This window comes from Cydia amplana, chromosome 16, assembly GCF_948474715.1.
Source record: "Cydia amplana chromosome 16, ilCydAmpl1.1, whole genome shotgun sequence".
Classification (NCBI taxonomy): Eukaryota; Metazoa; Arthropoda; class Insecta; order Lepidoptera; family Tortricidae; genus Cydia; species Cydia amplana.
This window is the reverse complement of record NC_086084.1, coordinates 474,085-546,173: the sequence shown is the minus strand read 5'-3', so window position 1 is coordinate 546,173 and position 72,089 is coordinate 474,085. Positions and strand designations below refer to the sequence as shown.

Below are 72,089 nucleotides of genomic sequence, written 5' to 3'. Positions count from 1 at the left end.
CGGATATTAAATCCCTATTTTTATCATACATCAAGATCTTTTACTTGCACCATAATCGCCTGCAAGTTTTTGGCGACCGTGACAGGACTAGTCACCTCAAGACATCTGCGCGTACGCGACATAGCAACAGGGAAGGCAGAACGTTCGAGAAGCGCGAACAAAGAAACTGCAGCGCGCAACCTTTGGACTGCATGCCACGCGGGTCTCGACGGCGATCTACTTCCAGGGGAGTGCTCAATCCTTATCCTTTACCCTTTTACCTATCCTAGTTTTGATTTTTGTGCTTAGCGTACTTTATTCCAAAAAATAATTACGACTTTTAGTAAATTTCTTAGATTCCGCTAATCATCTTTCTTATCTTGAGTGCATTCTTCGTCTATGCTGCTACGCGCCTATACTTGCCTATACATAATTCAGCATTAAAATCATTATAAAAATTAAAAACATTTTAAGCCTAAAAGCACTTAATCCATTGGCCTGCTGGAGCTAATCAACCTTAATCTATAAGTCATAAAGTGCTAATTGCATTGCATCTTGAATTGCACTGCTTAATATTATAATTAATCTTTAAGTTGTTTACGTAAAATAATAAGTGCTTGTGCACCGAACACGCCCTTGTTCACGCTTTCTTTATACAAAGCATTCCTTAAACATTATTTCGCTAAGATATTTCATAAAAGCAATTAATTTAAGTAACTTTAAATAAGTAAAATTACGTTTTTACCAGTAAATAATTACTATCTCACATTATTAAACATAGTGTTTATTCCTCAAAGGTCCAAACCATTAGATACCTTATATACTTGCATCATAGCTCATTTCGTTTCGGGCCGACATTTCCAGGATAAATCCTTCGGACTGACTGCGCTCGCGTCGGCGGTGCCTGCCTACTCGCTGCAGTGCCGACCTACTTCGCGTCAGCTGTTCGAGCGAGACTTGACCTACTTTCGCGCGGTGTCTCCGCGCACCTGGAACTCCTGCCTGGTTTGATGCACAGTTTTCTTATCTTGTTTATTGATTGCCCTTTACTAGATCTTGTTTATTACCGTTTTTGTGTTGGGTCATTATTTATCCATTTCAACTTTAGTGTCTCGCATATAAATATTAATATAACATAATGACTACACCCACCTCTCCTAACGGCGGCGTAGACATAGGTGCGCTTGAAAATGAATTAAAGCTTAAAGATTTAATTAAACAACGCGGTTCAATTAGAGGTAGACTGACACATTTTGAACAGTTTATTGAAGAGTTGAAAAGGATAAAACCTGACCAAATTTCTGAAGCGCAATTTAATGAATTGAATTTGCGAATTGCAAAAATGGAAGCTTTATTCTGTGATTTTGAGAGATGTCAAAGTCAAATAGAATTATCTTATCCTAACCCGGATGAACAAATTCGCGAAAGAGAGAAAACTGAAAAACGGTTTTACAGTGATATTGCCAGTGCTCAAACATTATTAAAATTGCGACCCATAAATAATGAGGATAAACAAAGTTCGTACAGTAGTTGCTCACGTCAGGATAACGTTAACGTAAAATTACCTGTTATCAAATTACCAGTGTTTGACGGTAATTACTTTTTGTGGTTGGAATTCCGCGATACATTCGAGTCATTAATAAACAATAATGAAACTATCCCTGAAATTAACAAATTCCACTATTTACGATCGTCCTTAGAAGGGAGCGCGGCACTTGTAATCAAGTCAATTGAATTTTCTTCACAAAATTACAAGGTCGCATGGGATTTGTTATGCCAGAGGTATAATAACAAGAAAATTCTTATTAATAATCACCTGAAGGCTCTCTTTAAAATAGATCCTTTAACCAGAGAATCACATAAATCTTTAAGATACTTAATTGACCTTGTGACCAAAAACCTGAGGGCACTGACTACGCTTGGACAGCCGGTTGACCAATGGGACACGCTGATTATATTTATGGTGTCCAGTAAACTGGACTCGACCACCAGTGGTAAGTGGGAGGAGTATAGAAACAATCTCTCCGACTTGCCACTCTTGGACGAATTTATCGAGTTTCTTCGCAATCGAGCGGACATTTTAGAAACTACATTAGCTAACAGACATGAAAAAAGCGTCTCTCATATTCCTAAAGATAGTCATCCAAAAAGTGAACATAAGGGCTCATTCACAAAAAATGAATATAAAGGCCCATTCACACAAAATGAACATAAAGGCTCATTCACACATAGTAAATTTGCAAAAAGTTTCCTCACGTCCAGTACTCCTAAACCGGTAGGTTCATCGTGTCCAATGTGTAGTCAGGGTCACAGAATCATAGACTGCGAATCATTCAAATCTTTACCGCTCGAAAGCAAGTGGAGCGAAGCCTTAAAGTTAAATCTTTGCACCAACTGTTTACGACGCGGACATGAAACACGTAATTGTAAATTAGGAGAATGTAGATTATGTCATAAGAAGCATAACACATTACTGCATAAAGATAATAACGTAACTAAACCCTTGTCTGCGACGACACCCACGGTTGGAACATCAAATGACCTTGAAGTAGTCAACCAACCGCATAGGGCTTTATCAGTCCGATCAGATAAGCAGATTATGCTTGGTACCGCGTTAGTTAAGGTATCCAATCCCAACACAAATGTATCATATGTAGCTCGCGCTGTCCTTGATGCCGGCAGCCAACCTTGCTTCATTACTGAAAACATAAAAAATAAACTTGGATTAGGGAATCCTGAACCCGATTCTTTAGATATATCGGGCATTAAAAACATTAAACTCTCAGCATCCGATCGATGCGATGTAGTTGTCAGCTCCATGTCAAATCAGTTCCAAGTGACGCTAAACTGCTTAGTCCTTAATGAGATTACAGATCAGTTGCCCAACTTACCTGTAGACCTTACTCAACTAAACATACCTAAACATATTCAGCTCGCTGATCCTGAATTCCATAAAGTTTCTGATGTCGATATATTGATAGGTGCCGAAGTATTTTACGAACTGTTAGGTTTTGAAAAAATACGTCTAGGCCAAGATTTACCCCTTCTTGTAAGTACAGAATTCGGCTGGATCGTAGCAGGTCGTTTAATTCCAACTCATGTTCCTAATTCTAAAACGTCGCAAAAGCTTCATAGTTTTTTCACAAAGGAAATTAGTGAAAAGTTGACCAAGTTCTGGAACCTTGAAGAACTTCCAGAAGCCAAAGCTCCCTTGTCAGCTGACGAGGAGTTTTGTGAAGAGCACTTTAAAGCTCATACTTACCGTTTACCAGATGGCAGGTTCACAGTTCAGATGCCACTGAAAGAAACCCCTGAAAAGTCATTAGGCGATTCTTACCGAGGTGCTGCTAAGCGATTTTATACCTTAGAGAAAAAATTAAATAAAGATCCTAATTTGAAAAAACAATATAGTGATTTTATACATGAATACGAGTCTTTAGGTCATCTCACACGAATCGATAAGCCGACATTCGGTTATTATCTAGCACATTTCTGCGTTATAAGAGAAAATAGTGAAAGTACCAAATTGAGAGTAGTCTTTGACGGAAGCATGAAAAGTGCCTCCTTAAAAAGCCTTAACGACATACAATGTGTAGGCCCTGTCGTACAAGACGACCTCTTTAATATTTTAATCAGGTTCCGTCAACATAAATATGTTTTTACGGGAGACATAGAAAAATGTTATCGCCAAATCCTAATTCATGATTCGCAACGAAACTTACAGTTAATATTATGGCGCGAAGATGACACAAAGCCTTTAGAAGTGCTTCAATTGAATACTGTCTCCTACGGCACGGCCTCAGCACCATTCTTAAGCACACGGTGCCTTTTACAGCTCGCATTAGAATGCCCGGACCCTTTAGTATCTGAAGTCATAAAAAGTGATTGCTATATGGATGATATCTTAACAGGTGCAGACAGTAAAGAAACTTTGTCTCACGTACTCAACGGAGTAGTAGGCACACTTAATTCGGCATGCTTTCCAGTGCATAAATTCCGTAGCAACTGTCCTGAAATATTTAAGGATTCGGTAGTATCTGACAATCTAAACCTAAGTAAACAGTCCAGTGTTCTAGGTGTACAGTGGACACCAAACACTGACAATCTTGCATTTGCGATTGAACCAATTCCTAAAGATGAAATCGTTACAAAGAGAACAATCTTATCTAACACTTGTAAGATATTTGACCCTCTTGGGCTCCTAAGTGCTTGCACTATTACACTTAAAATCTTACTTCAAAAACTGTGGTCTATCAAGTTGACTTGGGATGAGGAGGTACCCGCGGACATTAAGAAAACGTGGCTTAAACTACATAACGACTTGAATGCTTTACTTTCAGTTTCTGTACCTAGACATGTACAATGTTCATCTCCTGTCGCTTGTGCGATCCATTGTTTTGTAGACGCGTCTAAAGACGCTTACGCGGCTTGCGTATACGTACGCACCACGGATAGTTCAGGCTTCATAACTGTCAGATTGCTTTGCGCAAAAACCCGAGTCTGTCCCCTTAAAGTTCAGACTATACCTAAACTTGAATTGTCAGCAGCCCTATTGGGCGCTCGACTCGTTTCCAAGGTCAGCGGAGCCCTTCGTTGCTCCATACAGGAAAAGGTTTTCTGGTCAGACTCCACTATAGCACTTGGCTGGATAAAAACAAGCCCTAAAATACTTAAAACATTCGTGTGTAACAGAGTGAATGAGATTCGTGAGCTTACCTCGAGAGACTCGTGGCGACATGTACCCACTGATAAAAATCCAGCTGACCTGGCCTCGAGAGGCGTAGCTCCAAGCCTCCTTGTTGAGTCATCCTTGTGGTGGGAAGGTCCAGGTTTCCTGAAACATGACAAATCTGAATGGCCGCAAAACCCCGCCACCGAGACCGCTTTACCTGAAATGAAAGTCTTACACTCAAATATAAATCAAAACAATGAAACTAAAAACTTAATTTACATACAAAGATATTCAAGTTCATTACGCTTAAAAAGAATAATTGCATATGTACACAGATTTATAAACAATTGTAAAATTAAAGAAAAACATAATCGGTCAGTTGGACCCCTTAAAGAAAATGAACTTAGTTCAGCCTTAACTTACCTTATAAAACTAGCCCAGTCAGAGTCATTTAAAGATGAACTTAAACTAATAAAAAATAATAAAAAACTTACCTCGTCCCATATGTTACAGCTGTCTCCGTTCCTTGATGACGTCGGCGTGCTGAGAGTAGGTGGTCGGCTTAATAATAGCGAATATAGTTATGACAAAAAGCATCCAGTGTTACTACACGCTAAACATTACTTAACAAAATTGTTGATGCGAGCCGAGCATCTACGCTTACTGCATGCTGGCCCTCAGCTACTCCTGGCAAGCTTCAAAGACCAGTTTTGGCCCCTGGGAGGTAGAACGTTGGCACGAAGCATATACCATCGCTGCGTAATATGCACTCGTCTTAGAGCCAAAGCCATGGAGCCGCTGATGGGCCACCTGCCAGCTAGTCGAATCACTCCTAACTTCCCCTTTGCTATAACGGGAACAGATTTTTGTGGTCCATTTCCAATTTCGAGCAAAATAGGACGCGGAAATCGAATTAGCAAATGCTATATTTGTATATTTATTTGTTTTTGGACTAAGGCAGTCCATTTAGAAACCGTTAGTGACCTTAGTGCTAAAGCATTCATTGCCTGCCTTCGCAGATTCATTTCGCGTAGAGGAAGACCTAGTAAAATTTATTGCGATAACGGTACTAATTTTGTTGGTGCAAACAATGAACTGGGACGAGCATTACAGGCAGGCATGAGGTCCATATATAATTACACAGCCGAAGAGCGCATTCAGTTCATATTTAATCCCCCTTATTCCCCCACATTCGGCGGACTGTGGGAGGCCAATGTTAAATGCTTAAAATACCATTTAAAAAGAACAATAGGTAACTCTTGCTTAACGTTTTCGGAGTTGAGTACCCTTTGCACGGAAGTTGAAGCGGTCCTTAACTCCCGACCCCTTACTCCTCTTACATGTAATCCCAGCGACCTTTCTCCCCTCTCCCCAGGGCACTTCCTCATCGGGCGCCCTCTGACTTCGCTGGCGTCCCCTCCTGCTGCATCCGGAAAGGGCATAAAGACGCGCTATCAGCTGCTCGAGTCGCTACGTGACAGTTTCGCGAAGAGGTGGAAAAACGAGTACCTCTCCGAGCTACAAAAACGAACAAAATGGAGACATCCCTATAGAGATCTCAAGGAAGGCGCTATGGTAGTGTTCAACGAGGATAACCTACCTCCCATGAGATGGAAACTTGCACGTGTCCATCGACTATACTACGGCAAGGACGGAATCGCCAGGGTAGGCGATTTTAGAACCATCAGAGGGATCGAACGACGGGCACTGAACAAGGTGTGCCCCCTCCCTGATGACAATGACGAGATGTTGGAAGAAGCTTCAGCGCCAGCCAGTCCTACCGACCCCTCAGCTTCCTCCAACGGCCCCCCAGCATGTCTACGACAACAAGTCACCGCGCGGGGCGCGGGCGCGCGGGGTACAGATACGGACCCCACCACACTCCATTAGCTCCAGCGGCACCCACAACGCCGCACGCGTCTTACATACTATTTTTATCTCATAATACGCTTGTATCAGTATCGGATATTAAATCCCTATTTTTATCATACATCAAGATCTTTTACTTGCACCATAATCGCCTGCACTTACAAGCATTTGACTTTTGCTTATTGTTTTTATATTGATTGTTTATCTAACAGAAACCCGACCCCGGCGCCATCTTCCCGTCTCCCAAAATGGCCGCCAAGCACCCGGACAGACGCCCGTCTTCTAGTCATAGACAAGCACTTCCACTACCGCCCTCTGTGGGAGGAAAAGGCGATGACGTTCTGGAACCAAACGTACCACAAGTTCAGAAGAAAATAACTGTACCCTGTATTCTTGTTGGTTTTGTACTAAATACATGACTTTTGGTTTCGTTAATTATTTTGAACTCAAACATTACCTTTGTACGACGTTTCGTGTAGCTGAAATTAAAGGAGTTTTACCTGTACTTATTCGTTTCTTGGAAATATAATTGCGAAAGGAACTTAGAGCTCAGTAAATACCTACTTATAAGAATAGAGTTTGAAACAAAAGTTTAAGTTCCTAGTTTCCTTGCGTAATATGCGAGTAAGCAAAGTATGCGAGGTGTTGTTAAAATTAAAACAAAGTATACTTTAGGACTCATTTAAGCGGTCGGTCTATTAATAGTCATCATTGTGGTAGCCAGGTCAAATATTTTACTTTGACGAGTCAAATATTCCAGTATAGTAAATAGTTGCGTTTGTACACGACATCAAAAGATCAAATACGGCTTTCTCTGAACCAAAGGTACTACTAATCACTTTATTGTAACAACACAGGTTTACATATAATTTTTAAGAAAAAAAAACCGACTTCTATGCGGCCCGGTGAAAGATTATTGTAGATGGTGCGCTATGTAGAAAAGGAGGTAAAACCACCCACTTTTCTAGTAGCATTTCGTTTCTGTAAGGCTCGCAGTTCTAACCTGACCTAACCCACTTTTGTTCGGTTCTGTGAGGATAGCAGTTCAAACCTAACCTAACCCACTTAACGGCGCATGCGGTGCGGTGTACGGGGGTTTGAGCGGGAGGGGTTTGGCCTCATCATACTTTATACCTACATTTTATGGTAGGTAATCATAGTAGTTTATTTAGTTAAGGTATCATAGTGGTTTTCCGGGTCAAGGTCCGGGTCTGAGTCCGAGTCCGGGTCCGAGTCCGGGTCCGAGTCCGGGTCTGAGTCCAGGTCCGAGTCCGAGTCCAGGTCCGGGTCCGGGTCCGAACCGGATCCGGGTACGAGTCCGGATCTGGATCCGAGTCCGGGTCCCAAGTCAAAGTCGAAATTCGAAATCACCAAACGTGTACTATGCGTTGTTGAAGAGTTCTGTTCTGATCATCATCAGCAGTTCCAGTTCATCAAATGCGACAGTTTTTAATGTTAATGCTTTATTTTATGATGAAAATACAGAAAATTCTTTACGTGTGCCTTTAAGATTTGAGAAGTTCCCTCGATTTCTCATGGATCCCATGTTCAGAACTTGAGCTTGACATAAATATGGCTTAAAAATCTAACTTGCTTAACAAACATAACGAAGAGGAAAAATCGCCAAATGCGAGCTATGCGTCGTTAAAGAGTTTCGTTCTGGTCATCATCAGCAGTTACACTTCCTCAAATGTTACTTTTTTGAATGTATATGCTTGATTTGTTGATAAAAACACAACAATCACTATATGTGTGCCTTTAAGATTTGAGGAGTTCCCTCGATTCCTTATGGATCCCATCATCAGAACTCGAGCTTGACAGAAATGTGGCTTAAAAACTAAACTTGCTTAACAAACATAACGAAGAGGACTAATCGCCAAACGTGAACTATGGGTCGTTGAAGAGTTCTGTTCTGATCATCATCAGCAGTTCCACTTCATCAAATGCGACAGTTTTTAATAAAAATGCTTGATTTTCTGATGAAAATACAAAAATCTCTATACGCACGCCTTTAAGATTTGAGGAGTTCCCTCGATTCCTCATGGATCCCATCATCAGAACTCGAGCTTGACAAAAATGTGGCTTAAAAACTTAACTTGCTTAACAAACATAACGAAGAGGACAAATCGCCAAACGCGAACTATGCGTCGTTGAAGAGTTCCATTCTGATCATCATCAGCAGTTCCACTTCATCAAATGTCACGTTTTTGAATGTATGTGCTTGATTTGTTGATAAAAACATAAAAATCACTATATGTATGCCTTTAAGATTTGAGGAGTTCCCTCGATTCCTCATAGATCCCATCATCAGAATTGGGTCTTGACAAAAACGGGACCAATCTGTAAGCATATACATACAATCAAAAAAAGAATTTTCAAAATCGGTCCAGTAATGACGGACATATGGAGTAACAAACATAAAAGAAAAAGGGCGGGAAACTTCGACCTGTGCGCGCGTATTTTTTTCTCCTTTATACAATTTTAAATATTTTTAGTAGTAATAGTGGTCACCGCAGTGTAAATAGTTTGTAAATATCATTGGTAGTTAGTTTATTATATTTTGTATATATTTATTCATTATCTAGGTAAGTGTTTAATACATTTTTCACCGCCATGGGCGGTGATGACGACGAGCCTCACGACCCAGGAGGTGGTCCTCCGGTTTCCCACACTGTTACAATCGATAATAATGAAAATTCTGATAATGAAATTGATATGAAAGAGTATCACAGCGTGGATACAGATAGTTCTGTATCTTCTGAGGTGAGAAAACGAAAGACCGCATCCAGGAGGATATGTCGTCACTGTAATAAAAAAAAGCGACATAACAAGGACAAAAATAGGGATAAAGAATCCATTACAGATGATTGCAATTGTCAAACTTGCTCAAACAACTCCGATACAAAGTCACAATTTCAAGCACCACTCTCAGCCTCAGCTTTTACTCCGGCTCTAGCTCCTGCTCCGGCTCCAGCTGCGGCCCCAGCTGCAGCCCCAGCTGCGGCCCCAGCTGCAGCCCCAGCTGGCTCAGTGAATACCACCTCTCAGCTCACAGACATGTCCAGGAAGCAATATATACAAACTGATTCTTCGCCGTATGTAGTACATGTCCAGAAACAACAAGAATCTCCCAATGATGGCACTTCTATTCATTCAATTGCTTTTGGCAACTTTTTGAAACGGCACAATTTTAGGAACATTGTTAATGGTAGTGTCAAACGTATAGGCCGCAATAGAGTCGCTCTATCATTCTCAAAGTATGAGGATGCCAACCATTTTCTAAAAGACACTCGACTGACTGACAACAAATATAAGGCGTTTATTCCAAGTTTTAACGTTATCAGAATGGGTGTTGTTAAAGGCATACCAACTGAAATGTCTTTAGAGGAGGTCAAAGAAAACATCAGTGTCCCAGTAGGTTGTGGTGAAGTTTTAAAAGTAAGGAGAATTAATTATAAAGTGATTGTGGATGGTTCTCCGGTCTGGAAGCCATCACAAACAGTTGTTATAACGTTTGATGGCCAAGTTCTTCCAAAACGCATATTTATGTTTTATAACGCTCTACCAGTAGACTTATACATCTATCCAACGATCCAATGTTACTCTTGTTCTCGCTTTGGTCACACGCAGGGACAATGTAGATCTAAACCGAGGTGTTACAAGTGTGGAGAGGGTCATACTGGCTCCACATGCACTATTGAAGAAGATTGTGCATCTTGTTGCTTATGTTCCGGTGTTCATTTTGCCACTAATAAGTCTCGCTGTCCAGAGTATGAGCGCCAGAAAAATATTAAGCTATCTATGGCACAAAGTGCTATATCTTATACAGAGGCCTCTAAACTGCACCCTCCTGTAACAAAACCATATGCAGATGTGGTCATGTCCACTCCAACATCTCTCCCGTCTCAGCATAATAGAAATAATAATAACTTAGGTACAACTACTCACTCATATAAAAAAACAGTCTTTCTGAAACCTCGCAGCTTGCCAAAATCCCAGAAAGGTTTTGACACTGCCTCACATTACAATTTATCTAAAGACTATAACATGCCATCTCCCTCTGGGAATGGTTGTGCCATTGTGCAACAATTTAACAATAAAACTACCAATGACCTCATATTAGAACTTATTCAACTGTTAAGTATTAATTTACACAAAAACCATTCAGAACCGTCCAACGCTGCACATATTACTAGTCCTCATGTTTCCTCCAATAATGGCCAACAATTCCAAAATTCTTCAATGGAATTGTCGCAGCATTAACAATAAAAAAAGCGATTTAATCCATTTAATTAAGAAGTATGACCCTTTTGTTATTACCCTATCTGAAACATGGCTCAGGTCTGAGTCATGTTTCAAAATTCCTGGCTATGCATGCCTCCGCGAAGACAGGTCGGATGGGCATGGTGGTGTAGCCATCCTGGTAAAAAAATCATATCATTTCTCTCATGTTCCATTAGCACCTCATAATAATGAATTTTCCATAATCTCAGCTCTTGTAGATAGCATTTGTATAGTTTCAGTGTACATACCTCATCCCTCGCTTACCATACTTAGTGAAGTAAGAAACATTATATCATCTCTTCCTACTCCATGTTTAATATTAGGAGATTTTAATTGCCATCACCCAGCTTGGGGGTGTTTCAATTCAAGTACTTTAGGCGAGGAAATAATAGACATAGTTGATTATTATAATTTATGTATATTGAATTCTGGTGTTCCTACGCGTCGGTCTGCTCCCAATGAGAATCCTAGTGCATTAGATTTATCAATTTGTAGCTCTTCCATATCACACTCCTTACTGTGGGAGGTACTTCCACTTTCCTATGGCAGTGATCATTTTCCAATTCTCATTTCTTTTCCTATTAAAAACAGACCATTACATAAAAGATCTCCACTTTTAGCATATAAACTTCAAAATGCAGATTGGGATAAGTTTCGCAAACATATGGATGAGAGGTTGGGAGAATTACCCGATGTATCTCGTGAAAATTTGTTTAAAACTTCTGATGCTTTTGCTAAGTTTATAATTAATATAGCTGATGAAGTATTTCCTCGTAAGAAGTCCTCTAAATTCAATATTCCCAGCCCTCCATGGTGGGATTCTGAATGTTCAGAAGCTGTTAAAAAGAGAAAACAGTGTGAGTTAATGTATAATAATAATATGAGCGAAGAGAACTTTAATTCCTTATTAGTTACTTTAAAAGAAACAAAACAGTTTTTGAAGAAAAAGAAAGTTGACAGTTGGAGATCCTTTTGTGCATCTTTAAGTCCTAGCACTCACCCGTCAGAAGTTTGGAGGAAGGTTAGAATGTTTAGAGGAGCTTTTGTAGAAAATAACGCCATCAATCTTGATCCTCCAGTAGCCGAGAAATTTTTAGATAAATTAGCTCCTTCATTTGTCCCATTCCCTGTGTGTCCTGAACTGGCTTCCTCGCCCAATATTGATAATGATAACGTGCAGCCTTTTAACAGTCCATTTTCGTTTTTAGAGCTAAAGAATGTCTTATCATATGTTATTGATTCTGCACCAGGATGCGATGGTATTCCATATTCATTTTTGAAACATTCTAGTGACAACGTTATAGGTTACTTTCTTAATATTATCAACGGGATTTTTATGACAGGTGACATTCCACCAAATTGGAAAATACAGTTGGTGTTACCCTTTCTCAAACCGAATAAACCCCGTAATGATCCAAATTCGTATCGTCCAATTGCGTTATCTTCTGTTTTAATTAAGATTTTAGAACATTTAGTTAAAAATAGGTTAGAGTGGTTTATTGAGAGTAAAAAATTATTACCCGATATTCAATATGGTTTTCGCAAAAGCAGAAGCACTTTAGACTGTGTGGGTTTGTTAGTTTCTGATATCCTTTTAGCCTTCTCGAAACGGGAATATGTCGTAGCTTGTTTTATAGACATCAATTCGGCCTATGATAATGTAAATATATCAATTCTTGTAAATAAGTTGTTCCTCTTGGGAGTTCCTGAACGCTTGTGTAATATTATTGCTGCTATGTTTTATGAACGGACGATTAGGTTAGATTTAGATGATAAAGTATTTCACAGGACAGTTTGGAAAGGACTACCACAGGGTTCTGTTCTTAGCCCTTTACTGTTTAATGTATATACATACGACCTTAGTTCCAATTTGCCAGATTATATATCAATTTTACAATATGCCGATGACATAGTGTTCTACTCAAGAAATAAATCCGTACAAAAGGCCTGTGAACTCATAAATGCTAGTTTGAATGAACTAAATGTATATTTAAATAATAATGGGTTAGACCTTTCAGTCCCGAAAACCTCAGCAATTATATTTTCTCCCAGGAAAAAAACTGTTAATGAAAGTTTATCCTATGGTGGAACTACAATCTCCTTTCGTCAAGAAGTCAAGTATTTAGGAATGGTTTTGGACTACAATTTGTCAGCCAAGGGTCATTGTAATTATGTTAAAGGTAGATGTGAACGCTCATTAAACATATTGAGATGCTTGGCTGGTGTATGGTGGGGCAGCCATCCTTTCTATTTGAAGCTTATTTATAATGCAGTAATAAGAAGCGTTGTTGATTACGGTTCTTTTCTTTTAACTCCGGGTACAGAAGATGCCATTAAAGTATTCAATGTCATACAGAATAAGTCACTAAGGACAATCCTTGGTGCTATGCGAACCAGTCCGGCTAATGCCATGCAAGTGGAGTGTGTTGACCCACCTGCGCATTTGAGACGTCAATTTTTATCCGACAGATTCATTTTTAGGACTATGCAATTTTCGGTTCATCCTCTTATCACAAAATTATCGACTCTTTATGATCATATGCAGTCATCTCCATATTGGCGTAATAGAACTCCTCCTTGTATAATTAATAGTTACCTTAAATTTTTGGCTCTATCTTCTCCTACTGTCAGACATATTAACCTTCCTATATACGAGAAAGACTTTGACTCTTTGATTATTTCTCCACAAGTTTTTCTAGACTCCAATATTTCTAAGGATATAATAACTGCTCAACCTGTATTTAACAACTTAGTGGGCGAATATTGGTCTGGTTGGCATTACATATACACAGATGCATCAAAACTTGCTACAAATAGTTGTGTTGGGGTTGGTGTATTTCATCACCAGTATAATGTTGTACAAAAAATTAAACTCCCTCCAGAATCTTCGGTATTTACCGGAGAACTATTTGGTATTTATAAAGCTGTTGAATATGTTTGCATGTTCAATTTAAATAAATGTGTAATTTTTTCCGATTCTAAAAGTTGCCTTCAAATTCTATTAAAATCTCCTTTCAAAATGACTAACAGTTACCCTTTGTTATATGATATCCGAGACGTCTTGTTAAAATGCGAAAAGAAAGGGCTTACTGTAAACTTTGTATGGGTGCCAAGTCATTGTGGAATTCCCGGAAATGAGAAGGCTGATCGTCTGGCGGTAGATGCTGTTGCTTCTGGTGATATATTTCCATATAAAAACTATTGTCATGACCTTCTGTTGCTCCCCAAAAGATATCTCAGGTTAGCCTGGGAGTTCTTTTGGTTTTGGAGCAGCCTGGAATCCGGAAGTTATTACCTTAAGATTCAAAGTGACATCCCTGTAAAGCCGTGGTTTTACAATAAAAACTTTAAAAGACGTGAAATATCATGTTTAACACGCATGAGATTGGGCCATACATCTGCTCCTTCTGACCTTGCTCGATTTAAATTTATTAACGATCCCAATTGTGACTGTGGTGCCGAGGAGGCGGATATTAATCATATATTCTTTTCATGTCCTTTTTATGATCGTACTGCTTTGATGGATTCTTTACTATCCAAAAATGTTCCATTTCCAATAGACATCCCTTCCTTGCTCATCAATCCAGACTTTTATAACATCCTAGCTTCATTCATCGTTTACAATGATATAAAGGTATAATATTTTATAAAACTAAGTATATTTATCATTTTGTATTTCATCTATATACCTACCTGTCCTGACCACTACACTTTCCAAATTCCGAATTACCTTTAATCCTTGTTCCGCGTTTAATTTCCTTCCCTTTAATTTACTTGACGTTGGCTACGGGCAACACCGCCCTCAAGTCCATTAAAAAAAAAAAAAAAAAAAAAAAAACAAACATAAAAAAAAAACATACAACCAAATTGATAACCTCCTTCTTTGAGATTTGGAAGTCGGTTAAAAATGCACAGAAATGGAGGTACAAAGGCGAACTTATCCCTGTAAGGGATCTCTTCCAGCCTTAACCTTCGAGTAGGGGAGAATTCAAATAAGATAGACAAACTTACGAAATGAACAGTATTAATAAAGGTTTCCTTTGGCAGAATTAGTCCTTGTGTTCCTAAGATATTTAGGAAGTGATAGGTATTCATTCATTCTTGTACATTACAAGCACAAGTGCACGTGGCCTCGAGCCATGCGCAAGCGCAGACGATTATGCGCCGACGCCTATGGACCTGGTTTTATAACCGATTCCCGTAAATTTTACTGTAAGGGCTACTCTTCTGAGGCCAAATCAAATCTTGAGGCTCTTTCATATCCCCAAAAGTCGCGAAACTCATGGTTGCTGCTGCAGTTGGCTCTTTTTCCAAAAAAATTGCGAATAGTTTAGTTTGCCCTAGTTTTGTGGACCAGTCGGGATCACTGAAACAGTATTCTTACGAATTTGTTAGGTCCGTTGCAACACTTTTCCACAAGCTGTGTAAAAATTCTAGTATTACAACTTGTAAATTACAAGTTATGAGTTTCGCGACTTTTGGGGATATGAAAGAGCCTCAAGATTTGATTTGGCCTCAGAAGAGTAGCCCTTACAGTAAAATTTACGGGAATCGGTTATAAAACCAGGTCCATGGGCGTCGGCGCATAATCGTCTGCGCTTGCGCATGGCTCGAGGCCACGTGCACTTGTGAAAGGCTGCACATTCCCAACCACAGCCACCAGCATAACTATACCTCTCGCGAATGATGGTCCCTATAAGTACTTACTTGCTTACTCCGTTGGCTCAGTGATCCAAAATGAGACTTGTCCTCAATTGAGTTAAAATGTTCTTTTTCCACTTCATCATATCTATCAAATTAAACATTTTAAAAACCCTCTACGCTATAATAATATGCAAAAAAAAAACAATTTCATGCCCAAAATGCCTTACATCATTTTGGAATAGAGCTGAAACTGCTGAATAGATTTCATTCACTAAGCGGGCACTATTCTAGTGCTAAGAACCACCGCAAGGAAACTCGGTATCACGTAAGAAAACCGCATCGAAATCTGGCCATCCGTTAGATACGATGCCACAGACAGACATTGACGTCAAACATATAAGGAGAGGATATAGAGGGAGTCAGTTTTGAGGTAGGTAATTTAATTTTTAACCCCCGACGCAAAAGAGGGGTGCCTCTTTTGCGTCGGGGGTTAAAAATTAAGAGCCAACAGGAGCTAAGATTTAAAAATTTTAGGTAAATATACCCGTCTCGCTAACAGAAGCGGCTCCTAAAACTAGTGCGATAAGGACAAGGCGAAAAATCCTGCGTAAAAATCTCAAAAATCGAGGTTTCGTACTCGACTGTTTCCTCCTCCAAAACTTAACCAATCGTAACCAAATTTGGAAATCTAAATGATTATGATATTATCTTTGTCGGACCGTTTTGCTTTTTTGACTAATTGATATCTGTTTTGAATAGTACGCCTCTCATTGCGGCATAGTCAATTAGGTCATTTTGGCCATTTTTGAAGGGCTCTAGCGCCTTAAAAAACAAAAATATCAAAAAAAGCAAAACGGTCCGACACAGATATTGACAATATTAGTCTGTGTTGAAAAAATCATTGCTCTAGCTTCAAAACTCACGGAGGAAACAGTCGAGTACGTTTGTATGGAGAAATGACCACTCCTGTTGGCTCTTAAATTACCTACCTCAAAACTGACTCCCAAACTGCATTAAGGGTTATGTACGTAATACTGGTTTGCTTAACACTCGCTTGCGCTGGGTTAAGTACCAATTGGAAAGACGCCCCTGCGCAGTATCGAAGCTGCCTCGCACGCGCCGCACTGGTTTTCATGTGTTTCTCGCGAAGCACCCTAAATACCCAATATAATTGTCAAAAATAAAACATCGCTACATGTCTCCGCACCGCAGATAGATGGCGTTGTGCTAAAATTTTAAAAAGTAACGACATTTTTTGTTTTAGTTTAACGCGTAGTTTTACAACTAGATGGCGTTGTAAAGATTATTGTACCTATACCTACAGTTTTGGTGAATTAGCAATGTTATTAACTAAAGTGTCTTGTGATGTGTTGTGAGATTAGGCAGTTTGAAGTACGAGCTGCATTCGCAATGGCGCCGAGATGGTTAATAGGACAAGTGTAAGTACATAACTGGTCGCAGCTAGGTCAACCAGTTATTTATGTAAAACTTTTGCAAAGTCTACAAATACTAATTCATAAAATCGGCATAATACTTAGTTTCGAGGCTTCAGTAATAGGTATAAGTATGTAATAAGAATATAAAGTAATTTACTTAGATAGCCATACCTACATAATAATAATATAACTATATGTCACTTACCTACGCCATTTGTGAGAACTACTCTTCGACCTCGCCCCACACTCCTTTTTATAATTCCCAGCACCAACACAGTAACTTTAATCACTAGCCCTCTGTATGTAGCACTGAACCACATAAATAATATTCTTCTCTTCGACCCCCAGACAGACATATTCTCACAGAAGGAACCGAGACTCCTAGCCACTGCAACTCGGTATTTGGAGTCAATCTCCACACCCACGACTATACCCTCATAATTTTGTACTAGTCATGTATATTATAGTATAGTACTAAGTAATTAAATAATTTGTTATGTTTAATAACTTACATGTCTGGTTTAACTGTAAATGTAAGTTAATCAATAAATAAATAAACAATAAACAATAAACTTTAGCTTCTAAAATCATTTCCCTTTATTCCAAATATTCAAATGTTAATGCTGTAGAACCCGCTTAATATGACCACTTTTAATAAAATTTCCCACTTAAATGCATATCGGACCCTGTAACTCTGTAAACCAATGTGTACAACCGATAACTATGATTTAACATTTATTAATTGATATTTTTATTAAAACTAACTAAAGCATATTAGTAAAATTAGGGCCCAATAAAGTTCAGATAGGTTTAAATTACATGGAAATACAGACACGCTTGTTAACCACTACCCGGTCGGTTAAAGTAACGGAACTAACCTTCCGACTATAAAGGGGATATTGCCAAACTTGCGCACGAGTTGAAACGCGTTTCTCGCGGCTGATGCCAAGGTTGTTATCGGATGTTCAGGTTTCAGAAATAGGGTTTTGATATGATTATCCGATATTAATAGGTGTAATTAAGTTGCTTTTGCTTCAAACTTTTTATTAATCAAAACAGAAACAGAAACGAAACAGAGGAACAAGTAGGAAAGAAAAAAAAAACTGAAACAGATGTCATAATATTAAATAAAAAGTGTATGTATTTTCTTAATTTGACGGATATTAAGTAGTAGTCGGACTTATAAACGGAATTAACCTTCCCTTAGAGGAAACATATCCGCGAGACCGACCAGCAAATAGTCGATGTTGCCAAACCTGCGCAAGAGTGACCAACGGGTTGCAACACGTGGCATTGGCCGCGGCTGCTGTCAAGGAAAGTGCTATTATCATTATGTCTGTCTCTGATTCAGAGATATTGCGATCTACAGTTTAGGTTTTAAGTTTTTTAAATCTGCTGTTTTTATTGAGTATTGTACGATGGCACTTATTAATGCATATCTTTTTAGAGCTCCGCAGAAAACTGTTCGCGGAGCTCTTATGAGATCACTTCGGTCTTGTTTTAGATATAGAGACCTTTAACAAATTGTCATCACAAGGGGCTCATTGTTTGTGTCGAAAAAATGTAGATTTGATATTTACATACTTAATAATAAAACCGATTATTGCTACAAACTGTGTGGAATAAACTGTCGCCGGAGGCATTTCCAGACCGATTACACTTTTAAACCTTCAAGAAAAGAGCGTACTCCTATCTTAAAGGCTGGCAACGCACTTGCAGCCCTTCTGGTGTTTCCATGCCATGTAATCGCTTACCATTAGGCCGTGCTCGTTTGCCTCCCATATCATAAAACATACAAAAATACTTACATGGCACAATGGCGCATCGGTTTGTACTAGGTTAGGTATTAAAGCCGAATAAATTTATATTAATTGTTATTGTAACATAAATTACTTATAAATAAACGCCCTTGGAAACGCGACCGCAACGCACCAGAGTGATAAGAAGTCATTGACCCTTGATTGGGACAATATTAATTTTGTGCGCTTATCGATATGAAGTCCATTAATTACTTACGTGACAAAAATACCGAGCCGATATCAAAATGTCAACTCAGACGACTTATCAAAGGAGCTGATTCCGATTTGAGAACTTGCTGATGAAGTGAATTCATGCGGGAGCGGGAGATGCGCGCCGATCATCGAGACGTTCGTCAAGATCGTATCAAAACCAGTTCGTAACCGTAACAAGTTGTTAAATCAGAATCGGGCTCCGTTAACATATCAGATCAGATGAAAAAATGGGAAAAACTGGGTACTTAATTATCTTTATTTTATAACTGTCAAAATAAACTACCAAAATAAAATAAAAAACAATAAGCATTAACAATTACAAGATTTACAAGTAGAACTCATTCTGGAAACTTTCCACTGCTGTACATTGCTTTTAACATAAACTTACACCCAAAACACAGTATTTAGAGGAATTTTTGCTGAAACCGACATTTTTGACTAACCTGCCTACGTTAAAAATTCCCACTATATACAAATCGATTGGCATAAATAATCACAAGCCCTGCGCATTAGCAAGTAAAAAAAAAGTTAACGACACTCTGACCTCCGCATAATTGTGGGCAACTGCGTCAGCCGTCCGCCTTCAACGCGAGATCCATGTGACTGGACTCACGCGTGTTACTAGCCAAAGGAATTTCAACCTTTTATACAGTTATTACATTATATATTCCAATGGCAGCAGCTGATTGCGCCGCGCACGCTCGGTTCGTTTTGTCATTGAAATATAGAGTCTAACTACGGTACAGAAAGTTCAAATTTCTTTGTGTATAGTAAGACGCACCCCGACTCAAGTCTTTGAATGTGATACAAGGAGTATAAGCTCGGCAGGCTGCCGGCGCACGCGCTTACGAGAAAAAGTGGAAAAACGTCGTGGAAAACAGTGGAAAAGTGTAGTGATTGATGGGATTATTGAATTATTTATAAATTGGTAGGTGTTGGTTTGTTATCACTGTTATCAGTGTCGTGACGTAAAATATTTATTGACGTAAATTGTTTTGTGATAATTATTCGGCATTACATCTCTATACATAGCGCTTTGGAGTAATTTGTAGTGTCCGACAGAAACAGGATTTATTGCCAAAACCATTATTAGGTTCGGGTTTGCATTAGTTTCGAGTAAAACCATCTTCGGCCAAAACATGATTTTTATGCCGCAACCGTAACTTTGCTCGGAATACCGAAAACGTAGTTCTTTTCGGCACGACCGAAAGGTTCGGCAATTTTTTCGGCCGAAGCGAAACATTATTTTTATGCTGAAACATACCAAAACCCAAAACTTGGCTCTAGCTCTATTAATTTGGCCTGAGTTTATCAAGACCAAATATGATCAATTGTCAAAATCGAGTTGAGCGGTTTTTATCTTAATTTTTCATTATTTATAATAATAATAACTTAAAAAGTACTTATCGTTAATTAGTTGTACAATTAGATAATACCTATACGATATCGTTAGTGACCTCTGTCGCTAAGTGTGACTGTGTTTTGCTTCGATACTGTTCAATATACTTATGTACCTACTTGACATAGAAAGAACAGATATATGAACGGATAACAGATATGTTGTAGTTTTTAAATAAATAAACAAACAAGCCATGAACCTAATAACTGATAACAATAATAACGACTTTGCTTACCGGTTAGTTTTTATTAGTTATATATAAATACATATGTAGGTACTTTATATTTTATATCCGCGCTCATTTTTGCCAAATCCTTTTTTAACCTGTGTTGTGTATACTTAATCTTGGTCTTTGCTAATTATTTAATAGCCTTAACTTCCGTAAAACTACCCAAACCTATTATTTGAATTACTCAGTTCTGCTGAGGCAACATAGTTTTATAAATGGCGGAAAACACCCAGAAAATAATAAAGCTAACGTTGGTATTGTTACTTAACTAAGCGCTGAACTTTGTTGACCAATTGAAGTATGTATTGAACTATAGGTAGTTAGGTGTTTTTTCCGGTTATTACCTACTTTATCAATAACCGCATATATAATTAAACTTACATATATTATTTAGTTTGTAATAATTAGGACGTCCAAGATAAAATACATTAGCAAGTACGATTAACTCGGTACGTATCTACACATGGAAATTGTTTCTATAATAGGTATAGTTTGTCAAAGGACTCTCATTTCAAACATAGACAGAGAGAATCATACTATCTTTGTCTTACACTAGTACTAGCACCCAGAAGAAAAGGATGAGTACCTATAGTTTTCCTGGTTCTTACTGATTGACAAATTGGTTTGACCAACTATATCTACGTCTATTTGATTCGCTTAAATTATTATTTCGTTTTAGACAGGCAGCTGATGCTGGTGCGTCTAAATCATAGTTCACTTAGCACGATTTCACTGTTTTGATAGTTTGTCGAGTCTATTTTTAAATTGATTCACACTTGTAGAGTTCACAACTTCAGAGGGTAATTTGTTCCAAGCATTTACTATACGATTTGCAATAAAGTTTTTCCCGATATTTGTTTTATGCTTTGTTGTTACTAGTTTAAGGTAGTGTCCTCTTGTGCGCGTGTTTGGGTTTCGAGTGAACAGGTCGCTTAGCTCTGGACAGTCGTAATATCCATGCATAATTTTGAACGTCTCGATCAAGTCGCCACGTTCCCGCCTTTTTTGCAGTGTTGTCAGGCCCAGCTTGACTAATCTTTCCTCGTACGAAAGTGACTTTAGCTGTGCGGGAATTTTAGTAAATCTACGCTGTACTCGCTCGATCATGTCAATATCTTTTTTGAAGTATGGATTCCATATCTGAAAGCCATATTCCAGAATTGGTCTTATGTAGGTCTTGTATATCTTTAGCATTGTTTCGGTGGTGAGAATACGAAAAGCTTTTCTGATTATGTAGATTATGGAATTAGCCTTTTTTACCATTTGTGAAATATGGGGTTCCCACTTGAGATCGTCAGACATAATGACTCCTAGGTCTTGTTGGGTCGTGGTTCCTGCTAATTGTACGTTGTTTAAAGTGTAGGGCAACTTGGGGTTTTTCTTGTGCATATGGAGGACTGTGCATTTTGATTTGTTGAGGTTTATAAGCCAGTTTAGGCACCAGTCCCTAATTCGGTTCAGATCTGACTGTAGTTTACTATGGTCTATCATAGGGTTTACAAACAGCTTGGAGTCATGCTGATCAAATCAAGAATACTTAACACATACCTCTAGTTGACGAATTTTTATTTGCACAGATCTCTCTAACACGTATGGCGAATTGATGCAACATATTCCATTCAAATATGACGTTTATAATGACACTCCCCCACTTTGTTCTGTTCAAGTCAGTGCAAAGCTAGTCGGACTATACTTTGTTCCTAATAAATTCATTGAGTATTGGCACACGTGACATTTGCATAGTGCCACTGCCAGGGTCGAACCGGCGACCTCGCGTTCGCTAACCACCGGGTTATGGTTATATACATTACGTACCTACATATTCGTAATATCCACAAACATTAATGAATTAAGGGTTGTGCACAAATCACGCGAGCTGTTTTTGGCTCCTTTTTGACTTGGAAAAGAGCATACTCCCATCTTAAATGTCGGTAACCCACTTGCAACCTCTCTGGTGTTGCAATGCAGGTGTCCATGAACGACGGTAATTGCTTAGCATCAGGCGATTCGTCCGCTCGTTTGCCTCCTATATAAAAAAATGTAGAAAATCTTTATTAACTTTCCAGGTGGCGGGCCGCGACATGAAGTGGCTAGCACTGTTCTCGCTGGTAGCAGCCACAGTTCTGCAGCAGCCGGCGCCGCTGGTGCGCACGCGCAGCGGCTATGTGCGCGGGCGCGTGTCGCGCGACGGCAGGCTTGTAGAGTACTTGGGCATTCCTTATGGGACAGTCAACGATGAGAATCGGTTCAAGGTGAGATTCTTAAACGGGACTTTCTGGGGGCCTAGCCAAGGTAACTAATATCTATCGTATTTACTTCTATAAACGTCAAACGAAAGGGATAAAATTTATTTTTCGGGATAACAGATGCAAGATAAGTCACGTGACTACTTCCATACATTTCGAAAATACAGAGTATGGTCAAGCAAAACAAAATCAACCTGTATAATATGATAACATCTGGGAGACCGAGCTTTGCTCGGAAAACAAAAACTCAAAAATGCGCGTTTTCCCAGTGATAGAGCTAGATCGGTTGTTCGCCCCCGAAAACCCCCATATAGCAAATTTCATCGAAATCGTTGCCTAGAGCCGTTTTCAAGATCCCCAAAATATATAAATAAAAATATACATATATATATGATATATTTATTTATATATATTTATCGACAAGGTCGTTGAGCGGATAGCACAACATGTCGAAACGAAGGTGCCCTTACCACGAAACTACGAGTTGGAGAAACGACAGTAAACAAGTCATCGCGTTTTCAAGGCACCACTGGCAAGGACAAGGTTCTTCGGTCGCTGCATCTTGTCATTGTCGCGTTGCAAATAATTATAATTTGCAATGCAAATTATTATTATAGTGTACTAGCCTCGGCCCGCGACTTCGTCTGCACGGGATGATCATGATGATTGAGAAAAACAATCCTATCCTGCCTCAAACTCATCATCTTCCTCGCGTTGTCCCGGCATCTTGCCACGGCTCATGTGAGCCTGGGGTTCGCTTGGCAACTAATCCCAGTAATTGGCGTGGGCACTAGTTTTTACGAAAGCGACTGCCATCTGACCTTCCAACCCAGAGGGTAAACTAGGCCCGTATTGGGATTAGTCCGGTTTCCTCACGATGTTTTCCTTCACCGAAAAGCGACTGGTGAAAGTGGTGAATATTAAATGATATTTCGTACAATAAGTTCCGAAAAACTCATTGGTACGAGCCGGGGTTCGAACCCGCGACCTCCGGATTGCAAGTCGCACGCTCTTACTGCTAGGCCACCAGCGCTTTTTCCTGCCTCAAACTATCTCAAATATAAACATCTCAATCGGTTCAGCGTCATCGATTTATACGTGAGCTAGCGACCCGCCCCGGCTTCGCACGGGTTAACAAATTATACATAAAATCCTCTTGAATCACTCTATCTAATAAAAACAACCGCATCAAGTTGCGTACCTAGTTTTAAAGATCTAAGCATGTTACAAAGGGACAGACAGACAGCGGGAAGCGACTTTGTTTTATACTATGTAGTGATATTGCAAGGTGGGGATTTTTTACAACTCCGACACGATCATTTTGTCATTTCTATAATTTTTAATAGAATTCACTTGGATTTTTTTCTCGAAAACAGCAAGTCGATTTGGAATATGCTATTTTTATTTGGAGGTGCTTAAACAGTCAATGCCTTTGATGAGGATTAGTTTTTGTCAAAATCATCATTCTACGCAAACTAATACGCAAGAAAAAGCTAGTTTTTTTTTCATTAAACTCGCTCAAGTTTTATTACTCGTGCTCTACTTAGTTATACACAGTTGCTATTAACTTAGTTTCTAGGTAGGTATATAGGAATTATCGGTTATTAAATGCGACCTATAAATTAAGGGCAATTATCTAGGTACTGCAGAATTACAGGGCATTATTTACCATCACGTTGCCTTGCCCGTGCCGGTTAAAGGTAACATTCGGATAATGACGGTAGCAGCATTAATGCAACACTTGCATACTGCTGCGGCGATGACGTGGGCAATGTTGGGCAAAAGCGATCTTGTATTGTCGATGAATTATGATGATGATGAAGTCAGTGAAGTCACTGTCAATCCCCTTGAAAAAATGAGCGACGCACTGGACTTGCGGTTGTACCTACTTGAAAATCGCGAACTCGTCTCCAGAATATTTTTTTGTTTTTTTGCTTATTATTTCATTTAATTTTTTTATTTATTTAAGTTTCACCAACAATTGTTGACATCGATACATTAAAAACGTACCAGCTAATACATATAAGGAGTGGTGTCACAATCACTTACAGTTACTTATTAATGTTCTTTTAACTGATTGATAGCTTATTATGCAGTGAAAAACGTGGAAGTATGCAGTTAATGAATAATTAACCTTGAAACGCGTTTAACCATTATTTAGTGAACACCCGGCAATCCATCTTGGCTATTTGTAAATTCCCAGCTATCACTTTACTATAAAAGCAACTACCGAACCACCTTATGCTCTACGAGTATACTTTTGACATTGGCGAAATCATCATAAAGATGGAAGCCATTTTTAAAAGGATAATCAGACTGAATGTTCTTATAGCTACAGCAATGCGCCAATGACAGCAAAGCAATGTATAAAGGGAATTGAGAATGACTGCGCCAGCGGTGACGCTGTTGCAGTAACGTTGCTGCAGTAATGCTGCTGCAGTCGACATTCGGTCGTCACCATAAAATAAAGTACCTAGACTTTATAAAAGAACAATTTGTATCCTTTTCCTTATAGTACTTAAAAATAATTTGCACTTTTCCTCAAGGCAATTTGTGTCGAAATCTATTATTATTTTTATAAGGAAAAGTGCATCAATTGATTTGTTTGTATTTTTTTCCTATTATTGTTTAAGGTCTTTATTAAAATGTCATTGTTTTAGTTAAGGTAAATCAAACAAAGCAGTCCTACAACAAGGTAAAATGGTACTTTATGTCACGAAGAAATTGAAACGGTTTTAACTCTTTATATGGCACAAACATAGGAAAAAATCATGACCCTATTTTTTCCTTCAGCAGTTTTTAGGGTTCCGTACCCAAAGGGTAAAAACGGGACCCTATTACTAAGACTCCGCTGTCCGTCCGTCCGTCCGTCCGTCCGTCCGTCCGTTCGTCTGTCACCAGGCTGTATCTCACGAACCGTGATAGCTAGACAGTTGACATTTTCACAGATGATGTATTTCTGTTGCCGCTATAACAACAAATACTAAAAACAGAATAAAATAAAGATTTAAGTGGGGCTCCCATACAACAAACGTGATTTTTGACCGAAGTTAAGCAACGTCGGGCGGGGTCAGTACTTGGATGGGTGACCGTTTTTTTGCTTGTTTTATTTGTTGATGGTGCGGAACCCTCCGTGCGCGAGTCTGACTCGCACTTGGCCGGTTTTTTTAATACTATAAGTGGAAATGAGGCTTGTATTAAATGGTTAATATTTTGTTTCTCGGAGATAATATCTCCGAGAAATAAAATATTTACTACAACTCAATGGGATATAGGTAATATACGATTTTACTTTATGTGCCTCTATGAAAAAATATTGCAAACTTTACTGTTCTTCGACAACAAGCCGAATAAAAACAGTTCGGGCACGGTTAAAACTTACTCGTACTCTGCAGCCACACTTAACCGTATTGACCTTAATACATGTTCAAGTGTGTTTTTTTGTCGACTTAACTATAACTACATTCAACAAAGTACTTATCTTTAAATAAAATACTTAGTTTATCAGTCCCTAGCTCCCCACTTAGACTGTGACCAGTAATTATTTGTTATTTATATAATCATCATGTTCGTGTTATGTAGGTAAATAAAGGCGATAGGTCATGTTTAGTTTCGTCAAAACACAATTAAATACGATACAACACTGTGTCGTGGAAATCTACGACTTATTCTGAGATAAATAAAGGCCAAAGTAAGTCTAGGGGAGTCTGATTTTTTATACATAATACTCTTAGGAGACAAACGGGCAAACGAATCGCCTAATGGTAATCAAACGCAAGACCAGAGGGGATATACCCTGTATAAAGGTCTTGTAGGTTACATTATATAAGTCCATATTTTCCCGTTCCAGGCTCCGCTGCCCCCGCCAGCCTGGGACGGCGTGTTCGAAGCCGTGAACACCAACACGCGCTGCCCGCAGACCATCATGGGCACCGTGATCATCGGCAACCCCGACTGCCTCAAGCTCAACGTCTACACCCCCACCAGGACCAGGGGGAGACTCCTCCCCGTCATGGTCTACATACATGGAGGATGCTTCTTCGAGGGAACTGGCTCCGCCTTTCTCTATGGAGCTGATTACTTCGTCGAACACGGAGTTGTGTTTGTCGGCATCAACTATAGATTGAACGTTGAAGGTTTCTTATGTTTAGGAACAGAGGATGCGCCGGGAAATGCTGGACTCAAAGACCAGATAGCTGCCTTGAGATGGATCAAAGATAATATAGAAGCTTTTGGAGGAAATCCAGATAGCGTCACGCTGTTTGGAGAAAGTGCTGGCGCTGTTTCTTCGTCGTTTTTAGTGCTTTCACAAGCCGCTAGAGGACTCTTCCATAGAGTGATACTTCAAAGTGGGTCCACGCTTGCACCCTGGGCTTTGCAGCATGACCCTATAAGAACAGCTAGCGCCCTAGTCAAACAATTCGGATATAATACCAAAGATCCTTACGAAATATACGATATTTTAAGAAACAAAACCGTAAACGAACTAATAAAAGTTAAAGCTTTTGAAAATAAAAACTACATCACATCTGACACGCTCTTCGTACCTTGCATTGAGAAAAATCTGCCAGGAATCGAATCTATAGTTACTGAATACCCTACAAGTATAATTGAATCTGGAAACTACACCAAAGTGCCTATGATAATAGGCTTTAACGACAACGAAGGTATATACTTTGTAGCTAAAGATTACGGAAATAGTCTGAAATCGATAGACCCCAAAGATAATTTAAAACTAGATTTAGAGTTTCCTACAGAATTGGATAGGAACAGCACAGTAGAGATAATAAAGAGTCATTACTTTCCCCCAGAAAAAGACGAACTAATCCTTAACATGGTGGACTTGTACTCAGATTTGCATTTCAAGTTTCCATCAGTGATCGAGTCGGACTTGTACGCAAAGACGACAGACAAGCCGATATACTTCTACCTGTTCAAGTACGGCGGGTACAGAAACATGGCGAAGATCATCGTGGGGTACGGGGCGACGGGAGGCGCGTCTCATGCCGATGAGCTGTTCTACTTGTTCAAGCCTCATTCCATCCCGTTCCCGCATCAGCTGGAGCGGCGCATGATCAAGCGCATGGTCACGCTTTGGACTAACTTCGCCAAATACGGGTAAGTTATGCTAGGTATCTATAGTTTATTCTACAATTCACATTAAAACCTTAACCGTCAGTCGTAACCTAACTAATCGCCCGTCTCCAATTTTTGGGAGTTGGCTGCTACAGCGGGCTTCAGGCATTTTTAAAATGAAACCAGGAAAACGCACCGATTATTTACCCATGTTTTTAATAGGTTAGGTAGTCATCTTTAGGTTCAGTATTATTTGCCAGGTGAAACAGATATAGATAGGTATTTTACCTACCAAACTCATATAAGACCCACACATTATTAATATATGTACAAAATAACATTTAAATGCCCTGCCCCGTCAATTAATTAACAACTTTTTATCTCCCATTGTGTTTTTACAATTTCACATCATAAAAACAAGATCCTCTCTTTACTGCTAGGTATATTTAACTAGCTGATTAACAGCTAATTAACATTATATGTCCGTGTATTGTTTACAATCGCAAAGCCACGCGCACGCGACATTATATAGGACAATAATCAGTGGATTAGATGGAACAGCGATAACACAACACGACCCATCGGAATTGATATTTAGAATCATATCTTGACCTAAATGATCAGTGTGATACAAAACTGAAGTAGTAAACAATCCTTTGCCATCGTATTTTCTCGGACGCGTTCGTATTTGTCGTGTTACTTCAGTCAACCTCAGTACTTTTTGTACTGAGACTGACTGAAATAGCATAACACGTTCGTGCGTTTCCATGAAAATACGATGGTAAAGGATTATGCACTACATCTGTACCTTCCTCTACATACGAAACTGTCACCATGATAGAATCAATTCCGAAACGATGTCGATCGTGTCTTCCCAACTATTTTCCTGAATAAACGACTAGATGCAGCGCACGCGTACAAAGTCGTTTAATACGCCGCTAGGTGGCGCTCATTTGTCCGCGAGGCACGTCTCTCATACAATTTCCATAAATTTATAGCTCGTGTAAAACAGAACAAAACAGCACATAAATTTGATCGTGTCGCGGTTGTGCCAGAGAGCGAACACTAGAGAGTTCATTTTGTCTATGAAAAGTCTGGTTTTAGCTTATTAATATTGCTCAAAATCAATAGATATTATAGGTACCCAAGGTAGTCTCGGGCTACAGATTGTGTGGGATTATTTACAGAATTTATTGGGAACATAAATGACAAATTAAAACTTTAAAACTTTGAATATAATCCGATAAGTAAAATGTTACTATTCGGATGTCAGATCAGATGGTTACCACATTTTTCCTTTCAACTTCAAATAATATGCAAAGCACGAAATAGGAAGTATACGGAAATCAACGTGAATTTCAATTATGGTCAGGTCAGTATAATTCAGCATAAGAACCGAGCCGCAGAAATTGGTAGCAATCAAGTAATTTAAATAAACTAGCAATGCACCATCATTAAGCAATGACAACATACTTGTACGAATGTACGCTAGGCGGAAAATTTATTTGATTTAGCAGCATGAAAAATAAAATTTAAGATTATTTAATAGAGATAGACAGGTACATTACTTACCTGCTGTCTAAAAATATAAAATTAGGAAGATTTTATACGAACGTACCTCAGGTAGAGTGCCCAATAGGTAGGTAGGTACAACACAATACTAGTTTGGCAGAAATAGAGAATAGAAAGAAAGATAAAAGATAATTTTGGTTTATTTCACACAATGATCCCGTGTAAACTGTAAACCTGATATGGCAATGTCATGATAGCATTTGTTCTTTTGATTTCCAAAATATGGATGTATGTACCTAAACGTGCCATCGCTACTTAGAGATAATCACTTGTCAATTTCTTATAAACCAGCATCTAAATCGAATTTAAGTAAAACTGTCGTAGGTCATTTAGGATGTTTAAATTTAAAATGAAAATGTTTCTATTAAACAAAATTAAATTAAAGTTACCACCATAAGCAATAAGATGTACTGTTAACAATTAATTAGGCAATTAGCTAAGTTTACCCATCTATGTTTTAAGGGAGTTCCCTCTGCCAACAAACTGTCCTGCAGTTTGGCAGAAGAAAACAATATGTATATATTATTAGTGTTTATTTCACCTGAAAAAATTATTTATTTACTAACACTAAACTAATTCTACGGTTTAACTCGCGTATTTTTAGTCACTCACCCGACATGTTTTGGAGAACGCTAATCTTTGCTTACAAATGATTTGTATGTTATCATCTACCTACCCTATACACACCTAGTCGTATATCTGTACCCTACCTATATTATATCTGTGTCTGGATGGAATGAATGAGCATGAATTCTCTCGGTTGTCCTCCCCGCCCGGTCATGCACAGCCTAACGACATCATCAAATCGATACATGTTATGTTATCTGAATCATAAAAACAGAATCCTGACGAAACCAGGGCTCGGCAAGGGTTCTCCCAAACATGTCGAGTCAGGTGGGGTAGGAGCGCTTGCAAGGAATCATAATGTTTCATTTGCCTCGAGGGAAACATACATATGTCTTTGGTGCGTAAGAAGTCTTGGTAACAATATATCGACTTACCTAAGGATTTTCTAAAGCATCCCTCACAAGTCACAAACGAACATTGTCCGGTGCGTGCGTTTGGCAAACAGAATGCTCGGAGCAGTTCGTTGCTAGAAATTGTAATACAAAGAAATTATAGCGAATATAAGATTTGCATACAAAACGTCTACTCGCTCTATTTCGTGTGAGTCCCTTAAAGTCCCGTAAAAATTAAAACACTTCTTATTCAATTTATTTCTCTCTGTTTCCCAGTGACCCAACGCCAACGACATCACCCCTGATGCCGTTCCGGTGGCTACCCGGGCGCGCCAGCAACCCCTCAGCTTTAGTCATCGACGGCCAACTCTCCACAGCTCGTCTCTGGGACTACGCGACTGTAGACCTGTGGAACCAGACCTACAGCAAGTATAGGAGGAAACTGTATGGATTCCAGTAACTTCAGCCTTAGAATCGACATTCATTCAGTGACGTGCCTTCTTAAGAGCAACACATCAGCTCTAGACATCGATGGTTAACTGTCCACAACCCACAACTCGTCTCTGGGACTACGCGACTGTAGACCTGTCGAACCAGACCTACAGCAAGTATAGGAGGAAACTGGGTTTCAATAAACTTGCGGCTTTTTCTGTCTTCATGATCACGAAAAACAACTGTCAATGGCTGGTCTTTGGCACCACACCACTGTAGATGTTTGGAACTAGATCTAAAGTATAGAATTGAACTGTATGGCTCCCAGTAACACTTGGTCACAGACAGGGACGTCAGGATTTTAGTCCATTCTCAGGATTACGAATGTTTATTATTATTTATTAATTGCACTCACAACATGTCCTTATTACGTATCTGAGGGTGGTTTTCCACCTGTCCAATTTCTTGGTCCAATGTGTATTTGCGTCTAACATTTTGCTTAATAAGAGAGTGACACGCAATGCACATTGGACAAAGAAATTGGATAGTGGAATACCATCCTGTAGTTTCCTAAACTTAAAACACATTGAATTAAAAATGTTTATGTAGTTTTTAAATATTCTAAAAAATTGCTGTCCGCAAAATGAAGACTGTTAAATTAACAATTACAACAGGAACAGTGTTGTGAAGCGATTTTACTGTTGTTATATTTACAACTAAAAATGAACGTAAAATTAGATATCATTTATAGTCATGCCATGGTCTAATAAAACATGGTCTCCTCTTCCCAGAGTGTCACTTGCCTACGTCACAATAACATTGCCACTTTATTTCAACATAACATGTTACATGGGTACATTATATCTATGGTTAATAAGTTAATTTATTTCTTTATAATTTAATAATTTTCATTTATATGTATTTTATCTTAAATTTTACAATAACACGTCATTTTTAATTATTCGTTAGCAATATCTTCCGATTCACGAAAGAAATTTCAGACGTTCGGGTAATTCTGTTTACACTACTGGCAACACAGGATAGCGCTGTCACATTTGACAATCCGCCATTTTGTCCCTGACCGACCGTCCTTGTCGAACGCGTGTTAATTGTTATTTCCTTCTCGCTCTGTGTCAGCAGTCGCAGTGTTTTCCAAACTTTTCACGTCGTAAGCTTCGTAATTAATGTTTTGTTACGAAAATGGTTGGCTGCTCTATTCGGAACTGTAAGAGTAGGAGTGAAAAGTGCAGTATAGATTTGTTTTATTTTACTATGTTTCTACATGAATAACTTAAAATTAATGCCGTTAAAATAATTTTCACTGTTGGTTAAAATTCTCCCACATTTTAAAGTTTGAGAACCTGTAAACAGCATGATGACGTAGGCAAGTGCCAGTTAGGTCATTCGCGAATCTCGGAAGAGAGTACCAGGCGGAGTATATTATTATACCATGAGTCATGCTATTTAATTAATAACATGTGTTAAGTGTTGCCATCTAGTAAGTAGTGTTGGGATTAATAGATTAATTACCGAAGAAATGTTACCATCAAGGAATTATTGATTGTAGTAGAAATGTAAAGTCAAGAACAAATCGTGACAGTTAAACTAGATGGCGCTGTACATCATTAAACGACAACTTTGACAGAATTTTGAAGCGACGATTAGCTGTCAAATACAAATTAAGTTAAGGCTTCGTCACACAGGCGCGTTTTCCGGGCGCGGCGTGAGCGGGGCGCGCCGCTTTTTTTTATATAAAATGGTAAACGCGCCTGTGTGACGAAGACTTTACGCATTTGTAGACTTTCCACATTATAAGCAATCAATGGATCTTTGGTTACCAACGTTACTATTAATATTTCACATTTCATTTAAAGATAACTATTTATGTATTTATTAACAGAATCAATAAAGGATGACTCACGCTATAAACGGTCCGGGTCCGGACCAAGGCGCCCTCACTTCGTTTTCTATAGAAAGCATCACGTGATCATCGATCACCCGTCACAGAAAACTAATTGTCGGACACCTCGGCCTGGACCCGGACCATTCTAACGTGAATCATAGCTAAATAGGTTCTTCAATAGTAATAGTAACGGTGATTTGTATATGTAGTTTTTTAGATACAAGTCATAATTCATTGGTTGTAATGTAGTTATTAAATTGTTATTGCTATTGAGTATATAAGGGAAAGTAGTCAAATACATTTTGAGACAGTGGAGTTCTGTTCTTGCAGGGTATTATAGTGCTTCAGTCAAAGAAAAATAATCTTACTTCCGTGTAAGGTATGTACCTACCTATTATTACAAAGGACAATAAGGAATATTTACTTACTTATATTAAAAACTGTAGCCGCAGTACAGCCATTAGCTTTAACTGTCAAATTAGTTACCTATTTGTTATATTGTTTATGAACTTTATTTCGAAATTTCTTTGCTTATCACATATTTTTATTATACTTTATGAAAACGGGGCTATGATTTATTCTGGTATTAAGTACAAATATTAAGAACGCTTTTATACAATTATTATTTCCTTGTTACGATTTTTCTTTGACAGTAGCGCTTTTCAGATCTTCCTGTTTGGAGGGTAGTTTTTTAACCCCCGACCCACAAGAAGGTTTATAAATTTGACGTAAACGGGTGAACCGATTTGGATGCGGTTTTTTTATATGAAAACAGACTGCTAAGTCATCGATATCATCATAAGTCATGGCATAGACTGCCATCGCTAGATGGCAGGTGGATGTTTTATCAAAATCGGTTTATCCGTCTGTGTGTTGGTTTTTTTATTTATTTTGCCTTTAATGTTATTGTTCGCAAGATATTAACGGTGTGATAATGTCTCTAGTCTGACTAGTATAGAACAAGGTAGAATAGTATAAAACATTTATTTAAATGTATTTAAGGCCATTGTGTGACATACAGGAATTGTGCAATAAATCGTTATTTGACAAAAACACAATTTTTTTAATCGGCTGCATGCGGCGGAACAACGTGATCTGTTTGTTATATCCTCTTCAGTTTGGATTGTATGGCAGTATATAAATAAATAAACAATATTATAGGACAGCTGACGTGGCTGAAACAGCCGCCATGCTGAAGTGGGATTGGGCGGGACACGTTTGCCGTAGGCCTGATGACTTGTGAGCTAAAATAACACCCAATTGGGTCCCACTTCAAACCCGGGGTCGCGGCAAACCTCGACGGCGTTGGCGAGATGATCTTGACGCATTTGACAGGAACTGGTGGAAATCGGGTCAAAACCGGGATACGTGAAAAGGGAGGAGGGAGACCTTTGCCCAGCAGTGAGACACTCTAGGCTCATATAAATAAATAATAGGACATTATTACAAAAAAATACCAAATCTCACAATAAGCTCTTTTATAGCGTGTGAAACTTGAAGCTTACAGCTCAGTTGCTATCGTTTCTACTTATTTTATTTGTATTCCGTTATCAAAACTGCAGTTGAACTAAAGCATACATTAGCAGTAGTACATAATTGCGCACAAAGGGAAACTTTTTCAAACGATACTGCATCGCAAACTTGCGGGGCGAGTAACTTGCTGCGAGCAACTTGCTTGTAACGAGCTGCCTCTGATTATGACAGCTGCTCGCTGTTTAAGAATGTATTATAAGCTCGTAGTGGTCTCTTCTTGTTGTTGACCAGGTTTACAAACGGTTCAACGGCTAGGATTAATTATTTGAGTCAAACAAGACTTAATTAGAAAGCATTACATTTTGTGAGACTCTGCGTCTGAAAAAAAATATTTTTGTACAAGTACCTTAACGTGTAAAGGAGGTACCCTAAAAACATTTTTTTCTAGATTTTACAACATTTTTTTTAGACTTTGTCGGATTTGATTTATATACACATGCCAAATTGCAGCTTTTTAGCACACGGAGCAAAGCCTCGTACAGACAGACAGACATGACGAAACTATAAGGGTTCCTAGTTGACTACGGAACCCTAAAAAGTTCTTGAGCCAGAATGTACGTTAGGAGTCCTTACTAAGGAGAACGCATCTTAAAAATTGTAACAAAAATTTCGACCCTTCCCTAGAACGGGCTCAAGTTTCTATTAAAGACTCGCTCCTCCAAGTTTGTAAGAACCTTTAGTTCGGATATAATCATTCTTAAAACTTTAGTTCAAATATAAGGTCTCCAAAAACAACATAGGTAAAATATAGACACTAGTGTATTTTCAAAAATAACCAATTTTATCGAGATGACAGCTTAGATGCTACAAAAAGTCCATGCAAAACGATTGTCATCTAGGCATCCCCTGGGGTCTTTTGGGGGTACGATTGCGGTTATTCAAGCAAAACATTTACAATTTAAGTTCTTAGACCACTGAAAACATCATTTGTGGCTCTATGATATTCCTAGAACGGAGGTCCAATTCAGAATCACTATAGAACAACTTGTGACGGTTTTAGTCTTATTTTGATACGACCCTGAAGATCGCTTACGCCAATCAACAAGACGATTGTCAAGGTCATATCAAAACCATAACGAATTCATAAATAAAATTATTAGAATTGTTCAACTTCATAATACTAGAACAAATTAAATTATTTTCAGAAAATATTCTGGAGATACTCTTGACCGATTTCCACAAGATATTACTTAGAGATCTAATTCACATCTAATAGATATCTAACACGATCTATAGTAAAAGTGACATTGGTTGCCCGAATTGCGCTGCAAAAGAGAACTAATTGAAATCTAAACTATAACGTATCTAGAATGGATCTAGTACGTGTCGTCTCTTGTGAATATCTTGAAGTTCGATACGGCACTATGTCTTTTGTATGTTATATATTAATTTTGTTTTTCATTCATGTTACCTGTCGTGATTGTTTCACGTGCTCTCATCGGAAGATCAGCGCTGGAAGTCGCCAGCAACATGCTGAGCTTGCAGCATGGTGGTGGTGAGACGAAATCGTGGCACTTTATTCTTTTATGTTTCTCTGTTGTGTATAATTTTCTTTGTGCTCTTGAATAAAATTATTTCTATTCTTTTCTAAATTAGGAACGGACATCTACGGCCACGGATTTCTACGGCGGTTGCCGCTTTTCAATAATTTTCCGACACCAGAATAAGACCAACCAGAACCTAAGATTCTCAAAGTTCGATCAAAATCTCGTCCTGTTAGCGGGTGCCGATGAGGCTGATATATGATCTACTTAGTAAACATGACGTCTGCAGTCGCGGTGCCGGTCCATTGCGGATTGCCGACGTGTGCCGTGACGAGAGGCGCACGGTGTATGGTGACAGTATTTTGAATTCATCGTCAGGTAGCGTGTGCCGAGAGGCTAATATAAGAATAAGAATAAGAACTGTTGTAAACATGACGTCTGCAGGTAAGGTAAGGTCCGGGCCGTGATGTATACTTCGTTTACTATGACGGGTAATCGGAGATTATTACGTGATGCTTTTTGTAGTAAAGAAAGGTGTCTGACGCCAGACCGGACCCGGACCGTTGATCCTTAAATCAATCGGCGAATCGTCGCCTCGAACTCAAAGTACTGGTTAGATATGTTCGTTGTGCCCCATTCCTATTCCATCCTGAATAGCCCCTCTTTACTAGAACTCCTTATAAAAACGTTCTTCGCTATCGTAGGATTCGTAGGAATCGTTTTATGTTTTAAGAAGTGGTAGGTATCGACATTCCGTCGACTAAGTTCTGGTGGAATTCAAATGCAAGACAATAATGGTATACCTAGTACCATTTATAGTACATTATTGCAGAGGCCGGGAAAGGGCAATTCGTGGATGAGTGTCGATTTTGAAGAAGACGAATCCACGAATTGCTATTCCTGCCGAGGCATATATATAGTGCTTTTCTCCAAACATGCGAGGAAATAAGGTAAAATAATAATTATTTAAGCATCAAGCATCACTCAAATCGAACCTTCATATCAAAAATGTCAAAAACAATTTCCCTCTTTAATTAATTTTTAAAAGTTAAGGGTACAAACTTATTCTGCCAGTCAGTACCATTCAATATTCGTTCATTCAATATAACTGTGCAATATAGTTGGTCAAACCAATTTGTCAGTCAGTAAGAACTATACCCATCCTTTACTTTCGTGTGCTAGTACTAGTGTAAGACAAAGATAGTATGATTCTCTCTGTCTATGTTTGAAATGAGAAAGTCCTTTGACAAACTATATAAGCTTTATGAACACGGATGGAGATCCTTAAAAAAATATAAAAATAATCTTTGATTTTATTAAGCAGTATTCGCACGATCATACACGAGCACAACGGTCTTGTAAGAACGAGACAAGTAAGGTCGTTTATCTTACTATCTCACTCTATCCTATAGCTTGAAATGATAGCTGATGTCGTGTAGACGCGGCTCGCGGCTATAATAATTGGCTGTTTGCGTTTTTAATTTTTAAAAAGTAAAAGACACTACAGTAATAAGTCATTACTGTAGTGTTTTTTTTCATTCCCGTCCGCTAGAACAGGACAGCGATAGTTTGATTTTTTTAAATTAGAGTTTGACAATAACGAATAACTTCCCGTACTATTTTTGGTACAATAAGGTGAACATTTCCGAGCATATTGGAGAAAATGTCTTTTTTGACACTTTCGTACGGAGGTCGATTTTAATTTAAACAATTTGCCATTTTAATTTTGTATTAAGCAGAAACGTCTGCGAACGATGCTATTAAGCTTCGAAATTAATTAAAAGTGGAAAATTCACTGTCTTGGGTGGGACTTGAACCCACGACCACTGGATCACTAGTACAGTGCTCTTCCATCTGAGCTACCAAGACCGTACCCAATTCAGCGAATATTTCCACTATATATGAGCCCTAGCGAGGCTCATAGCGACATCTACCGCAAGAGTACTACACTTCTTAAACGGCTACCAGAGTTCCAAAACATATAACACACATAATGATGCGCTATCCCATACTATTGACATTGCTATTTATTTTAACTGGCTTTGATACAAACTTCACTGGTGGCGCATGTCATGCGCAACTTTCACTTCATTTCGCATGCACCAATCAGCGTGAGCGATCTTCAAGGTCGTATTAAAATAAAATCAAAGCCGAAACAAACTGATAAATATGGATCGGGCTCTCAATATATACTGTCAATCGTAAACAATCAGCCTCTACCAGTGAATTACATCAATCACACACTCGTCACAAGGCAAGTTGGCAACATGGCGGCCACCGTCGGTCGCGAGGCAAGTTGCCGTAACTGGGAGTTGAAGGTAGTTACAACTGTCTCCTGTGTTGGTTATGTAATACGCAGGGAACAGAAGAGATAGCTCTTGATGGGCATCGGTAAAAGTCGTCTTCAAAATTAATCACATACTCGTCACAAGGCAAATTGGCAACATGGCGGCCGCCGCCGGTCACGAGGCAAATTGCCGTAACTTCTCGGAGTTGAAGGTAGTGATGACTGCCTCCTGAGTTGGATATGTAATACGCACGGAACAGAAGATATAGCTCTTGATGGGCGTCGGTAAAACTTCATTCTCAAAAGCATATGGCACATTACCATAGCGATACGAGTAGACAGACATTTTTTTGTATGACAAAGATTCCTGTGTGGTAATAAGTAGGTTAAGTAGGTGCCAGCAAACCCACTTTTACGAGCTGGATCCCGATTCAGATGTATTAACTTGTTACGGTGTTGATCTTATTTGAAGTGAAGTGAAAATAGTACGTGACAAGCGCGCCAATCTCATAAACCAGCGGTCGGCAACAAGCGGCCCGCGGGCCGCAGGCCCGCAAACCTTTCACTTTGCGGCCCGCGAGCCTCCCTGCCCCTGCCTATTTTGTATGTAATATTGACAAACGACAATGTCTGATAAAGTCATAAATTTTAACAAAGTGCGGCCCGCGTCACCTTCGTTAACTATTATGTGGCATGGCCCTTGGCTGCTAAAAGTTTGCCGACCGCTGTCCTAAACGATCGTCATGGTCGTATCAAAACCAGTTCAACTATAACAAATTGTTAAAATAGAATCGACCTAGCTAACACGCTCCACGTAACGTAGCAATATAAAACGCCATAATAATTATGTAAAAAGTTCAAAAATCTGAACAAGAATGGGTACCACTACCAACTAAGTTCGGTGTTAGTAATAAAAGTTGCGCTTCTGATCATGTAGCGCTGTCGGCCAAGACTCGTATAACCGCACTTACCTGACGACTATGGACTGAATAATGGCACTAACTTCGTCGCGCCTGCTAATCTACGCGCGGTGCTTTTTGTACTATAAAAATGGCAAGACATTATGTAGTAGTTGTAATATTCGCTGTTGTAAAAAAAATACTTAGTAAAAGATCTCAACTCAAAAAGCGCGGCATTTTCAATTAAGTCTAAGTTAGATTGAGCATTTTGGTTTTAAAGTTGTACAACTTTAAATATCAAATCTTTTAAATCAGAATCAAATTCATATGATATACAAGAGTCTGTTCGGAAAGAGAATAGTCGTAGAATGTACCTATAGGGTCCCATAAATTTCACGACTCTTTTCTCTCCGCACAGAATCTAAATGAAACTTGACAAATCGTTCTAAACTGTCTAAGCTAGCTACTTAGGTTGCTAAGTACATCTTTTTCCTGCGATTTTCAGTAACTTTAAGGACTAAGTATTTTTCTATGCCGTCCGTCCAGTGGCGCCCTCATTAGGTCATATTATTAATTTTTATGCAGGCAGTATAATTAAAGTTGACTACTTACCCCAATTTTTGATCTATGTGATATAGCGACGGTCGGCGACCTCTTATATGTGGTCCTAATAGTAGTAATTAATTCACGGATTACCTTACACTGCTAAACTCGAATGTTTTATCAAGTAAAAAGTTTTAAACTGCACATTTAAATTACTAAAGAAAATAGCAAAAGCACATTCAGCCAATGAGAGTGCAAACAAACGCAGCAACAATTCATTTGTTTAGGGCAATTAAGTCGGCGGCTGTAATAAAGAAAAATACCCGTCGCTAATTGTTATAAAGTGGCCGGACATGGAAATGCGTCCTTCTTAGATCTCCGCACTTTTGTTGCATTCTGGAGGAGTAGGTACCTATAGTATAAACCTGTCGATATCTATAGGTATCTATCTTCTTATATTCATTTCGGTTTGTAATTTATGTAGTAGATTTCCTACTGGAAATAAAACAAATTTTAAGTAGGTACTTATATAATTGGTTTTAAAAATAATTTAATTTGTTTCTAATACTGTCAAAATATGTAATAAATAGGTACAACTTACTCATACTAGGTACCTAACCGCCGTCATAGGTAGGTATTAGGTACAGTTAAAACTCTCTCATTTTAAAACAGGCGCGGATCCACCGTTGTGGGCATGATGGGCATGCCCACAACCCTAAATAGTACCTATGTCCTATCGATTCCCCGACTAGCCCATTTTTCGCAGACGCTTTGGCAGAGGAACCTTTCGCAGATTTCATTACGTAGTTGGCATAATACCTATTGATATGCGGATTAACTTTACTAGACTGATCGTTTGGTCACTGTCACGATTACCCGAGTAACCATTGGTTGAAACACAGTAGGTAGGTAGTGTGATCAACTGGTACCTATGAATTAGAAATTCTCGTAATTTAATATCAGCTGACAACAGAGTCCTAATTATTTGCAAGCATAAAGATTATTTACTAACAGGAGCAATTATTTTTAGATTATGAGGTCTTAGAAATCTTAAAAATTAACAAATATTAGTACAATTTCCTAAATAAATAATGCCAGCTTTTAATTTAGGGGTGTATTTAGGAGTTTTTTTTCCGCGTAGTTAGCGTTGCATTTATTTTTATATTTATCTATGTATAAAAAGTGTTATCTATGCATCAATGAATCAATGTTGTAAGTATGTAACGTAATTGCTAAATCACTAATATACCTGTAACTTTAGTACTTTTAGTAGTCTAGTCTACAAGCTCAAAATGATGAAAAATAGAGATACTGCACCCAAAAATACGTGTGATACCCACTGTGATACCTGATTCGATTCAGAATGTCTAGAAAATGTATTCGAAGCGCACATCAAAAATTGCTAAAGTTATCTTATAATTATAAACATGAAAAAATACATATGGTATTTCATTTTTGGCCAGTACATTGTCATAAACTAATTTAAGATATGAAGACAAAATATTCCTTAAGAGAAGGAAATCCTCATTAAAAAAATTCTAGCTCTAGGTTAGGTATCTACTCTTTATACCCTTTATAGTTTTCATTTAACACTAAAAATAGCCCTCCGCGCGTCATTTTCAGGATGCGTACGCGGCGTGAAAAGGTAAAATGTTTTAAAGGTATTAAATATTCATTTAAAAATTTGGAAAAAAATGGTGTATGGTGTATTTTAAACATGTCAATGCATGTTACTACTGTTAGAAATTTCTAGACATTATTCCGAATTCAATGAGGCATCACACGTATCTCTAGGAGCAGTATCTCTACTTTCCACCACCCTGAACTTGTCGACTAGACTATCTACTTAACGAAATCTTAAAAAAAACCGGCCAAGTGCGAGTCGCACTCGCGCACGAAAGGTTCCGTAACATTACGCAAGAAACGGCAAAAAAATCACGACTAAAAGTTCCTTAAACGAGAAGATTACTCTGCCAAATGAAATTCTTACAATAATTGTTCTGCTAATTAATACAAAAGCGAATTGAACGGTATGTGAACCAAAACTAGAAAATGTCGTCTCAAAAATTAGATGTTCGGCGAAACGTAGCCTGTGAATCGATAATCTGCGAAAAATTGCTCAGAGAATCATTAGGTACCCCCCTAATAGACTTGTGACGTCATCGTCATTACGGTTTATTGAGATCGGGATGGTCGTTCAAGAGTCATGATTGTTCATGAGCGAGTTCGACACCTAATACTCTGACTCGTACTTGAAGATTTTTGGGATGCTGTGACCACAACCTTTTTTGAGGGCTGGATCCGCGCCTGTTTTAAAACGTCGTTCTGAACATTCACGTAACATTGTATATGTCTGGTACTAGTTTTCGCTGCTTAAAATTGTTATAAAAATAAATTAGAGCAAGTAGAAGTTTTACAAACACCTCGGCCCGGTCTAGCGTGGGTTATCTTCATAGCATCATTATTTCCAAATGCCCTGCGACCTTATTAGAATTAAAATGTCCAACCTGTTTCTACATCCAGGATCCAGATCAACTTGACCTTCCACCGCCATCGGCGTCCCACACCGGCACACTGCAGCCAGCTTGCATAACCACTGCACTTTCCCTCGATGCACTCGCGGTTGCATCTCGCTAGACGCACACTTCGTGTAATCTCACAAAAGGCAAGCTTGGTTGGAAGATTAGGAAGTGCAGACAAAAGTGAAGTTATTGTGTTTAGTTTAGTATTGTGTTTCTTGTACTAGTTTTCTTTGACAATATTATCTTTAAGTATAGTTTGTTTAGTGTTTCGTAGTGGAGAAAATATCACGTGTCGTGTGCATAAGTATATTAAAGTGCGTGAGATGCGTAATGACAATCGGCGAAATCATACCTATCAAAACAAATTGTTAAACCGGAATCGGGTTTTCTACACGCAGAATAATTAAAAAGCGTATTTTTCTAAACCCTACTGTTGCCTTGTAAGAGAAAAACAAAAATACCAAAAAAGTAAGAAGTCCGACACAGACATCATTGTTCTAGGATTTAAAACCACGGTGGAATGAATCGATCCCGTGTATACAAATACAAATAATTTATTTATAACACCAAGTTACAAGTCACCACAGGTTTAGGTCTAGGAAATACATTTGGTAGGTATTTTTATAAATTATGAATCATATAGGTAAGGTTATTATTATTATACGAGTACTTAGTATGGAGAGATGACCACTCCACTTGCCTACCTATTAAGTAGGCAAATGCAAGAAAAACAAAATGCATCAACAAGTAAACAATAATATTGAGTGAGCATAATGAGAAGCAGAACTATACTGGCACTGTGTTACGTGAAGGCGGTGTTGTGTGTCTTTACCCCAGAGATCAGGGTCGAGCAGGGGGTGCTGAGGGGACTGCGCAGCATTTCTGGCCAGCGGAGGTACTATGGGATACCTTATGCTGTTAGTGAGAGATTTCAGGTGAGTATAGACAAGTTTTTAATTAATCCACCACAGGCATTTAACGATGCAAATTATGCAGGGTCCATTTATCTTTAGTTATAAGTGTTGCTTTTTATCCCTAGATATATATACTAGCTTTTGCCCGCGACTTCGTCTGCGTGGAATTATTAATTTGGGTAGTTTCTTTTTAAACGCCTCGATAAGTGTAAAGGCAATTTAATTTGAGCGTAATGCTAACATCGATTGTCAGGCGATGCATTAATTATCTCACTTTCGGGGTGGAAGCGAGATAATTTCCACCCTCTTAAGGGATGATTTTCAGGATAACAACATTAACAACTACCCTATGTCCTTCCCCAGGGCTCATACTATCTCTATAACAAATTTCAACCAAACCATGCACCAGCGCCGGCGCGCGGGCGGTGCTACACCGCGCGGGCGGTACAGTTCCTATCGACAAAGTTTGTTATGTAGTTGTTGTTCATTCCCCATTCAAAATTCCACCCCCATAAGGGATGAATTCTGGGATAAAAACTATCCTATGTCCTTTCTCGGGACTCAAACAATCTCTATACCAAATTTCAACTAAATCGGTTCAGCGGTTTAAGCGTAAAGAGGTAACAGACAGACAGACTTCCTTTTATAATATTAGTATGGATTGCAGCAGAATAATCACAAATTATAAATTAAACGAAATAGATGTCATAAACTAAATAAATTAAGCTAAATTATTTATGGACCTTTTACCCAACGCATTTTTATGACACCAGTGTAGGCATGAGCACGACTGCTATCATACAAAATGTAAGTACGTGGAATTAGTTGACCTGCCCGCCGACACTCATGTCAAACCACTTACTGCGCTATCCCGAGGGACGGGGGGGACTAGTTTGGACATGACACGGAGGCGTATTCTGATTGTAATAACAGGAATAATGTGTTATAGATATAATCTGCGAGTGTTAAAAGTTGACTATACTATAGATAGATGGCGCTTAGCTCCACGCGTGTCGCGCGGCTAGGTGGGGCTATTAAGATTTTTCCTGCGAAATAGGGGTCAAAACGTCAGATCGATGCTCACAGTGTGTTATTCATATTGAAAAATCGAAATTAACAAGATAAATATTTTGAGAGCCTAAGCAATTAATTTGGACAAGTGAGTACTTTTGAAAAATCGTATCTCACTCAAGTGTGACATTTTATTTTCTTCATACTCAAAGTGCTGTCATAACGGTTAAAAAGGTTTTACCGTTGTTAATTTTTTTTTTTTTTTTTTTTATAGTATATCGTTTATTGCAAACCATGGTACAATATAATAGATGTTACAATAAGAAACAGATCACATGGCACCCTGGTAGGGTATGGCAATTATCCTTAAGACTACATTAACTAAATATAATATTTAGTACACTTAAACATACTTTGCTTGCTACTTGCTACATATTATTATTTTCTATGTTTAGGAACTTTGTTTACAAATATTATCATAATAGATCATCCTGCATAAATTCTTCGATGGTATAGTATGATTTTTGCAATAGAACGGACTTGAGTTTTTGTGTAAATAAATGATTTATTTGTATGTTTTTTATTTCAGTAGGTAGTTTATTATATATATTTATTGCTCGGTAGTACGGTCCTTTTTTATAAATATCTAAGATTGGTTCTGGGAGGATGAGATTATCTTTGCGACGCGCACTCTTGTTAAATTCAAATAGGTGTAAATTATTTTTGACAAATGAAGTTATTTCCAGGATATACAGAGAGGGGAGAGTCAATAATTGAAGTTCCTGAAAATGGGGTTTGCAACTGTCGGTCTGTGGAATATTTACCAATATACGGATGCATTTTTTTTGCATTATAAATAGGTCGTGGGCGTCGCTGCTATGGCCCCACAATAGCAAACCATAACTGAGCCAAGACTGTGCATATGCGTAGTAAGCGGACAGGGCGCAATGGATATGTGTGTTTGATTTTAAAATGCTGAACGCGTATAGGAAGGAAGATAATTTTGCTTCGACTTTGGCTACGTGTTTTTTCCAGTCTAGGTGGGTATCAATAGTTAGTCCTAGCAGGGTACATTCAGTCTCTTCTATTATGTTTAAATCTTGTAATAGTGGTGTCAAGTCAGTCGGTCGTTTTTGGTGTGGTCTAAATTGTATAGTCTTTGTTTTTGCTGTATTTATAATTAAGTTATGGTCTTGTAGCCATTGTGATATGTCGAAGAAGGTTTCCTTTATATGTGAAAAGTTATTGTTTGGGTCATTATCGTGTTTAAATAAGAGTGAGATATCGTCGGCAAATACTACGCATTTATGGTTAGTAATTTTTGGGAGGTCGTTTATGTATATTAAGAAGAGCACACATCCCAGTACGCTGCCTTGTGGAATTGAGCTGTTGACAGTTTGCCACTTTGACTGGATTTTTTGGAGCTGCCCGGAATCATTATGGTAGTGGTCAATTTGCACGAATTGTTGTCTGTTTTCAAGGTATGATTTTAACCAGTTGTAAGCATTGCCTCGGATACCTATTTCGTATAATTTGTTAAGTAGTATTGGATGGGATACTCTGTCGTAAGCTTTGGACAAATCTAGCAGAAGGCCAATGGCATAATTTTTGTTTTTGAGATAATCTAATATATTTTGGATGTATGTGTAGACTGCTAGGGTGGTTGAACGTTTCTGACGGAAACCGAACTGATTTTCTTCTAGTAGGTGATATTTTTCTAAAAAATTATAGATTCTATCTGCCATGCATTTTTCAAATATTTTCGATATGGACGGTAAGAGCGCGATAGGTCTGTAATTTGTGAGATCGGATTTTTTCCCGCCTTTTTTGAGGATAGGTTTAATTGCTGCTATTTTTAATTTCTCTGGAAAAGAGCATTCGTTGAATGATTGATTGATGAGAAATGTAATAGGTGGTGTTAACTCGCTATTACAGGTTTTTATCAGACTGGGTGGAATTTCATCATATCCACAGCTATGTTTGTTAGGGAGGTTCTGAATAACTTTTTGGACTTCTTGTTCGGTAACAGGATGGAGGAATATTGAGTTGACAGAAGGCTTGGGACATGGGCGCCCTAGCGGGTTTCTAGGCCCTGCGCTGTGGCCTACAGAGGTATAATAATCACTAAAAGCATTAGCTATCGCTTGTGGGTATTCAATCTTTGTGTTGTTAAGTAATAGCTCTATATTTGTATGTTGTGTTTGTGTGTTTTTGCCGGTTATATTTTTGATTACTTGCCACATTGTCTTAGTTTTGTTTGAAGATTCTTCCATTTCTTGTATATAATTAAGCCGTTTTGATTTTGTTATGCATTTTTGGAGTATTTTGGAATATAACTTGAAATGATTTTTTAATACTATATCATTATTTTGATTAACCATAATTTTTAACTGCCTTTTATGAGCGCACGATATTTTGAGACCCTTTGTAAGCCAATTCTTTTTCTTTTTAGTATTACATTTAGTGTTTTTTCGTGGAAAGAATCTATTCAATAATGTAAGTATATGGTAATGGAATATATTATAGTTAGCGTTTATGTTATCGTTCTGAACTAAAATGTTTTTCCATTCTATATCATGTAGAGCCGCTTTAAATTTAAGTATGTTATTTGTATTAAAAATCCTTTTATAACTATATGTGTTGTTTAAAGTAGTTTCACTTTGCTTAAATTTATAGATAAGGCTTTTATGGTCCGAGAGTCCATGGTCTTCTATATGTACATTGTAGTTTTTGTAATTTGAAAATATGAGATCTATACAATGATCTATACAAGATTAAATGTTGTAGGGTATCCATAATTGTAGATAATTAAATTTGTCCTTACGAAAAAGTATAAGAACAGAAAAAAAGCGTGATTGTTTTACTAAATATTGTGGTGAACGATTCTTTTACATTTAAGTACTGATTGTGTAGGCTTAGTCCTGCTCACGTCTCATGAATCACCCTGTATAGTTGTGGCCGCTGCTCTCTTGTAAGTCGAAACTCAAAGTAACGCGATTCACCGAGAGATGTCGCTTACTCCCCCGAGCGTCGGGGCTGACTCGCGGTGTTAAGATTTTTCCTGTTAATATAGGCGTTGCGACGATATTAATATTTTTCAAGTCAAAGTCAAAGTCAATACTTGCGAATTAGTAAGTATTGCACATTTTTTGATGTCCTGCTCAACGAAGGTTGTTGACAGGCTAAAGATTTGAGAAATATTAACATTCACTGCCAACGAATGTTTTTCTCATGTTAAAATAGGCTATGCTCGTAGCAGTCGTAGCATGGAATGTGTTAAAATTAATTAAAAATGCGAATCGACTTTTGTAATCAACGATTTTAAATCGCCGTAGATATTATTGATAGGTTAAAGCATATTTAGGTAACAATGCTGTGGCTCTAATGAAAAGGGGTACAAGTCCAGCGCAGGTGTAAAAGGCACTAAGCTAGGCTGCACTAGGCCTGGTGTAAAGTGCACTTATAAGTTACACTAACGCCCTTTTTCACCATCGAGACTGGTACCACTTTTCACTAGAACTACAGTTATGGTTTTTTAAGAACTAATCAATGAGATGTCAATAATTTTTTTCCTTATAACAAAAGCAGTCAGACTCTCAGTTTATGTCTCCCTTTTTTTCCAGTCCCCGAGAGAGGCTCCTCCTTGGCGCGGCACGTTCCTCGCCGTCGACCGCTTCGGCGCGTGCGCACAGAGCGTCTCCTTCCTCACGCTCGGCTCCGAGCACTGCCTCCATCTCGACGTCTACACCCCTCCGTCCACCAGCCCCAAGCTCCCAGTCCTGGTCTTCATCCACGGAGGCGCCTACTACTACGGCACTAAAGCACACTACGATCCTGAGTATCTAGTCGCCAAAAATGTCATAGCAGTCATTATCAACTATAGAGTCGGAGTATTAGGCTTCTTATGCTTGAATAGAGTCGCCAATTTAGGCTTGAAAGACCAAGTTGCGGCTCTGAAGTGGATAAGGAGGAATATAGCTGCGTTTGGAGGCGATCCGGACAATGTGACGATAGCGGGGCAGAGTGCGGGTGCTAGTGCAGCTGCTATGCATTTACTCTCGAAATCTAGTGATGGGTTATTTCATAAAGCTATATTTATGAGTGGATCCCCTTTAAGCCCTTGGGCGTTTAACTTGGAGCCTCTAAAACCAGCTTTCGAAGACGCTAGTAAACTCGGTTTAGTCAAAACTGAACAAGACGTATACAACACTTTTATGAACGCGACATTGAAAGATCTATTAAAAAGCACGCACGATAGATCAGTGAGCACCAGATATTTCAAATATTCTCCATGTATGGATGTACATTTTCCAGAGTCTTTCTTTTGGGATATTCCTTACGAAGTCATTCAATCTGAATCATTTAGGCCCGTCCCAATGATTCTGGGATACGCCGACGTGGAAGGCATGTTGTTCTACGGACTAAACAGCGATCGGGATTTTCAAGAATGGGACTCAAAATTCGACCAAAGACTACCATCAGTGTTTTCTTTGTGTTCTAAACTAGAGAAGAGACAGATAGTCAAGAAACTACGCTCATATTACTTTGGGGGCAAGAAGATTAGCAGTAAAAACGTGAAAGGTGTAGTGAACTATTACTCAGACTGGATTGCGTATGCATCAGTGAATGCATTTTCGAAACTGATGGTGGATAAGTCAGCGCCTGTGTACAATTACATGTTTTCGTATAAAGGCGGCCGGAACTTCGCTAAGGGGCTGATCGGGTATAAGGCAGGGATGAGAGGCGCGTCGCACTCTGATGACATCTTCTACATCTTCAAGCCGGCGGGGCTGCGGCTGCCCGTGTCGTCTGCGGATAGAATGTTCATAGAGCGACTGACTACTATGCTGGCTAACTTTATGAAGTTTGGGTAAGTTTTGTAAAATCTTACACCCGATTCTGTCTTAGTGCGTGAATCGAAATGTGCGAGAAATTACGGAGCATGTTTTTTGCACCTTGATTTCAAGCCTTTGTTCCGGCAATTTTAATAGTTTTCTGCGTACCTATTGTGACCATTATGACAAAGACATTAACATTTTTTCGTGATTCGCGTTCGAACGATCACAAAAATGCCATCCAAAAAACTATTGGAGATGGGTGGTTCATTTTTTAACAATTTTGCGAATGAATGTTTCACGAATGGCCTATGATATTTAGAAACTCGCACCTCGGACCAGCGATGCTTTGCATGGCGATGCAATCACAAGTTGTAAAATACAAAGTTACGAGCCTACATTAAACAAGTACCTAAATTATTGCAAAACGGCAAACATTAGTGCGCAGACGCGGTAATGATACCTACTGCAAACTGCTTGCGTAAGTTCGCCTATAATGTGGTCAGTCGCAGTCATATACATATATGTACCTACCCATAAATATGTTGGCTTATATCTCGTCTCAATCTCTCATTAAGCATACACATTGGACAAAGATTGGACAGATGGAATACCACCCTTACCAAAACCAATTTTTCCAGCGACCCCACCCCCCAGCGCACTCCACTCCTGCCAGTGCTCTGGCCGCGCGCCAACGCATCCCTCAGCGCGCCCACGTTGCGCCTGGACACTCAGTTCACCGCGATACCCGCCCCAGAGTCGCATCAAGGCCGTTTACTGTTGAAGCTCCTGTGCCGGTACGGTCAGAAAGGGTTCGTGCCTTGTGATAGTGAAGAGCTTTGTGGAAGAGAGTAGGGATATGTGTTGTACAGTGGATGGCAACCCATTCATCGTGATACCCGCTCGGTAGTCAGACAAAATTTCATTTCTTCGCTACCAAAGCTTCTCAAACGAGCTAGTCCTTCGTAGCTAACACAAACGAGCACGAAATAAACTACAAATCCGCAAACACGCGCCGCGGGTCCAACAGCCAACAGTCCACGATTTATAAATATGCAGATCAAATATTAAAAGGGGAGCCGCAAGATGATCCCGGGGCGCGCAGAGACTAGCGCCGCAGACAAGAACTTCGTCTGATATCCTCAAAATATTTCTAAATCTTTTCCTCGTAAATAGACACTGCTAAAATAAAGTTGATTTAACATAAGTACCCATTTATCCTCAACTAATATCGGCCCTCGCTTCGCTCGGAGTTGCCTCTTGTCTCGAATAAAATGGGTTGTTTTATGCTTTAAGTTACTGATTTAACTTACTGATTTAAGTTACAAAAGTTTCGGAAATCTCGGACATATTAAATATGTATATAATTATATAATACGGGTATTAAAATCAATCGACATGATTTTCTCAATAACGAAGCTTTACCGTGATCATTTGCGTTTTGCTGATCGACGCAGGTTACTACAATTTTTTACTGGTTTCTTATACCACAGTTCAGAAATGTCTAGGTCGAAACTAATGTATTATATACCCACCTACCTATTGTAGGTAATAAAGCTAAACAAAGTCGAACTTGTTGTACATTAAAACACCCCTCTGGCGTCGACCCTCTTTGGCGGCCCCGAGCGCTGCAGCGCGGCATCGTCTCAGAATAAATATTCAATGTTTTCATTCAATTTCTGCCGGACCGCTATCGCAACAAGATACCACGTGCGCGTTTTATTCCCCGCCTGATATACGGACAAGGAACTTTGCTCAATACCCAACTTTGCCAATACGTGCATTTTTGACTGCGCTTCCGGGTGGTTTCGTTTGATGCACGAGTGGAATGAGATTTTATTAAGGCTAGCGAAGTTTGATACCGTTTATCGGCAGTTTGAAGCAAGTGTTTAAATGAGATGTTATATGATTACCTATTTATGATTGTAAAGTGGCCTCGTCGTACTCTTACCTATTATCGTTTGTATATCGTCAGGTGACAAGCAAAACTCACTAATGACCACCACGAGTCTATAGCCATAGTGAACCATATTATGTGGTACTAAAAGAAGGTTGATTTTTGTTTAAAAAATATTTTTAGTAATGCTTGCTTGTCACCTGACGATATTTTCCTCTCTGGCGCAGACATACTTTTAATATAGTTAGTTATAATTATAATATGTTATGTGTAGGTATTATGTAGGTACGTTCTAAACTAGAAGTTTTCTAGTTGTGAACATAAATATGGATCATCTGATCTGAAATAAACAATTTTTATTTTAATATAATTTTTTGTAGGTATGTACCTAACTCGTGTTTTTTCCTACCTTTCCTGCTTTTAACCCTTAAATGCATGACTTTTTCTTTTTGCCCGAAATTAATATATGTATCACATAATTGTTTGCCGATTCTAGGAAAAATAGTTAAAAAAAAATAACTTCGATTTTCACTGCGAAATCAGTGTTAGAAGTTGAATTGGCTAAATCATATTTATGTAAATATGTAATTTTCAGTAATAAATATATGAATTTTTTTACTACCATTAGAAAGGTAGGTACACTATTTGTGATATACCTATGATAAAGTTTGTAAATATAAAATAATTACAAACCCCGAAAAATCTGCCCAAAATCACATATATACTAAAAATCATCAACTTCCAAGTTTTTCTAAGTTTTCCGACATTTCGTCTATAAACAAATGTAATTTTTATAAATTAAAATACTGCGTAAATTTATGTAATATATCGGAAAGTTTATTAGTTTTACTATTGAAATAATATACAGGAACAAATAGAATTTGTTTAACCATTAATCTGTGATCTGTCAATGCTTTGTAGACATTTGGCATCACTATGCATTTAATGGTTAAGTATATCCTTACATACAATAGTAAAACACATTTATTGTTATTGTTTAGTTTGTCTTTTTATGTCCCAATAATAACATTTTAATTATACGCAAAACACAAGTACCTAAGTGAGGTATGTAAGTACAGAGTCACTACGGAGTACCTACTTTACTTACACTACGTAGGTACACTTAAGTACCTACTTACGTAGGTGTAGCTGTAGAGCTACATTTTAAATTCGCTACTGTGGGATACGATATACCTGAGTATGATATTGGCAGGGGCGTATTTGCCCTATAGGCCATCAAACCATTAAAATGACAAAATTAGAATGATATCGCAATTCAGCTCGATTTATCGCCCTCGATATAAATTATCGACAGCGCCCCGTGCGTGCGCCAATCATTTCCCTTTCTACATCGACTTTATCCGTAACTGCGCGAATTAACATAATTATTCAATGAATCGTTGTCTTTAAAACGACATTATTTCATATGAAACGCAGGATTATTCCCAGCTGATACCACCAAGCTGTTGCCACGGGTAACTGGTGGAATTTTGATATTCTCAGCAGTTTCCTTCTGATCTGTAAGTACCTACCTAACCATTGGAAACGACAGAATAAAATCCGAGTTACCACCAAAGTGATTTTTTATATACTTATTGAACTTGTAATCATTTCTATTAAAGATTTGGAGTTGGTAACTAGGCAGGTACCTACTGATTTTTTCCCTCAGTTGTTCCTAAAGTAAAGGTGAGTAAAATAATCCCAGTGGTAACATAATAATATGGGAATAACCCGAAAGCATGGTTCGTAGGATATGATTCCATGGGGAGTATTAGGTAGGTAATCTATGCGTTTCTATACGAAAAGGTTTGTCATACAATTATCGTAATCACCTATTGAGCCTTTCGGGCGAAGGGTGCAAGGATATTTCAATTCTAATGGTTTTATTAGTCGTAATACTCATAATGCGTGAATTTTGAGTAGGTATTGAAAGGATAATTAATTACGATCTTCTTGTTCTTCCTCGCGTTGTCCCGGCATTTTGGCCACGGCTCATGGGAGCCTGGGGTCCGCTTGGCAACTAATCCCAGGAATTTGGCGTAGGCACTAGTTTTTACGAAAGCGACAGCCATCTGACCTTCCAACCCAGAGGGTAAACTAGGCCTTATTGGGATTAGTCCGGTTTCCTCACGATGTTTTCCTTCACCGAAAAGCGACTGATAAATATCAAATGATATTTTCGTACATAAGTTCCGAAAAACTCATTGGTACGAGCCGGGGTTTGAACCCGCGACCTCCGGATTGCAAGTCGCACGCTCTTACCGCTAGGCCACCAGCGCTTATTAATTACGATATTACATACATATCTATAGCCATGTCTTCATCTAAGTATAGCCTGACCAGTAATATATGATAATTGTCAAGAGGGCGCTGTTATTCTCATGTATAGGGTGACAATTCAGTGTAGTATGAAAAAATTAGTTCCAGTGAAATTCCGCAACATGGCGCACCCTCAATAGATCCTGGTTCACCTATACCAATGAGTAGGTATATAACTCAGAAATTATGCACGATTTCTTTATGTTTTTCTTATACTTACGAATTGTTTCTCGGTAAAGGAAAACATCGTGAGCCATGCACAAATCCACATCTGCGAGAGGAGACTCGAAGTCTGAGAATTTCAAGTCAATGAAAATCAAATATACCTACGCTCGTGGACGGAATAGGCCCTATGACAGAATTAGCCACATTGACCTTACCTAACATAATAATTATAATGTTGAGATAATTCAGGGGTAAATAAAATGCTGCAACGCCGTTTAAACACAATATATTATTAAAAAAGAAAACAATACAATATTTATAAGAACAATATTGTGGATCATTTACAGTCCCGGCGGCGGCGCGTCGCACGGCACGACACGGACACGACACGACAAGCGTACAGTAGGTACATACAACTCGCTGATATATACAATACATGAAGCTTCGTTATAGTTACAAAAGTTTACATACAAAGCTAGAGGGCGTTTTTAGACGGTTTTTTATAATTTTATGTTTTGGAAATGTTATGTTATTGTTATTTACTTATAATTGGAGAAAATAAGTCGAGTTTTAACAAGTAGGCGAGATCTAGATCCTTACAATCATACCTACTAGTAGATGATGATCATACTCATGGTATAATAATATACTCCGCCTGGTACTCTCTTCCGAGATTCGCGAATGACCTAACTGGCACTTGCCTACGTCATCATGCTGTTTACAGGTTCTCAAACTTTAAAATGTGGGAGAATTTTAACCAACAGTGAAAATTATTTTAACGGCATTAATTTTAAGTTATTCATGTAGAAACATAGTAAAATAAAACAAATCTATACTGCACTTTTCACTCCTACTCTTACAGTTCCGAATAGAGCAGCCAACCATTTTCGTAACAAAACATTAATTACGAAGCTTACGACGTGAAAAGTTTGGAAAACACTGCGACTGCTAACACTGAGCGAGAAGGAAATAACAATTAACACGCGTTCGACAAGGACGGTCGGTCAGGGACAAAATGGCGGATTGTCAATTGTGACAGCGCTATCCTGTGTTGCCAGTAGTGTAAACAGAATTACCCGAACGTCTGAAATTTCTTTCGTGAATCGGAAGATATTGCTAACGAATAATTAAAAATGACGTGTTATTGTAAAATTTAAGATAAAATACATATAAATGAAAATTATTAAATTATAAAGAAATAAATTAACTTATTAACCATAGATATAATGTACCCATGTAACATGTTATGTTGAAATAAAGTGGCAATGTTATTGTGACGTAGGCAAGTGACACTCTGGGAAGAGAAGACCATGTTTTATTAGACCATGATCATACTATTAGATTATAAATGTATAATTAAAATGAATTGTAAATATGCCATCTGAACTAGGTAGCAATTATATTTATCTGCTATACTGCCAAAATGAGTACAGTAGAACTGTATTGCTTTGTTTGTTGGCAGCTATGATGTATAGGCAAATTCTTGTACCTAGTTATAATTTCGGCATGCGAGTACCCGCGGAATAAAGAATGACATGGATTGCTGACATTTTCCTGTTCTCTCTAATATTAATATCTGGGTGACCGAGCTGCGCTCGGAAAACATATAAAAACTCGAAAATGCGCGTTAGCCCAGAGATAAGACCTAGCTAGATCGATTTTTCGCCCCCGAAAACCCCCGTATAGCAAATTTCATCGAAATCGTTAGAGCCGTTTCCGAGATCCCCGAAATATATATATATATATATAAATAAACAAGAATTGCTCGTTTAAAGGTATTAGATAGATAGATATAATAACTTTTAAAGAACGTAAATTACGATTACAAACAAAATATACGAATATTTCGAAGTATAAATAGGTAACTTAACATTTCCAAAGGCCTAATAGGTATGCTTTCTAAAAACGCCCCAATTTATTGCTGGTTTCGATCTATGCAGCGCGTCGCCGCCGCCGCCCTCGGAATAGCCCCGCGACGTATCGGCGCAGAGCGGAATAGCCCCCTCGGTACATCGGGAAACCATGCGCCTGCGAACACGACGCGGAGCGAGGGCAGCTCTATACTAAGCATATACACTCAGGACTCTGGCGTATCATATAACTATGTTAATCTTGGCGGGGCCCGCGTCTGACTTAAGGTGATAAAGCGATTTCTTTAAGTTTGAATAATAATATTTGCTTATATGTTAACCAATTTAACGTCGCTTAGAAAATTCATATTTTATTGTAAATTGAGAAGATACAAATGTGTGTAGGCTTAATTTGATAAATTTAGAGACTATCCGATAGCTTACTACCACTTTAGATATCATGACGTTCAAAAGGTTAATGTGTGTTAATATACTTAGCTATGCTGGGTTTTATATACTTACAAACAAACAAACCCAGCGAAAGTACGATTACACATTTGTTTTAATTATTAACTAGCGTTATGAACACATTTCATAGGTATTCATGGACAGATACAAGACCGTTAAATTCAAAAACACGCATATCACAAAATATTTATGAAATAAGCCACTTATCATTTATTAGACATAAAAAAAAATACATTTACATACATCAATTGATACAAATTTAAATTAAGCGCTAACGCCAGTGATGTTGACCAATTTAATATTTTTTAGTCCTATATTTTGGTGTTAATTTAATTTTACATAGCCAAACGAAATGAAGAAAACGCCTCACTATTTGATCGACGTAAGGCCCCGCCCGCTCTATCGCTGCTTTACTCTACGCTCTGTCCTTCTCTTGTTAAATATATCTTTACACTATGCACGTAACGTACTGCCACACGCACGACGCGTGCAGTCACATTGGTGCTAATATTACAACCAACAACAACTGATTATGGTAACCTAAATTATATGTACTACTAGAATTGTATTCCTCCTTACTTTAACCCCTTGCACCATCCCACTATACCGGGGTTAACCGGTTAAACCTCGAGTTACCATGGTTACCAGTACAATTTGACACTGGGTTAACCGTTTAACTCCGGGTTAGTGGGTGGTGCAAGTGGGCCTAAGTGAAATGACGAAATAAAACTTCACATACATATGTAAGCTGGGTAACTTCACATACATATGGGTGACAATACTGACAATGCGATATTACAGTACCATCGAGCTGGTTTGATGGACACAAAAGGTAAAAAAGCGGCCAAGTGCGAGTCGGACTCGCCCATGAAGGATTCCGTATTTAGGGGATTTTGACGTATTAAAAAAAAACTACTTACTAGATTTTGTTGAAACCAATTTTTGGTGGAAGTTTGCATGGTAATTGTACATCATATATTTTTTTTAGTTTTATCATTCTCTTATTTTAGAAGTTACAGGGGGGGGACACACATTTTACCACTTTGAAAGCGTCTCTCGCGCAAACTATTCAGTTTAGAAAAAAATGATATTAGAAACCTCAATATCATTTTTGAAGTCCTATCCATAGATACCCCACACGTATGGGTTTGATGAAAAAAATTTTTTTGAGTTTCAGTTGTAAGTATGGGGTACCCCCAAAATTTATTGTTTTTTTTTCTATTTTTGTATGAGAATCTTAATGCGGTTCACAGAATACATCTACTTACCAAGTTTCAACAGTATAGTTCTTATAGTTTCGGAAAAAAGTGGCTGTGACATACGGACGGACAGACAGACGGACAGACAGACGGACAGACAGACAGACAGACATGACGAATCCATAAGGGTTCCGTTTTTTGCCATTTGGCTACGGAACCCTAAAAAGCGCAACCTAATGTGTTTGGGTTTGATGGAATTGTCTCGATGAGAGCCTGTTGAAAGAGAAGTGAAGTCAGCAATAAAAGCTTGTATCAAAAATGACGTTTTTGTCAAAAAAACTTGTAAATGCGACTGCAGCGTTGTGCGAGTGGGAGTAGCGACCGGCGCTCGCCAGTCCATACCTACGCATAAAACTTATACAAAAATTGATTTACGAACCAACAATATGGACCAACGCAACTATTTATTATTACAAGGAGGTTGCTGGTGAATCTAGAATATGTAATCTAGAAACTTGTATGATTTGTAGCTTGAAACGAGCTGCTGTTAGGGTAAACTCATAAAAAGTTACCGATCTCATTTTATACTTGAATTTACCCTAACAACCCTACCATTGCAATCTTGCTTAGGCTACTGGTACTAGAATCAACACTATAATGAAAAATGGTAAAGCTTTTTCACATTAACATATGTAAATTCCTCAGGCAAATGGTACTTTCGAATCGAAGTTTCAATAAATTTGACATGAAAGTTACCTTTTACCAGATAAATGAAACAATATAAATAATATTGATTTTTATACCATCAGCTATATATAAAACGTGTTAGAATATCTCACAGATCACCAATTCTAGATTCCCCGTAACCAGCGCAGTCATTATTTAAAAATAAACCACATCGTTCACTCGTACTCGTAAGTCCTTCACTCACTTGTTCACTTCACACGTCACTTAAGGCATTGAGTGTGCGTTAATTCGTTAAGGTAAATTGATCTTTATATACAAAGTCACTCGGCTTCTTTTCCCCCGCACGTCACTGCCACGCCTGCGATTGCAATATTGAAGTAAAAGGTTTCGTTTAAAATTGCTGAACAAATACAGTAGGATACATATTAAATTTACTGCTTTTTATAGGCCGAAGATTGTACAGTCATTATTGGTTATATCGGAGCGGCCATGGTGTTCACAAATATCTAAACTTAGCGTCTATCATGGTTAGTTATTTTTGAGCACCTCGGACGCTCTGATGTATACGACGGCGACTGTACGGGTTTATTTCGGTGAAAAAAATCTTGTTCTTCCGACATAAAAATTTAAATTAAGTAAAGCAATTTTCTAAAGATACCGTCATATAGCTTTCACTTTTATAAATCGGATTTGCGCTTTCTTCCTTGCTTGTTTCTCTCTCTGATCAAAGTATATTGTAATATTGAGCAATGTGATAGCTGAAGAGCTATGTAATATTTCCTTAATAATTATGGGCCATAATAATTTTATTGTCAGTTCAAAACCTTCTTTCTTTTACCAAACTACAGAACTCCTACTAACTGCACCATTTTTTTAATGTACTTTTCCAAAATAATCCATTTGGCTACCTTTTTGATTATGTTTACGTCTCTTAAAGGCTTATTCCCATTTATTTTCACAAGTCAGTCCCCAATGGGAACAGTTGAGATTTTTTGGCATATGGGCAAATGGGAAGAGGTCCAACAAATTACGTTGCTTTTACTTCATTATGCAATCGAAAGTACGTCTGCATTGTATCGAAACGGTCCAGTGTTTAATAACTTGCACACAATAACTAGTTATTGAGCATTACATCCTCAGATAAATCTACTCCTAAGCATCAAATCAACAGCCCGTACATGTGAAAAGTGTGACATTTATATAAGAGATGTTTGTTATTAAACACTGGATCGTTCCTCGGGCCGTGATGGCCTCTATCGACGAGAGGCGCGGCCGCGGGGGCGGCGCCAGGCTCCTGGAAACGAAAATGTTTCAAATAGGGATGATGACACATGTTGAATTTTATAACAAAATCTAGTACAATAGATAGCAAACGAGCATTTTATCACAATAATGTGGATATTAAAATAAAATATTGAAAAATTACAAAATTACAGGACCTGAAAGTTTCAAAATTTAAGTTTTTTTTAACTTCCAAAAACTATAAAAGTAAGGGTACCATTCTATTCCTTACATTTCATCCAAAAAAATATTGTATAGCAACTATATACATAAACGCAATATTTCTCCGACAAAAACGCAATTTTCTTGTTCTGTCCATACTACAAGATGGGCGATGACGTCACGGCCTCTGGCCGTTTTATATAGGGCGTTTCGCGAGTGAAGTGCGACTGTCGGACTTTGACTACAATTTCTGACTTCTGTGTTACTTTAATGCAATGGGTCCCATATAGACATTTGATCCTAAAAACAAACCCGATCGATTGATACCATAAAAAAAATTAGTCATGTAGCCTATTGTAATTAATTCGAGACGCGAGCCCCGCGTACAGGCAGCTATAGGCACCTGGGGAGTGCAGACACGCGACCCACCTGTGCCCGTGCGGCGAGTAGGCCCGGGTGTGCGCAGGCACTCGCACAGTCAGCGGCGCAGCAGCGCGGGCAGGTCGGCGAAGGCGCAGGCGCCGAGCCCCGCGCGCGACATGCGGCGCAGCAGCGCGCGCGAGTGCGACACGCACGCCTCCACCGGGGACGTCCACTGCATGCCCATTGATTCTGGAACACCGAACATAAGGTTCTTTCACTACCTACATTTTAAAAAATCCCGACGAGGTTCGACTGAATGTAATAGTATTTTTTACAATCGTGATGTAATCGAGTTAAGGGCCCGAAGCTGTACCTAATATGGCAGAGTTGAGCGCCTCGCACACCGCCTCGCGCCTCACGGGCTGCAGCTGCCAGCCCACGGGGCTGTCCCATGGATTACTATACGCCAATAAACTGAACGCGTCCTGAAATTACAAAGTAAAAAGCATTTAAATTTAATCGAAGACCTTCATCATCACCACATTGAAAAAGTCGCAATTACCTATTCAATAAAAAAATAAACTTTGTAACGCAAACTTTGAATCTTTGAATCTTTTGAATCTTTGAACTTTCCCAGATACTTGAATACGCTATAATTAGTTCGTATGAAGACTACTAGATGGCGCTAGTAGTCCTCAATTTCGACGTTAACATTAGCGATATTTTATTTTTTCCGTAGTTTTGAAAATCCAAATCCCTATGGTACATATCAGCATGGCTTTGTGGTAGTTGTCCTGGCTCAGCTTCTGGCTGGCCGCGTACGTACAGCTCGCGCCCGAACGCGAGCCTTCTCCACGGGGGGAGGAGGGGATGGTACGTACCTCCAGCATGGCTTTGTGGTAGTTGTCTTGGCTCAGCTTCTGGCTGGCCGCGTACAGCTCGCGCCCGAACGCGAGCCCCTCTCCACGGGGGGAGGAGAGGATGGTACGTACCTCCAGCATGGCTTTGTGGTAGTTGTCTTGGCTCAGCTTCTGGCTGGCCGCGTACAGCTCGCGCCCGAACGCGAGCATCCTCTCCACGGAGGCGCGGTTGCCGCAACCCTCTGCGTCTGCACACGGCATCATGTTACAACAATGTCGAAGAGGTATGGCCAATCATGTCGGAGAAAGACGCAGTTTATATGTCAAAATCTAAAAAGTCTAAATTCAAAAATGTATTCTGTAAGTAGGCCTCTAGGGCACCCTTAGGTACCAGTGAAGTTGCCAAAGGTAATAAAATCGGAATTATTATATTTAGTGTAATTTATAGGTCGAAGGTCAAGTTTAGTTTGGTGATTGATTATCTATTCAAGTTTTACAGATTGACGCTGCTTGAATAGTTAGAATTAAAACAATATGTTATACGAATAAGAAGTTAGTGGTTTAAAACTGTGTCCTTCTCCCGTTTTTATAAAAAGTTTGGCCTCAAAATATTAACTTGAGACGAAATTGAAATAAGTTCGTGAATTAATGGAGATAAAAAATTGTCTTTAGAAGGTCAATTTGTATACGCATTATTGTGAGCCTAAATAAATACTTGAGCGTCTAAAGACCACTAAAGTGTTGATAGTTGGAAAAAAAATATTCTGATCGGAATGCAATTAAGCTTGGTATGTTCTTGGACCTAAGGGCCTGTTTGCCACAAATGCCTCAATGTCCATAAATATTTATATATTTTATGGTCGCATTAATCTTATTTCACTTCACAAGACTTGACAACACACATAGTCTTGAAATGAATTGCATATTTATCTATTCAAAGATGTAACTATTTTTAACATTTAATCACAAACGGTGCAAGGTTTATTTAAAATAAAACACCGATTTAACCCAGTAGGTAATCGGTATAAGAGCTCCTGGGTAAAACTGTCTCCGGTTGGCAAGTGTTATAATCATGTCAGTAATTCATACTGTATTGACATTTTTAGTAAAGAATCTTACAAAACCCAGGCTAGTGTTACAAAAGTCCATTATATCCAATGCCACAAAAACCTCATGCTACTTTAAGTAACAGTTAACCCTTCATACGACATTAGTTTGAATGAAAGATTGATCCGTCTTATACAAACAACGAATCTAAGTAACAACAAGATTATTATGACATTAGCTCTAATAGACATTTGTGAATCTGTGCAAGAAAACCAGTAGGAGGGTCGGCCGTCACACCCATGCACCTGAACCCCGAGACCAATAACATGATGATACTGTAGGAGTCATATAATACGATACTACATTTGTATACGTAGATAGATATAAAGCATATTGGCATGCGAGACGTACCTTAATGCATGCTCATATCGCTGCTGGTTTAGTCGACAATGAATACCGAGTACCGGCAATAATTCACCCACATGTACTACATTTTTAGAGTATTGATCAAATAGGTACCTGTGATATAAATATATATTTTTTTACAATAATGTCATCCTAAACAGGAAAGTTTCAAAGGATATAGGCACTAGTGATCATAGCGATTTTCTACATTGGAAAATTGACAGTAAAACTTTTATATAACTTGCGCCAATAGAATAACCAATTATCATCAAATATAAAGTGACCATTATTGTGCCAATTTATCACATAAGTAATATAAGTATAGTTTAGATTGATGGAAGAATTATTACGGTCTCGATACCAACTTCATGTTATATGACACAGCACAGGAAAATCAGAATACTTTTGTATTCTTCAGAAATTACTTGTTTTATTCCAGTAGGTCCTACAAAACCATGCAAACCAAGTCTCAACTGACACACAGCTGCAGTACAAAAACATATTCAAAGCAAATAAGTTAAAACTGGTTTCAAAACTAGAACTTAACTACAGTAGGTACTTACTGTTTCCAAGCTACGAATACTTACGGTTTACGATGGACTTAAAGTAGTGATATGATATTTTGAATATGGGTAGATAAAGAAGGAAGATTGAAATATGAGAAAGAGAGGAGTTGGGGGTTATTTTAATAAGAAGGAAGTTAAACAAAATGATGACTTTAATACAAAAACCGAGAAGAAAAGACAATAAACCATTCTACAAGCAAATTGTATGCTTGATTATGAAGCAGTTAGAACTTATTTCTCAAACAAAAAGGATAATCATTTAAAACTCAGTCAGTAAAATAGAAAACCACAAAGAAGATTAATATGTTATATAATTGTTATTGATACATTTTAAAGGGATTTTCAATCAGTTAACAACAACATATTAATTGAACAATAGTAGACCTAATATCTTTGCAATAAGGTTTACTAATGATTAGTTAACTGTGATAGTAGGTATAGCAAGTCAAATATGATGATAAGTCAAGGAATGGCCGACGCGACGTCCATGAGAATGATGAGATCGAAGCGAACCCACCGACACCGACACACCGAACTGCTGATGCGTGACGAACGCGGTCACGTGATCACGTTAATCCTCATAAATGCACATGTAAAATTACTCACAATATTTATGCGACTGTTCGTCCAATTTGACAGTGGTTAAATTCTGACAAAAATTCTGATTAAAAGTTTGACCATTCAAAGTGGATAGATTCTCAAAGTATTCGAGGGTTGGCCAAAGTATTCGAAGATTAGTCCCAAATATTTCATAATAATTTCGTAAATATTTATCATTAAGTTACAAATATTTAACGAGATCTCAAATTATTCGACACCGAGTCCCAAACAACCGACAATTTATCAATATTCGACATTTAGTCACAACATTCGACATTTGGTCACGATTATTCGAAATTTGAAATATCCGACGATCAGTCGCACTGTTCGACGATTAGAACAGTGGTCACGTGACCTTGGCCGTCACTAGTGTAGCGTCGGATACCAACCCCTGTGGAAGTCCGGCATGAGCTGCAGCACGCTGGCCGTGACTCCGGGCATGCCCTTCACCGGCCCCGCGCCCGCGCCCGCATCTACAACCACACGCCCGTCACCCCCACCGACCCGGCCAGCCGTCGACGGAACAACACAACCCGCCATTCAACTCGCTAATAGGCACAGACAATCCAAACTCTAAACAGCATAGTCGCGCTACCCCCTCTGCCACACATACGGTAGCGTTACTCCATCTTCAATGTCGTGCCGTGATTGGTCCGTGTCTTTGAACGAACCAATCACGGCACGGGATTCGCTCACCTCGTCCCCCCGCACCCCCGTATTTTTGGCAGCATCGGTTTCATGAAATAATTGGCCTAAGCTCAGTCTAGAGGTTGGATTGTCAGTGCTAATAGGTAACGGTAGCCAATGTCACTGGGGGCTGCACTGCAGTAAAGGACCCTTGTCTGGATATTTTCGGTATTATATCCGTTATATTACAATTCTGACGGACAACACAAAGCCTATACCGTCCAAGGTAGGACATAAAATTAAGCGTAACTTTTTCCATTTTTTCCTTTAATATAAAATTTTGAATATCGCTCGCAGACGTATCTGCTAGTTAAAAAATTGATTTAGGACATAAAATTGTATAAAATATATGCTTCACATGTAATTCGACATTTGGTCACAAGTATTAACTATATTTCCCAGCATTCGACAAATAGTCACTATGAATACTTTTTTTTTTAAATATTAGGTGCCAAGGTAAAATTCGAGTTTCAAGGCTTTTTAGACTATTTCTACATGTTTTTGGTGGCAACATAACATTACCAGTATCCATACATTTTGTTTTATATCCGGGACACTAAAATAACAGTTCGATTGCCCAAGCTATTGTACCTATTTCCTAGTTCTTTTTGAGAATATTTATCTTTCATATTGCTATCTCCAGTTACTATTACCACAATGTAAACTAACTTAGACTTTAATAAGTATAAGCCACGGGTTGTATTCTCGTGCGACGGCTGACATATCTTCCTAGATCCCACGTATTGTCACAAATTGACATTTATACAACATTCAATAAGGTTTATGTCAAGTTGTCACATTAGTGGGTCAAATCCTCGTGCTGTAGGAGTAGGGGGTAAGCTCTGCGCAAAGGTTTTTGATACGAGACGTTCGTTTCTCAAAATATTATTGTGGAGAATGTTCTTGGATAGAACGAATAACGAAAGACTCGAGATCAAAAGACAATAATCAAATAAGGGTCGGTTGCGCCATACTGTCTGTCTCCGTTAAAGCGTTATCGTATGGGAAGTTTTATAGTTCTCTTCTGAGTGAGGTTATTGAATCCACTAAGGGCTCATTTAGCGCGCGAACTCGTATACGATTTTAGTTACATTGCGGACCATTGAGGTTACATCAATTCAGCCGATCGATCAAATGACGCAATGTAATGAAACTCGCATGCGAGTTCTCGCACCGTCTAAATGAGCTCTGAATGTGGTTGGTGCAACTGGAATTCTTTGTGATGGAATCGGATAATACAGGAATCAGTCTCCTAAGATTTAATCATTATTGGACAGGGTTTTTTGAAAAAAAAATTGGTTACCAGGCAAACTGATGAATTAGAATATTTTAGGAGAAAGGATGCCTGGGACAAATAATATTTTAGGTAACGAATATCTTGTACCGAAACCATAGACGCAGATTAGCAAGCAAGCGATGATCCAGCAGCGTAAATAAATACATAGCATGCGAGTAGGTGCGATGAGATGCTCTAATGCGGTGCCACGAAGCCAGGGCTTTAACTAAACCATGCCAACTCAATACTATCAGACTAGTCATTAACAGCAGGAGAGGTGTAAAGTATTACGAAAATTATTGAATCGAATTTGACTAGTAAGTACCTAGATGTCGCTGTACAACCACATATAGACAAGGAAATTAATTCCTATGCCACTCCGTACCTTATCACAGTGGCAATCAATATGAAAGCGACCAGGGATCTCACATCAGTGTACGTTCAAATTTGCCTGATTGTTACTGTGACAAGGTACGAAGTGGAAAAGAAAAAAAAATCCGTGCCTGTCCAATTTGTGGTAAATCTGGCTGTCAAACGAAAGTTTGACAATTCAATGAAGGTGGATGAAAAATAAAACGAGTCGATCTCTCGAACAAGTTTGAACAAGATAGGCTCACTTTATATTTCGGCCACTTTACCACGAAACATATGATGGTGTAAAGCGGTATTTACTTCAGCAGTCAAACTCGGAAGCATTAATTTTCTTAAATTTTACATCTCCACCATCAATAATTTATTTAGGTACTATAAATATGGACTTGTGTTCCAAAGTCATGGTTTTTGGATTTTGTTTCCAATCAATTTAAGCAGCGAAGTATTCTCAGTTTAATATTTCTGTTTAAAATAAAATAAATAAATTCTAAGATGATAAAACATATAAAACCATATTGTGGCATACATATTAATATGTTGGCCTTCACCATATATGTATAAATGTGGTTAATTATTATTTGATATCCACTCTATTATTATGTTCAGGCAAAACACAAAGCAACTAGCAAATAATAAAATAAATAATGTCGAATGTTATTGTATGACTCTAACAAAATTATATGTATGAATGACGTGGTGTGCAAATAATTTTTAATTGGAAATCAAATGCGGAATTACATACAAATAATAGGTAATGTACACATTAGTAATACATTGTTTATAATAAAATCATTATAATTAATATTACTAGTATAAAATAATATTTCAATTTTATATGTAAAGTGTACTGTTCATAAATATAATAAATTTTGAAACCCTCTATATCACGGCCACTTTTGGGTATTTATGGGCCGATTAGACCAGTTCGATCCCAACATACACATACACATACTTTATTTTAGGTATAATTTATTCTATTGTTCATGGTATTTGTTCCTTTTCTATTAAAGGCAATAATTGTAGTCAATTCACTTGCATGTTTGTCATAGCTGTGTCAAACATATTTGTGCAACGTGCCCTACGTAATCATTCAATAATGTATTACGTTGTTGTATTATAGTAGAGGTCAATTTTACCTATTTTATATGGTAAAGAAATCTAACTTCAAAATACATACACCTTTTATGCTTCTTTTTTGATGCCACTTAATCAAATAAAAGGTGTGTTTTGATGTTAAAGATCCTATGTAAAGAGAAAGTAACAACTTAAATTATATCACCTGTCCCGTGAATATTTATGAACCAAAACTGGTATATTTAGGTACTTCATTGTATTTTACGGGACTTTCTTGTGGAAGCCAAAATGTTTAAAGGGGCAGGCTTTATTTACTGGTTCTACAGGAGTATGGTATTAACTGTGTGTTCAACATAATGTCTGACTCGATGGTCGTTTCGATAGTTGACCGCTAGAGAAATGTCATTTAGCATGAATTCCCCTATTTATTGTAAGTATATTTGTCTTGATATTTATTTAGATAGCAGGTGTCGCAGAAAGCAAACCGGGACTGGAACCTCAAGTGGCATGAGCATTCTCTGCCAAAAATGTGAGAGGTCGTGCCGCTCACGCATCGGCCTCCCCAGTCATCAGACCCGTTGTCTAAATAAATCGTCTGCAATAGACGCAAAGCCCTGTGATTTATGCAATAAAATGGTAGTAAATATAGACGGTACAGTAAGGTCGCTACGCTATGCAGTCAGTACCGCTGGAGTAGATGGTGTACTAGTATACGCACCGTGCGGCGCGCCGTTGGCGTCGTGCGCGTGCGCGTGCGCGTGCGCCGGGTCGGGCTCGGGCGACATCTCCACGTCCGAGTCCTTGCCCGACCCCGACCCCGACCCGCCTTCTGACACCCCTGCGAAAGAACATATGTTATTTACAAGACATTTCAACAACATATTTAGCTACAAACTAGTAAAGTATTTCCCACGAAATGACTCCTACAATCACATATCATATCATATCCTTTATTCAGTAGTAGTCATACACAGGAGGAGCCACACATACACACACACACACACAGTCACACACACGGGAGGTTTTTAGATCCTAGAAACATCACTCTTATTCTATGTAACTTAAAATTATGAATAATTCTATAAGAACGTAATAGAGAAGACAACTGCCTATATGATTGTCTATGGTATTGTTGAATAACCAACGTCAGAAACGCAATTCACAAATAACTTCATATTGTATGTCTAAAATACAATATACTTTTCATTTTAATTAACAGTTGTCTGAATTGGATATCCCACCTATTATAAGACAACTTATTAAGCGTCAAACACCCCATTAAAGCGACGAAACATTATACCAATAATACCACCACGTGTTGTTAGCCGGATTTCTGAACGTGCCCCAGCTAACACGGAAGACAATAATATGTGATAGTAACCGTTAGTGTGCCTAGGCGCGCGACTCGTGTGCGAGATGACGGAGGTAGCCACGCCGTTGCTGGCGCCGTTCTCCGCCGTACCGGAGCCCTGACAAACAAACGATACTACATAAAATATTATATTTATATTCTAAGAAAAGCTCTTTGTTAGCAGGCCAGTACTAATTAATTAATTTTCGGGCAAATGTTTTATCTCAATTAATCAGCGATTAAAACTAATCTCTAAGGATGGTATTCCACCTGTCCAATTTATATGTCCAATGTGCATTGCGTCTCACTCTCTCACTAAGCAAAATGTGAGACGCAAATACACATTGGACACAGAAATTGGACAGGTGGAATACCACCCTTAAACGGGACCTACGTTTCTTGTGTGAGAAAATAGCCGATCATTAGTCTTATTTTAAGACGTTGCTCGAATCTGCTTTTAAAACAAATGAAAGAAATCAGAATGGCCCTATCTAAAGTGAAACTTAAACTAGAACTAAATCTCGTGCACTGCATGTCGTCTATGTTATATAGTTCGTGTTTTTTTGCAATAGAAAGAAGGTAAACAAGCAGGTAAATATTGAAAAACGCTCAAAATATTCATTTATATTCCTCATGAAAGCAAAAGAATGTAAAAGATCGTATATGATTTATAATTCTAACATATTTGCTGCGACTTATTTTTCAATGGTGATTTTTAATAAAAAGACATGTCAAGATCGCTTACCTTCTAATGCTAAACGAACGAACTATAGCCTCCTAAGACCCAAGGTCCTATAGTACCTATTCAGTTCAATGTAATTTAAACCATGTTCAACTGGCACAGAGTCGCTTTTGCTTTGTTTCGTCAAATTTTCAAACAACGCAAAATGAACTCAATATCCTACAATGTAGGTTCAAATTTCAGTGTCCGGTACTCACAGCGTCGCCCTGCTCCGTGCCGTTGACCATCTCCACGAACTGCCGGCACTGCAGCAGGAACAGGAGCTCCTTCTCGCGCTCCAGGAGCCCCGGGTACAGCCTCCGGGTCAACTCCACCGCTTCGCCGATGCGACCCGATAACACTAACTATAGAGCCGACACCACCACGAGGTCCGGTACTCACAGCGTCGCCCTGCTCCGTGCCGTTGACCATCTCCACGAACTGCCGGCACTGCAGCAGGAACAGGAGCTCCTTCTCGCGCTCCAGGAGCCCCGGGTACAGCCTCCGGGTCAACTCCACCGCTTCGCCGATGCGACCCGATAACACTAACTATAGAGCCGACACCACCACGAGGTCCGGTACTCACAGCGTCGCCCTGCTCCGTGCCGTTGACCATCTCCACGAACTGCCGGCACTGCAGCAGGAACAGGAGCTCCTTCTCGCGCTCCAGGAGCCCCGGGTACAGCCTCCGGGTCAACTCCACCGCTTCGCCGATGCGACCCGATAACACTAACTATAGAGCCGACACCACCACGAGGTCCGGTACTCACAGCGTCGCCCTGCTCCGTGCCGTTGACCATCTCCACGAACTGCCGGCACTGCAGCAGGAACAGGAGCTCCTTCTCGCGCTCCAGGAGCCCCGGGTACAGCCTCCGGGTCAACTCCACCGCTTCGCCGATGCGACCCGATAACACTAACTATAGAGCCGACACCACCACGAGGTCCGGTACTCACAGCGTCGCCCTGCTCCGTGCCGTTGACCATCTCCACGAACTGCCGGCACTGCAGCAGGAACAGGAGCTCCTTCTCGCGCTCCAGGAGCCCCGGGTACAGCCTCCGGGTCAACTCCACCGCTTCGCCGATGCGACCCGATAACACTAACTATAGAGCCGACACCACCACGAGGTCCGGTACTCACAGCGTCGCCCTGCTCCGTGCCGTTGACCATCTCCACGAACTGCCGGCACTGCAGCAGGAACAGGAGCTCCTTCTCGCGCTCCAGGAGCCCCGGGTACAGCCTCCGGGTCAACTCCACCGCTTCGCCGATGCGACCCGATAACACTAACTATAGAGCCGACACCACCACGAGGTCCGGTACTCACAGCGTCGCCCTGCTCCGTGCCGTTGACCATCTCCACGAACTGCCGGCACTGCAGCAGGAACAGGAGCTCCTTCTCGCGCTCCAGGAGCCCCGGGTACAGCCTCCGGGTCAACTCCACCGCTTCGCCGATGCGACCCGATAACACTAACTATAGAGCCGACACCACCACGAGGTCCGGTACTCACAGCGTCGCCCTGCTCCGTGCCGTTGACCATCTCCACGAACTGCCGGCACTGCAGCAGGAACAGGAGCTCCTTCTCGCGCTCCAGGAGCCCCGGGTACAGCCTCCGGGTCAACTCCACCGCTTCGCCGATGCGACCCGATAACACTAACTATAGAGCCGACACCACCACGAGGTCCGGTACTCACAGCGTCGCCCTGCTCCGTGCCGTTGACCATCTCCACGAACTGCCGGCACTGCAGCAGGAACAGGAGCTCCTTCTCGCGCTCCAGGAGCCCCGGGTACAGCCTCCGGGTCAACTCCACCGCTTCGCCGATGCGACCCGATAACACTAACTATAGAGCCGACACCACCACGAGGTCCGGTACTCACAGCGTCGCCCTGCTCCGTGCCGTTGACCATCTCCACGAACTGCCGGCACTGCAGCAGGAACAGGAGCTCCTTCTCGCGCTCCAGGAGCCCCGGGTACAGCCTCCGGGTCAACTCCACCGCTTCGCCGATGCGACCCGATAACACTAACTATAGAGCCGACACCACCACGAGGTCCGGTACTCACAGCGTCGCCCTGCTCCGTGCCGTTGACCATCTCCACGAACTGCCGGCACTGCAGCAGGAACAAGAGCTCCTTCTCGCGCTCCAGGAGCCCCGGGTACAGCCTCCGGGTCAACTCCACCGCTTCGCCGATGCGACCCGATAACACTAACTATAGAGCCGACACCACCACGAGGTCCGGTACTCACAGCGTCGCCCTGCTCCGTGCCGTTGACCATCTCCACGAACTGCCGGCACTGCAGCAGGAACAGGAGCTCCTTCTCGCGCTCCAGGAGCCCCGGGTACAGCCTCCGGGTCAACTCCACCGCTTCGCCGATGCGACCCGATAACACTAACTATAGAGCCGACACCACCACGAGGTCCGGTACTCACAGCGTCGCCCTGCTCCGTGCCGTTGACCATCTCCACGAACTGCCGGCACTGCAGCAGGAACAGGAGCTCCTTCTCGCGCTCCAGGAGCCCCGGGTACAGCCTCCGGGTCAACTCCACCGCTTCGCCGATGCGACCCGATAACACTAACTATAGAGCCGACACCACCACGAGGTCCGGTACTCACAGCGTCGCCCTGCTCCGTGCCGTTGACCATCTCCACGAACTGCCGGCACTGCAGCAGGAACAGGAGCTCCTTCTCGCGCTCCAGGAGCCCCGGGTACAGCCTCCGGGTCAACTCCACCGCTTCGCCGATGCGACCCGATAACACTAACTATAGAGCCGACACCACCACGAGGTCCGGTACTCACAGCGTCGCCCTGCTCCGTGCCGTTGACCATCTCCACGAACTGCCGGCACTGCAGCAGGAACAGGAGCTCCTTCTCGCGCTCCAGGAGCCCCGGGTACAGCCTCCGGGTCAACTCCACCGCTTCGCCGATGCGACCCGATAACACTAACTATAGAGCCGACACCACCACGAGGTCCGGTACTCACAGCGTCGCCCTGCTCCGTGCCGTTGACCATCTCCACGAACTGCCGGCACTGCAGCAGGAACAGGAGCTCCTTCTCGCGCTCCAGGAGCCCCGGGTACAGCCTCCGGGTCAACTCCACCGCTTCGCCGATGCGACCCGATAACACTAACTTCGATACTTCTGTAACACACCAATTAACATTTTAACTATATTATGTAAATGTTATTATAGTTTGTAGCTTTCTAATAGAGCCCGAAGGCTAATCCTATTGTCTATTGTTAAGTAAAACCATAGAGAAAAAAATACATAGAGTGCTCACTCCATACATCAGTTTTAGTACCAAAAAGACTATTAGCATCTAGCATCGAGTAGGGGAACTATCAGTACTGCTACTTGACAATAGATGTAGCACCGACCGGAAAGTCTTATGCTGTTGAGATAAGACTTTCCGGTCGGTGCTACATCTATTGTCAAGTAGCAGTACTGATAGTTCCGCTACTCGATGCTAGATGTAGACACTGAAATTAATAGTCTGAACTGATGTATGGAGTGAGCACTCTATGTATTTTTTTCTCTATGGTAAAACCGCTCGTGCCACGTGCCACAACCACCTGCATAAAAAATCGGTACTTCGGTTACTGAGTGCCGGCGAGTCGAACGTTACAGAACCAGTCTAAAATGTGTCATCGAGATGCGTAACAAAGGCGCGTTATCGGAGTGCGCACCTACACTGGTTTTTTGAGTTGGACTAGCCCGCGCTCAGGTGCCAAATAGAATAATTAGGACCCTTTTTTGCAGGTAAGTAGCACGTGCGGTTTTACTGAACAATAGACAATAGGATAAGCCTTCGGGCTCTACTAGAAAGCTACAAACTATACCACTAAATCCCTAAAAACTAAGGGCTCATTTAGACGGCGCGCGAACTCGTATACGATTTTAGTTACATTGCGGACCATTGAGGTTCCACCAATTCGGCCGACCGATCAAATGACGCAATGTAATGAAACTCGCATGCGAGTTCTCGCACCGTCTAAATGAGCCTT

General features: G+C 39.5%; 2 protein-coding genes across 2 annotated transcripts in view; both read left to right on the top strand.

Moving 5' to 3' along the window:
* The window catches only part of LOC134655190 (acetylcholinesterase-like), a 9,302-nt gene extending 2,375 nt beyond the window's left edge, over positions 1-6,927 (top strand). The window contains exon 3 of the mRNA XM_063510640.1: positions 6,733-6,927. Coding sequence (XP_063366710.1) covers positions 6,733-6,898 — 166 coding nt within the window. The 3' untranslated portion in view covers positions 6,899-6,927. The remainder of the gene's footprint in view (positions 1-6,732) is intronic.
* A 12,779-nt stretch (positions 6,928-19,706) lies between these two features.
* Positions 19,707-49,597, top strand: LOC134655189 (uncharacterized). The gene is made up of 8 exons (XM_063510639.1): positions 19,707-19,824; positions 22,591-22,776; positions 26,621-27,888; positions 30,654-30,833; positions 37,287-37,296; positions 42,820-42,915; positions 47,529-48,775; positions 49,382-49,597. Exons 2-8 carry the CDS (start codon positions 22,606-22,608, stop codon positions 49,593-49,595), a joined length of 3,186 nt encoding a protein of 1,061 aa, XP_063366709.1. The 5' UTR covers positions 19,707-19,824; positions 22,591-22,605; the 3' UTR covers positions 49,596-49,597.
* The last annotated feature ends 22,492 nt before the right edge of the window (positions 49,598-72,089 follow it).

Excerpts from the sequence above, each read along its gene's own strand:
- LOC134655189 (XM_063510639.1), top strand. The coding sequence starts at position 22,606 with ATGAAGTGGCTAGCACTGTTCTCGCTGGTAGCAGCCACAGTTCTGCAG. Across the intron at positions 42,916-47,528 it reads CTGTTAGTGAGAGATTTCAG|TCCCCGAGAGAGGCTCCTCC; the intron begins GTGAGTATAGAC and ends CTTTTTTTCCAG. Across the intron at positions 48,776-49,381 it reads GCTAACTTTATGAAGTTTGG|CGACCCCACCCCCCAGCGCA; the intron begins GTAAGTTTTGTA and ends CAATTTTTCCAG.